Genomic DNA, 64,854 nt, shown 5'->3' with positions numbered 1-64,854 from the left:
AAAGGCAAACAATAAATCAGTGTGGTTTTAACCAAACTTCTCCTTGGGTTGCCACCTTTGCCAGGGGCTAAACCTGAAGTGGGCGGGACAGATGACATTGTGGGTGGGGCAGTGATGTTGGACATGGGCATGATGACATCAGAAGCAGACACAATGATGTCAGTGGGATTATGATGCCAAAGCAGGGTTATTGCATAACTTAGATGCAATTGGCTGGATTTCTGTCCAGTTTTCTCAATGTTTTAAACTAGGGAGAAAGTTTTGAACAAGACAGCCCTCTCAAAAACTGTCTGGTTCAAAACCACATGAGTGGCAATGCTATGTCTATCTATATTCTGCCTGATGAGTAAGTCCAAACCTTTAAGTAACAGTATTGGATCTATTATACAGTAATCAGTTATCCAGAAAGCTTTGAAATACAGCAAAGCTAAGTTTAGAAAATGCTAATTGATTGATTTGCTTTATTTTCTTTCTGTAATAATAAGAAATTAACTGTACTTGATGATTACTAAGCCATGTTGACTAGATTATTGTTTGGGTTTCACAACTTGGAAAAATGAACAGACAGTTGAGACCTGAAATGCCTTAGGAAAGCTGAACTGTCTGGGTCAAAACCGAACAGATGGTAACACTGGTCTCTCCCAAGACACAGTCCCACACTCCGCTCCTAGTAGAAATGCCTTTTCCCAGTTCAGTCTCTGGCAAAGTCCCTTCCCCAAGAGCTCTTTAGTTTCCCCAGGTAGCGCTACCTGACCCAAAGTACCTCTCCCTTTGGAATAACATTTGACTCACACTAGAGACTCATACGGAGGTAAAGGCAATCACCAGAAACTTAGCAGAACTCTCTCTTGATAGTCTGAAGCTCAATGCAAAGCAGAGGACACATAGCTGGTTTCTCACTCCAGTTCTGGTTCAGGCACCAGGCACTCCCTGGATACTCCATTTCTCCCAGATGTGCACTGGGGTCCCATCCAATCAGGTTTCTCTCCAGTCTGTAACCGGGCTGGATGATGTCACAGACATAAAAACAAGGGAAAGAGTTCTCTGATGCCCTACAGAATTATAATAAGACCAATGGCAAACAGTAGTAATGGCCCTTAACCAAAATACCCACACAAGCAGGGTTAACTATATTTCTGCCTTTATAAGAAAAATGTAAATCTCAACAATAAGTATAAAATAATAATTCCGTTTCCTGATTGTAAAGTTGGAATACCTAAAGTAAGCATTATCAGAGTGGTAATATAAGTCCAGGTAATTCCTGTGTGGGTGCTTTAGAATTATAAAGAGGTAAGGATGATAAACTTTTATCTGTAACCAAATGATCCACATGAGCATAAGTGTTACCAACTTATACCAATTTATACATCACAAAACCTATACCTGCAGGCCAGAGGTACCCAGGATGGTGAAATTCAGAAACCAACACCTCAACCCTTTCTCCTTGTAGATTGTAAGCTCTTTTGGGAAGGGCTCTCTCTTTGCCTCTTGTATTGGTTATTGATTGCTTTATATGTTACTCTGTATGTCCAATGTATGAAACCCACTTATTGTACAGCGCTGCGGAATATGTTGGCCAGTTGACACTGGCAACTGATTGTTTCATCCAAGCTTTCTTAAATGTTTTTTTTCCATTCAGTAGCACCATTTGTAGCTGGGTGAATATGTGGGGTAAATTTGTGTCTTACACCATTTTTCCTTAAACAGTACTGGTACTTCTGAGATGTGAATTGGGGTCCAATTTATAAACCAACTAATTTGCCAGTCAATAAAAGCTAATTTTAGTAACCCTGTATTTTTTAGTTGCTAAAAAGCCATACATCCCTTTCTTAAGAAGAGAATTATATTATGATGGCACCTCCCCTCTTCTAATTTCAATGATTGGTCTCTTTTCTGCTATTAGGACCTACTCAGTCATGGCATGTACCATACCAACAGCCCCTGAAGATGCAGGGGTGTCCAACCCCTTAAAGAGTTTGGTGGGAGGTAGTCCTATGCCACTGGATCTTCTGGTGAATAAGTCATCTAAGAGTTTACTGTATTGTTCCTTAAAAGTGGCCCCATCCTTGGCAGCTATTTTACTGGCTAAGCCAGAAAAATACTGTCCAGGTGGCAACCGTAGCCACTATAGTAACACTATAGTAAGCATCTATTTTAAAAGTAAGCTAATTTCACTACTTGGCTTGGTGTTTTTGTTATTGGTAAATTTTATGGTTATAACTAAAGTTACAAAAGTAGTGATCACATCCCGCCAAAATCCTGGTCATACGTGTCCACAATTTTGTACAAAATAGTGTAAAATTGCAGTCTTGAATTTATGATTTGGGATTATTTCATGATTATTCATGATTATTTCATTTGGAACAAACATCCATTGCATAAAATAAAAATGGTAAATTATGGCAACTATAACATATCATTACTGCTACTGGCCAAGCTTTAGAACTGTTTGCAAGAATGGGACCTGCCGAGATTTTGAGAATTTGACACCACTTTGGGAAATTAAATAAAACGACAATATAAAAAATAAAATATCTCAACTCCATATACAGTAAATATAAGATTAACAGAAGTAATCAATTAAGACATTTAAGAGTTTCTAATATGAATTCTAACCATTCCTAATATATCCTGAACCAGTTTAAAAACCTTCACTGACACTCCAGTCTTTTCTTTTATTATTATTTCTTGTACAAAACAAATCTCTCAAGGGAATTACAAACCGGACACTATGGTGCAGTACACTTGATTAGTCATGATAAAGTGCCATAATAATTAAGGGTAATCCATTTTGTACTTCCCTATAAAGATTTGCTTTTGTATAGAAGTGTCCAGATTGTTCTGAAATGAATAGGCAAAAAATGTTTTTTTGTGGTAAAAAAAAAAAGCTAGTAATTTGTTTACATGGGGTCCAAAGTTATGTTGCTACTGGCTTCTGTGCACTCTTCTTCTACTATGCCCTTTTAAAAAATCCATTGAATAAACATGAGCATAAGAGCAATCCCCATAAAATCAGAGAATAGAAATACAGGGCCATAAAGCAGTAAATATGTATGTGTATTTGCAGCCACCTACTGCCAAGCTGGCAGAATGCATATATTTTTAATATCTGAGCATTCACTGCACACTATTTTATTATTACATATTATTAAGATAACATCTTAATGAACAACAGAACTCCACAATTGATTAGTTTAGAAATGCTAAGCTAATGTATAGTGCTACTTTTGTTCCCAAAGCTGTCAATAAATCACAACTGATAATATAAATCCACATGCCCTGCTTGGGATGAAGAGTTCTTTAGACACCCTATCTAATCATGTACCCTGCTGACACCTGCAAGCCTCACTTTGAAATACAACTCTAGTAGAGTTAATCCACATTAGATTATAAATTCTGGAAAGCAGTGTGTTTTTGCCTTTTGTATTGATAAAAATGTGTATGTTTGGTGTATACATCTTTCTGTTATACAGATAACAGGTATTTTATAAATACGTGTTTATAATAACAATCCTGTGCAAACTGTAGTGTCTGGGGGACTCCAAATAAAGGGGCAGTTCGCCTTGCAATTAACATTAAGTATAATGCATATAAGGAGTAGGATAAATTATGTTAGATAAACACTGTCATTTAAAGTTTAGCTGCCAGGTGGTGCCCTGAAAGTGGAAAGTCCCTGGGAGAGGCTATATATGGGAGAATACAAATTACTACTTTCTCTTTGGCTGAGAAGGAGAACAAGTAAATGATGCTGAGGAGCCTGAGGCCTGACACCTCAGCTAGATAACAACTATGTATGTATATGTATGTATAACTTTATTTATAAAGTGTCACAAGGGTATGCAGTGCTGTACAATCTTACAAAATAAAAAATTACACACAGGGAGGACAAGTTTTATAATAAACAAATACAATAAATATATATAAATGCACAGGGAATAAGTGCTATGTGGTATGAGACACAGTAGGAAGGAGGTCCCTGCCCCGTAGAGCTTACAATCTAAGTAGTAAATAACTAATTGCAGCCAGAGCTGGAAATGGGGTAGGCAGAAGTGCTGGGCATGTACCTCTTCTGCCTGACTTCCCCTAGTTTGCCATTCTGTAACAACTTTTGTTAGGCCCATGTGGAGGCTGCAACAGTGGTGCACATCAGATGCCCCTCTGCTCTAGTCACTGCATAGCCAACCCTCTGCTCCTTATTTCACTTTGGGGGGGGGACCCTGAGGGAGTGCTGCAGTGTAAATCAGTGCTCCTGCTTGCCACCACCCCCTCTGGTCTCATCACTACATAGCCTTACCCACTAGTAACTTCACTTTGGCGGAAAGGTGTTTAACAGCAGGGAGCTTGCCTGAGAGATACATGGGTTTGGCCCAGCACTGATTGTAGCTGTTTTGTATACTTTGCTCACTGCCTTTCCAAAAGGAAGTGATTCTAAATATCCAAGATTGTGGACAGCTTCATTACTAAGCAATCCACAAAGCATAATAGCTTGATTTTGCATTTCATTACTTTGTACCTTGAAGAATTTCTGGATGGAATGTATTGTTATTTCAACTGTATTCAAATTTAACTGAACAGTTAACTAAATATATGCCAGTGTGAAAGAACAGGTACTTATTTTTTTGGTTAGTAGGCACTAATCTATGTGGAATTCTCTACAATTCAATTAAAAATGCCTAACATGCCTTATTTGTCAGGAAAACACAAAAAGTCAGTTACCTGCTTGAGTGCTAAGGAAATGGTCCCGACTTGAAATGAAATTGAGCTGAAATGCTTGCTTTATTTACATCAATTATGATATTGTTTTTATAGGTTCCTTTTTTAAATTGCTCCAAATTATGCAGTCCTGGGTATTACAAAAATCCTTTATTAGCTCCTGCTAGCAATGCATTCTTGCTGAACAATATTATTCTCCTGAAGCTGGTAAGTATCTGTAGGCTAGGGATGGTACACTTGTAGTCTGTGTTTTATACATACAACGTACATATACACATACACACGCTCATAAAGGGTATGCTAACACAGATGGAGCACGGGTGGACTGGTCCATCAGGGTGCCTGGGAAAATCCTGGTGGGTCCCAGTCCCATTATCTGCACCAGCCACTATTTACTGCACCTCATAATCTGCTTCATTTGGCCTGCCATTACATGAGTACAGGTAAGGTTCTCCGATGAGTCCCAGTTTAACACTCTACCCAAGTATCCTCTGCACCCATTGGACAGGCACACATTGAAATAGCAAACGTGCCAGGTACTGTACTGCTCATGCACCTGCATATGTTGTGCATTGTATTCAACATGGTTGTGTGGTACTCATTAAGAATGTCTCATTAGCCTAAACAGATATAGGAGGGAATAAAATGGAGGCATGGTACATAACATTTTTATATTTGCATTTTTTTTATTTTATAGATTTAAAGGAGTGTTTAGAGTGTCCTTCTACACTTTGGTTATATAATGGAAGCTCCCACTGTAAAATCAAATACTTTCAGTGGGGTAAATCAATTGCTAATGTTTATTAGCTTATTAATTTTCAAAACATTTATTTTTTTGCTAGGGTTTATTACAAGAGCAGTGTTTATAAGGTATGCAGATACCCCAACCGTTAAAGCCACAGGAGGAAATTATACCTATTACAAATATCTTCATTACAATGCATGATAACCACTGGATTTTTTTATAGTTCAGCCAAATAACATTATCTGCCACATCAGGCAACCTTTCTATGGTATCAGCTTCACCATCTCTGTTTCATGCATTCTGATGAAGTTGATTTGAATTCTCCTAGCATTTGAGTCAGCCAAAAAGAACAAGCTTATAATGAAATTGACTTACCAACCACTGGTTATTATTGTGTGCTAACAGTGGGACAGTTACAGTATGTCTTTGCATATTATGGTATGTACTCAAGGACCCTTTTGTTGAAGAAATTGACAATGTACATATCTATATCATCCAGTGTAATGAAGGATCCATTCTGTCATGCTGGGGTACAGTATATAGATATTCTTGATATATAGATATTCTAGATATTATATGTTTAATGTTAGTTTGCAAAGTTTGAAACTTGTGAAGCACAGCATATCACTTTCGGCAAGCTTATATACAGTACATTTGTTTGGATAATTTTTATTCCCATCTATATCAGATCTGATGACATGTATCCCTCTGCAGTACAAGCCCTGGCTATACTGGCGTCAGTCTATGGAATGGTAATTTGCCACCTTATGGCAGTTCTGTATATTACATTGTTTAAAAGTAAAACCAACAGCAGAGAAATGATTTGCAAAGTATTTTTAGATTCTATAGAACAATAAAGTGAGTATTCTTTGTATATACATAACAGTGCCAGAAACCTTACATCAGGTTGCACTAATAGAAAGATTAACACACATAATGGTTCAGGCACTACAATGAAATTAAGAGCTATAAAGTTATTAAAGACCACACCTTACACTTCTTCCAATCTGAATCCACATTATAATTTTCTTCAGTATCAATTAAAGGACAATGAAAGGTTAATATAAATTAAAAGTAAGTCTAAAGGCATTCTTTTTAAGTACTTACTGCATATCTAAATTCCTCTCTGAGATATGGTGCTAGCAGCCTACAGCAGTGTAAAGACTACAGTGACATCACTGAAATCTCTCTGTCCTTCCTGTAGGTGCCAGCGGCAGCCTTCCTATTCTCTGAGCATGTGTGTAAAACCCAAGACAGGCACCTTTGTGAACGTGCTTGCTGGAATGCCTTTGATCTTCTCCAGTGTCACATTTGGCTTCTATACTAATGAAGTGTTAGCTCTGGAGACTATTCACAGATTATTTCAATGTGCAGTGTAATGATCTATTAATATGGATGCAGCCTTTGAATTACTGGTGAAAGTTAAAAGCCATAGGAGAAACACCATTATTTGTTCTCTGGTTCCTCATGTTGTGCATAGATAAATATCAGTATGCAGCATTATACCATACCATACATGTGCTCTTGTAGCTCAATGAGTAAGTGAGGAGGTACAATGGGGTGTATGAATGTATTTATTTGTTTATATAGAACCAAAATTATATGCAGTGCTTTACAAGGTGTGAACACAGACAGGGGTATAGTTATAATAAGTTATGTTATAATCAGAAGAGAGGTTGCAAGTTCAAACCCTTATAATTGTTTTATTTCTTAGATCACAATATTGTTTATTACTCTACTGCTAAATCTGTATATATATTATTTGCTGTGCAGGAGTAAACTGACACTACAGCTCCTTGCACCTTAATAAATGCTATTGTCAGGCACAATATTTGTGGCTAAACCTTGTATGTGTTTGACAGTCTTGCTCTGGACTACAACTCAGAAACTTGATAATCAGTAATGCCCAGTGAGGATTTCTGAATTTGTGTATTCAGTATGTGTGTTATAACCCTTAGAAGGCCCGGACTGTGGATTGTGGCAAATGACAAAGGGGCTGTTATAAGATGCCGTAGTAGACAGTTTGAATTTATTGGGCCTTTGGGTGGGTTATTTAGGCCAAGCAGTTATATCTTGATATTAGGGTTACCACTTAGATTGTTAGCTCTATGGGACAGAGACCTCCTCCCTACTCATACCACATGGCACTTACTCCCTGTGTATTTATACTTATTTATTGTATTTATTATAACACTTGTCCTCCCTGTGTGTAATTGTGTATATTGTAAGATTGTACAGCGCTGCGTACCCTTGTGGTGCTTTATAAATAAAGTTATACATACATAAATACCATGTGGCTGGTAAAAATGATGCTTGCTCCACATGTTATTAATAGGGAAGAAACTATACAAAGGTTGGTATTTTTTCCAGAAAAGGTGGCAACCCTACTTAGTATACTATATTGTCAGGGATGCTACAGGGGTTGCAGCTGTTTAAGACAACAACCACAATGCCATTCTGCGTACCCTGAGCATTATGCCCTAGTAAAATGGTTTTCCATGTTCCAAACAACTTTTTTTTCATTTTTATGCTATTGTTTCCCTAATGTTTCACCATTTTGGCTGCTGAGAATGCTGGGACTTTTACTTCCAGCTGAATCAGCTTGCCAGTATAGTCAGTTTGGGAAACAGGAGTGATAAGCAAATTTACAATTGAATGGTGGAACAGAAAGACCAGCAAACTTTACCTAGCCAGTGTGTTGTATATCTATGCATATCTGTGTCTATTTCTCTACAGGGGTTGCTGCTGTTTAAGGGCTCTGGCACACGGGGAGATTAATCGCCCGCAACAAATCTCCATGTTGGCAGGCGACTAATCTCCCCGAATTTGGATAGCAAGAAAGGGCACACACTTAATCAAGGCACACCATATAAATGATAAAATAACTATGCTTTATTTAATTACTTCTAAAAAGTTGTTAAAACAACATACACGGGGAATAGGAAAGGTTAAAAAGGAGAAATTCCTATGTTTGTTAGAATTGGAACTGTTTCACTTTCTATATTGCAACATTGTAACAGTGTCGCAAATGGGGATTTTTTAGCTGTGATTGTTACTAAGGGACAGTTACATATATCGCACTGTGTCAATTGCTAGATAGCGGCATGTGCTGGTGAAGAATCAAAGATTTCTTAGGTAAGTAGGAATTGGCCTCGATAATAACTCAAGAATCTACAACCACCATGCGTCATTCACACTCAGCTGAATATTTGAGTGAGTTGTAGTTCCCATAGTTACATCATACCCAAGCCAACAGCGAACTATATCACTACAACGTAGGTGGAGAATAACTATTTCAATAGATGCACATCAATTTGGCCTTTATTTCAGGACCCGGCTGCGAAAGTAAAACTGCTACTTGCCAAACGGTCTACTTATAGTATTTATTCTACTACGGATGGGCGGAGTTTATCATATCAAATCAGCTATGTTTTTTAGCTTGAAGGTAAGTATCGTATATGTCAGTTCATTGCACGATATGCTCTACGTGTGGTACGAAGAGCTAATTATTGATATGTTGAATTGAACGACACACCTCTCCAAATCATTTAATATTAAGTGCGCCCTATCCGTAGTTTAACAGAATGGTTCTCCGTGCTGTTCAAAAAATTATATCATGGATACTTAAGCCGGATTCGAACTATAAGTTCAGCTAGGTGGATGTCATATTTATCGATTTAGTATGCTCTCCATCGGATACATATGTTGCCAAAAGCTATTTGCCGAAAATAGCAGCTGGTAGTATTCAATACTATTTGTGCCTATACACCTCCGCAGTCAGGACAATAGATTATTATCACTGCCGAGAACCAACAGTTTGCCCAAGGATTGCTATCTCTACCGCCTGTGCCGGTCGGCAGCCTGCCTATTGCCAAGCCAGTGGATTATTATCGCTGCCGCGGACCGGCAGTTTGCCCAAGGATTACTATCTCTACCACCTGTACCTGTCGGCACCCTGCCTATTGCCTGCAATAAAGCTAGACCCCTGCTTCGGTATTTGTTTTCCTAATTGCAAGTGCATCGGTCTGATTCAACGATCGTGCAGGAGAGCCGATATAGCCAAAGTTGAGATACCTCAGTATCTCAATGTAGTGCCGCAAGCGTTCTCGCATTAGTAGTGTTCAAGCCAAACCATGTGCAGATGCTACCTCTCCCATTAGTATTTTTATGCCAAACAAAAAACGGCTATTCATGTCCCTTGGCAGCCATAAATTGGTGCCGTCAACATTAACTATCCCTATTCAGTCTAGAGCCTGCTATTGCCATTGATTTAAGCAGGACACAGAACCAACAAACATAAGAATTTTAAACGCCGACGCACGTTTCGCATATGATGCTTTATCAAGGCGAACGAATCTCCCCGAATTGCCATCCCACCGGTGAAAATGTAAGTCGCCGGTGGGATGGCACACGCTGCGCAGGCGATTTTGGCAAATCGCCGAAGTTGCCTCGCAACTGATGGCAACTCGGGGAGATTAGTCGCCCGCAAACAGGGAGATTTGTTGCGGACGACTAATCTCCCCATGTGCCAGAGCCATAAGACAACAACCACAATGCCATTCTGCTTACCCTGAGCATTATGTCCTAGTAAAATGGTTTTCCAAACAGCTTTTTTAAAATGTTTATGCTATTGTTTCCCTAATTTTGCAACTCTGTATTTAGGGGGTCAACATATATTTTTGTGTTTTTACCTGACAAAAAAATGCAGTAAATGTGTTGCATTTTCACTAGCTAAAGTTATCTCTGGGGCAATTTGTATGCACTAACTTCCTCACTTCTTCATATTTTAAGGAGGTGGATGCCAATTCCTACATAAATTATGGGAGTTGCCATCATCGACCAGAGCAAAATATAGAGAAAGCAAAAGATAAAGCAATAATAAACTGTTGATAGCAAAAGGGGATCACCAAGAAAGTAAAAAGATGCAGATAGTTATACAATTACGAAGCTGATTAAGAAAAATTTGGAGATATTAAAGCAAAATAAAGATCTAGAGCCCTTTATAGGAGATAAACCTAGAATGGTATTTAGACGTGCTAGTAACTTTAAAGAGATGTTAGCTCCATCAAGATTAAGAGAGAGAATAAATTAAAGATAACAGAGAGAGAAATATATGTATATTGTCTCCCAAATGTGTCAGATGTAAATTTGTTCAGAAAGGTTATGTACGGTGTTCTTTATTATATTGGCAAAACTAAAAGTGGGGGAACATCGAGGGGCCATAAAAAGATCGAAAATCATGCTTCAAAACAATAAACCAATTCCTGTTTTAAATAAACATTATGCAGAGGTACATGGGGTGAAATTGGAGGGTACAAAAACTACTGTGATTAAGGGAATTTCTAATAATGACATGAAAAAAGGAGGAGATTTTAATCATTTATTGCTTAGGTTGGAACAGAAAATTATACAGTAGAACCCCCATTTTACGTTTTTCAGGGGACCATGGAAAAAAGATGTAAAATCAGGGAAAATTTAAAATCAGGGAAATGTGTTAAGGACACATAAATGTCAACAATTTAAAGGAAATAAGTACAGGAATAATTTTTTATTTGCAACACAGTTCCTTTACCGAGTTATCTCACAGGCTTTAGCAGAAGTACTGAAACAACTTTTTACAGTACGGTAAAAAATTTTGCATTTAATGCATATGTTTGCTAATAGTTTGAATATCACTATAAATGAATAAAAAGATGTGGAAAATAATACTGTACAGCACTGTATTGTTCCATCTAAAACAAAAATCTGTACTCTTAACGAAAATCTGCACCTTGTACAGTCGTTCCCCATACTTGTGCAACTCTGTGCAAATATGAGGCGATAATGGTGACGCTGACCTTCCTAAGATGGCGCCTGTGATTGCAAGGTATGGGGAAACTTTAATTCCTAAAGTAAGCTGTATTTTCACCTTAAAACTAAGCAATTTGCTAGGGAGAGGCATCATGGGCGTCCGCAGAAAATTTTCCAAGGGGGGTCAAGTAAGCTAGTATCATCCTGCAACAGACAAATATATATATATATATATATATAAATATATATATATATATATTTTTTTGCAGGATGATACTAGCTTATGTGTGTCTGTATGTAAAAATATACAATTGTAATTAAATATATTTTAATTAATGAATACATTTACAACTGTTAGTGCCTTTTACAACTACTCTGCTCTACTCAGCTACCTACTATTCACATAATTCAGTACTCAGAAACACACATTAGATGGATCAAAATTATCATGCCACATAAAAAAGCCCCCAATTGCCCCCATGTACCAGTGCCAACAGCCATCATATTGCCCCCAATGTATTTGTGCCAGCACCCAACATATTGCCCCCATCTGTACTGTGCCAGCAGCCAAGCCACCCCTCATATTGCCCCCCATCTGTACTGTGCCAGCAGCCAAACCCCCCTCATATTGCCCCCATATGTACTGTGCCAGCAGCCAAGCCCCCCTCATATTGCCCCCCCATCTGTACTGTGCCAGCAGCCAAGCCCCCCTCATATTGCCCCCATATGTACTGTGCCAGCAGCCAAGCCCCCCTCATATTGCCCCCATCTGTACTGTGCCAGCAGCCAAGCCCCCCTCATATTGCCCCCATATGTACTGTGCCAGCAGCCAAGCCCCCCTCATATTGCGCCCCCAGCAAGGCCCCAGCATCTGTACCTGTGTCAGCAGCCAAGCCCCCCTCATATTGCCCCCCCATCTGTACTGTGTCAGCAGCCAAGCCCCCCTCATATTGCCCCCCCATCTGTACTGTGCCAGCAGCCAAGCCCCCCTCATATTGCCCCCCCATCTGTACTGTGCCAGCAGCCAAGCCCCCCTCATATTGCGCCCCCAGCAAGGCCCCAGCATCTGTACCTGTGTCAGCAGCCAAGCCCCCCTCATATTGCCCCCCCATCTGTACTGTGCCAGCAGCCAAGCCCCCCTCATATTGCCCCCCCATCTGTACTGTGCCAGCAGCCAAGCCCCCCTCATATTGCCCCCCCATCTGTACTGTGCCAGCAGCCAAGCCCCCCTCATATTGCCCCCCCATCTGTACTGTGCCAGCAGCCAAGCCCCCCTCATATTGCCCCCCCATCTGTACTGTGCCAGCAGCCTAGCCCCCCTCATATTGCGCCCCCAGCAACTGTACCTGTGTCAGCAGCAGCAGTGCCTCGAAATCCCAGTCCCAGGTGCCAGTCAGCCAAGGCCAGCAGTCCTGCTCACTCAGCCAGCCCACAGCACAACCGACCACCGCCGCACCCAAGCACCTTCTGCGCCTTCTGGCGCCTTGTGTTTCAAAGACACGAATGCGTAGGGGGGGCGTGCCCAATACGCATGCGTGTCATATGGGCGCACGGAGGTAAGCGCCGCTCCAGTATAGGGAAGGGTGGGAAGGTGGTGCCTGCGCTCAGTTCCTGGGACCTTTAGAGGGGGGTTTCGGCGGCGGTTTTATAATGGCCAAGGTGGGGATATAAATAATGTTACAACTAAAAAAAAAAAAAAAAATCTTCTCCCCTTTAATATGCGCCCCCAAGTGATTGCGCCCGTTTTTTTTGCTACTTTTCCAGGGGGGGGGCAAGTGCCCCCTCTTGCCCCCTTCTGTGGACGCCCATGAGAGGCATGATAAAAACAGTGTAAAATGTGGGAAATTCATACGTAAAATGCGGGAATAGAGCCCATAGGGATACATTAAAATTGGTGGGACCGCAACAAAACGGTGTAAAAAGCGGGAAAACGTTTAATCCGGGGATGTAAATTTGGGGTTCTGCTGTATTTGAATAGCAAACTAATCATTAAGGTTGAGGAGACTGCCTCATACAGATAAAAGCAAACAAAAGGAATTCTGGGAATGAATTCCAAACTCCAAAAAAAAAATCCCATTTACATGGGTTTATCCTATAGGCTAAAAACTCACCCACTGGGTTTAAAGCAGAAGCCAGGATAATAGCTGATCAGATTCCCAACTACAAACCGGTTTCGATGTTTGAATCATCGCCTGTGAGTCCTACCTGAAGGCACGGGCTCCGATGCTCACTTGTCCAAGGCTTTCGCCAATGCACAGCATGTGCGGGCAGATCCACCTTTGCCAAAGCTAGGGTGAGAACCACCAAGTCTTGGCCTAGGGTCAAGCCCAAAGGACTATGACACCTATCCAGGGTGCACAAATCGAACACCAAAAGGGTGCAGAAATGTACGGGTGCAATGCCATTAATTGCCTTGGTAAGGCTACAGCTCCAGCTTTTAGCCCCTGACTAAAAATTAAGCCAGCAACCCTCCCTACTGGGATCACAGCTCCTCCGCTTTCATCAAGCTTCCACGCAAAGCTCAATCACGCCTCGGTTGGACCTCATTGGCTATGATACTGCCACTGCGCAAAGCTCTACAGACCAGTTTCGCCTTTCTTGAGGCTCATCAGTGTAGTGCAGGGTTTTCTGATCAGCTTAGGTAGAGTCACTGTGTGGCTTCACAAACAAATCATTAATAATTTGTTATATAATGATAATTATAATAGCTGATCAGATTCCCAACTACAGACCGGTTTCGCCTTTCTTGAGGCTCATCAGTGTAGTGCAGGGTTTTCTGATCTTCAGTATCCTCTGCCTTTACGGTTTTCTGGCTTCCTTTGCAATCAGCCTTTTCATCAAGGAGCTCATAGTGATGGGGCCTGCTATCTTTAAGGCTTCTGCTTGTTCTCCCTGCGGAGTGGTGAACAGTGAGAGGTGGACCTGGACACACGGTGAGTAGCTCTAATAGCAGGGGTATTGCGCACAACCACTGTTACATTCTTCATGATCCACGGCTATCTGCCTAGGCATTGGAGTGGAGAGAGGGAAGAGGAGCACTGCGGCTTTACTTGCAATGAGAGACACATATATGAAAAATCTATCCTGTAAGTAGAATTCTATGTGCTGTTATATGCTGGTTAAATCGTATTACACCATTGTGTGTTTTTTATCATAATTGCAGAGTATCATTGAAACGTGGAGTGAGTTGCTGTACATCGGGCACTTTTGGAGGACTTTTACTTTATTCAAGTGGACTTTTGGATCCATGGTTTTGTGGTGCTTCTTAGTTTAATTTACTTTCTTGGTCTTTTATTCATATAGCGCAGTGTTATATTATATTGTGTATCTCACTAAATGTGCAAGTGCTTTATTTGCGTGTTTTATTCAAAGACAAAGAAAACTAAGTCATTGGCCCTCCCACCCTCCCCATGCCAATAGACTGTTAGTTTTCAGTTTTCTCATTTCTTGTCTTTAATGTTAGTTCTTTTTTTAGTCCTGTTATATAAAGTTCTCTTTCAAACAGTCAAAGGAATGTTATTGGACACTGGTTTTATCCATACTTTATATAGCCCAAAAACAGGCTTGTGGTCCGATTGTCTCATAAGTGAGCAAGAGCCATATTTGAGAACATGGATATCATCCTGATGCCGGCTCTTGTACATCACTCGATCAGTGTAGGAAGGCGTCCTTTGTTTCTTACTGGTGTCATAGTCATCGGATCCGATATTAAATCTATATGTGGGACGGAAATGTATTTCACCTTCCTTAAATCCTTTGAATACAGAACCTTTAGTCACCTCTTCTGACAGCTGATCATACTGCAGGAGGGACCTCATGTCATTTTCTGGAAGGTTCTCTAGCATGGAATCAACTTCACTCCGACTCTTGCTCAAGCGGAAATTGAAGTCCCCAAACCAGAAGACTTCATCAAACCGGCTTGTTGCATCGTCGGGATCAGAGTAAATGGGGTTTGTGTCGGGAACATTTTTTGGGAGCTGCAGGTTTTTAATTATTTTCTCATAATTCTGTATTCTTTGCTTTACTTTGGAATCTCCTGCCGCAAAGTGGGCATTGATAAAAAGGAATGAGGTTCCAAAGAATGTAAAAGAAGCAGCCACAGCCCCTTTGGTCTTAATCATTGGGAAGAATCTCGTAGTGACAGTTGAACATTCAACCTCAGAGCAGAACCACATAAGGTCTCGCCTGATAAACAGAGACAGGTACAGAACACCGTGAGCTGCTGAGTGGAGCAAGACATAACGATCCCCCAGTGTCAGCTTCAGACGGTATTCCCATTCTTGCCTGTAGGGGCAGCCTTCTTGCACTCCGATAACATACAAGTCTTGTGCAGACTCGGCACCCAATGGAAACAGGAAATCATCCAGTCTCTCTGGAAGATCCTTTTTTCCATTCATATTCCAGGTGGCAATAAAGATCCTCAGATTTTGTTGTGGAAGATTTCGTTCCAGTTCATCTTCTCCAAGTAAGCCTTGACCAACCAAGAGCCTCTCTCCTAGGTGCCTCTTATGGCTGGTCTGGCTGGGAGAAACACTAATGCGCTTTTTAGTGGTGTTACTGAAACACCAGTCAATGGCTAGTCCGAAGGTTAATACCAGGAGAGCAAAGAGATAAACTAGCAAGTTCTCGTCATTCTCCTCATCTTCGTCATTCTCTATTTCTTCATATTCTGGGTTTCCTTTGTGGAACTCCAGTGATATGTGACGGGTATAAAGAAGCCCTGTGAATATCATTACTGATATTAGATGGGCCCAACCCATCCCCCTTCTGTAGGGAAGTCTCCAATAACGGCCAACAGTCCAGTTAATGGCAACTGCCAAGGAAAATACCATTAGGATAACAGAACCCAATGGGTAGATCTCTTCAATATCTGTATCTTTAACATTCCTAAATAATTCAAATTCTTCTGGTGTCAGGAATACTTTCTGGGTCAGTGATGAGCGATCAGAGGAATGAAAACATTGTTCCAATAGGATAAGAAAAGCAATGAAAGGTGTGAAATTCATTGTTAGGGAAAGGTTGCTGAGCTCTAGTCAGCAGATGTTGTTCGAAGCAAGTCACCACTTCGAACTGAGCTCTGTGCTCAGTGTCGGGCTTTTATAGCCTGTTGTTGCCATGGTAACTGCATACTAATGAGCTTGTGTTTACTTATCTGTGATGTCACAATGCGGTTGCTATGGTGATCACACAAGAGAAACTAATCTTATCAGTGGCTTATCAGTGTTGCCATGGTGACCACATACTAATGAGCTTGTGTTTACTTATCAGTGATGTCACAATGCGGTTGCTATGGTGATCACACAATAGTAGCTAAACCACAAACAAATATGTTTACTAATATAGAATTGCCTTTAACCCTTTCACTTCCAGACGATTTTTGAACATTTTGTGATCTTTTAATTTAGGGACATTTTATGGGGGCAATTTTAGTTTTCCAAAGAAAACTATATATCATTTTTTTTCAGGGCAACCTAAGTTTTCAAAACATTTTTTGCAATTCCATAACAAGATATTTGTTTCTAAAGCACCAAAAGAATGAAAATAGAAAATATTTTCTATAATATGGACACATATATCATAACAGATTTCAAAAGTCCCATGTATATGCTTGGTGATTATTATGGGATATATTGGTTTGAGATTATTATGGGATATATATGGTTGGTGATTATTATGGGATATATTGGTTTGAGATTATTATGGGATATATATGGTTGGTGATTATTATGGGATATATTGGTTTGAGATTATTATGGGATATATATGGTTGGTGATTATGATGGGATATATTGGTTTGAGATTATTATGGGCTATATATGGTTGGTGATTATTATGGGATATATATGGTTAGTGATTATTATAGGATATATTGGTTTGAGATTATTATGGGCCATCCCTAAATGCATTACTGATGGATGAACGATGGCCATCCATCTGTAACCTGAGGGTCTGATCGGTTTTGCCTACATATGACAGACCGCAAGGACAAGTTGTAAGATAAATAACGTGCGTAGTAGTGCAGATCAGATCATGTTAGGAAAGTCATAAATAAAAACTGGAATATTCTCCAGGCTGATGATGAATTTAAGCGAGTATTGCCCCGGTCCCCCTTGGTGAGCTGCAGGAGAGGCATGAGTTTGCGTAACTTGCTGGTACACAGTGATCCTATTGCATGCTATCAGAAAAAAACGGGGTCCTGGTTACGGGGAGACAAAAAGGGATGTTTCAAGTGTCCTAGTTGTACATCTTGCAGATATATGACTCCAGGTGAATCTTTTTTACACCCACAGACTGGCAAACGCCTGCTTATTAGACATCACATTACCTGCACTACTAAGCACGTTATTGTGTTGGATTGAAAACCCCAACATACTGTTCTTCGACTTTAGCTTATTCTTCCGCTTCTTCTTCTTCTTAGCGCCCCCAATTTTCTTAACACTACTCCTCCTACAGTTTTAGGGGTACAACACCCAAACTTGTCACACTTCTTCGCCCTATAGTGGAGCAGGTTGCTTGTGCTTTTCTAAGCGATCCTGCCCCCCGTCTTTTTGTGGCGCTGCTCTGAACACCCCAATTTTTCCATTGACTTTGACAGGGAAGATTTTCAAACTGCTGCCACTCTTACAGCTTTGAAGCTACACCCCCCAAACTTGAATAGCCAATCAAATTGAACCCATTGACTTTAACTGGGAAATTGAAAATGCTGCCAATCTTACAGCTTTGAGGCTACACTCCCCAAACTTGAATCACACAGTCATGGGGTCAGCCTGAATGAAAATATAATGATTGCTGGATGCCCAAAAGTGGGCATCCTATTGATTTGGCAGAAATTTAACCTGCTGCCAGTCTCACAGTATTAACACCAGGGTCCCCAAACTTTTTACACTTGGTCACTAGGGGACTGCAGTTTTAGATTTGAAAAGTGGGCAGAGCCACCAACAGCCAATCAAATTTCACCTATTGTTTGGTTCCCAAACTTTGCACAGTCAGTCATACGCATTCAAGTTTTTTTTTTTTTTTTTTTTTAAACATAAAGTGGGAGGGGCCAACAACAGCCAATCAAATTTTACCCATTGACTTTTATGGGGAAATTGAAACTGAGGCTACACTCCCCAAACTTGAATCACACAGTCATGGGTTCAGCCTGAATGAAAATATGATGATTGTTGGATGCCTAAAATCAGATTTTACCTATTACTTGCCATTCTCACAGTAATAACATAATCAAATTTTACCTATTGACTTTCAATGGGGAAATTCACTCTGCTGCTATTCTCACAGTAATAACACCAGGGGTAAGAAAAAGTAGGCAGAGCCACCAACAGCCAATCAGATTTCACCTGTTGTTTTTTATTGGTTTGTTGCCAGGGTTCCCAAACTTTGCATAGTCAGTCACTGGGTGACTATGCATTTAAGGTTTTTTGTATTTTTGTAAGTGGGTGGAGCCACCAACAGCCAATCAGATTGTACCTATTGACTTTAAATGGGGAAATTCAACCTGCTGCCATTCTCACAGTATTAACACCAGGGTCCCCAAGCTTTTCACAGTTGGTCACTAGAGGACTGCAGTTTTAGTTTTGAAAAAGTGGGCGGGGCCACCAACAGCCAATCAGATTTCACCTATTGAATTTTATTGGTTAGGTACCAGGGTTCGCAAACTTTGCACAGTCAGTCACTGCGTGACTTCGTACTCAAGGTTAGAAAAAGTGGGCGGGGCTGCCAAAAGCCAATCCCATTTCTTTCATTGTTTTCAGTGGGGAAATTTTAACTGCTGCCATTCTCACATGTTTAATGTCAGGGTCCCCAAACTTTGCACAGTTTGTCACTGGGTGACTACGTATTCAAGTTTTGTTTTTTAAAGGAAAAGTGGGCGGAGTCACCAACAGCCAATCAGACTTTACTTATTGACGTTCAATGGGGAAATCCAACCTGCTGCCATTTTCACAGTATTAACACCAGGGTCCCCAAACTTTTCACAGTTGGTCACTAGGGGACTGCAGTTTTAGTTTTGAAAAGTGGGCAGAGCCACCAACAGCCAATCAAATTTTACCTATTGAATTTTATTGATTTGATGCCAGGGTTCCCAAACTTTGCACAGTCAGTCACTTACGTATTCAAGTTTTTTTGTTTTTTTTACAGTGGGCGGAGCAACCAACAGCCAATCAGATTTTACCTATTGACTTTTAATGGGAAAATTTAACCTGCTGCCATTCTCACAGTACTAACACCAGGGTCCCCAAACTTTTCACAGTTGGTCACTAGGGGGCTGCAGTGTTAGTTGGGCGGAGCCACCAACAGCCAATAAGATTTCACCTATTAAAATGTATTGGTTTGATGCCAGGGTTCCCAAACTTTGCACAGTGAGTAAGTGGGTGACTACGCACTCAAGGTTAGAAAAAGTAGGCAGGCCTCCATAAGCCAATCACATTTCTTTTGTTGTTTTCAGTGGGAAAATTTTAACTGCTGCCATTCTCACATGTTTAATGTCAGGGTCCCCAAACTTTGCACAATTTGTCACTGGGTGACTATGTTCCAAGTTTGGAAAAGTGGGCAGGGCCAACAACAGCCAATCAGATTTCACCTATAGACTTCATACTGTATGTTTAAATTTAAACTGCTGCCATTCTTTAAATATTAGTACTAAGGTCCCTAAACTTTGCAGAGCTAGTCACCAGGTAACTGTGGTTCAGAGTTAGAAAAAGTGGGTGGAGCCACCAACAGCCAATCAGATTTTAACTATTGATTTTCAATGGGGAAATTCAGCCTGCTGCCATTCTCCCAGTATTAATACCAGGGTCACTAGGGGACTGCATTTTTAGGTTTTTAAAAGTGGGTGGGGCCACCAACAGCCAATCGGACTTCACCTATTGATTTTGTTTTTTGTTTAAATTTAAAAAGCTGCCTTTCTCACACTATTTATGTCAGGGTTCCCAAACTTTGCACAGTCAGTCACTGGATGACTACATATTCAGGGTTAGAACAAGTGGGCGGAGCCACCAACAGCCAATCACATTTCACCTATTTACTTTCAATGGCGAAGTGTAAAATGCTGTCAGTCTCACAATTTTTATGCCTGAGTCCCCAAACTTTGCACAGTTTGTCACTGGGGGACTGCAGTTCAAAAATAGGAAAAGTGGGTTGGGCCACTAACAGCCAATCAGCTTTCATCCATTGAATTTTATTGGTCTAAATTTAAAATGCTGCCATTCTCAAACTATTTATGCCAGGGTTCCCACTGTTTGTCACTGGGTGACTTCGACTCAAGGTTAGAAAAAGGGGGCACACCCACCAACCACAATTTACCTATTGACTTTTATTGGTTTAAATTTAAACTGCTGCCATTATTTAACTATTAATCCCAGGGCCCCTAAACTTTGCAGAGTTAGTCACTGGGTAACTGCAGTTCCAGGTTAGAAAAAGTGGGTGGAGCCACCAATCAGATGCCACTCGTTGACTTTCAGTGGGGAAATTTAAATTGTTGCCATTCAGACACTATTAAAACCAGGGGCCCCAAACTTTGCACAGTGGTTTTTACTATATAACTGTGGTCCAAGGTTAGAAAAAGGTGGCGGAGCCAACAACAGATCAGATTTCATTCAGTGACTTCACGTTGTTCAACCCAACACAAAGTTTGTTCTCAAACTTCCCTTTCTAGTTTATCTTATAACTTGTCCTTGTGGTCTGTCATATGTAGGCAAAACCTATCAGACCCTTAGGTTACGGATGGATGGCCATCATTCAGCCATCAGTACTGCACTCAGGGATGGCACTACAAATAAACCAGTGGCCAAACACTTTCTTGAGAGAGGGCACAGGTTACCCACGTTCAGGTTTATTGTGATAGACCATGTTCCCCCCATTAGGAGGGGTGGTCTCAATTGCTTATGCAGAGAGAAGTTTTTTGGATCAAAACGCTCAATACATTATCCCCCTTCGGACTGAACGAGTATTGTTCCTACAGGTGTTTTCTGAAGCAATGTTAATGTATGCTCCAGGTGGCCTGTGTTATATACTTTTTGATTAATTTGTTTCTGATAATGTTATTTTACAGTGTTTAGCAAGACATATGCAACATTGTTTACATGTTGTGGCAAATCTACATTGTATTTTTTGGTAATGTTCTATGGCTATGCTATATTGTTAGTTTACTTTAACTTGCACTCTATACTTGAGGGTTAACTCTCCTAATTTTCCTCCTTATGTGTTTTAATATGGTTTCTCCTCGATACAGGGTTTCTGTCTCTTTGGTGTCTGTTTCAGTCACGTGATCAGGTGGAATCCTGCCTCTGGGGGGGGTGTCTGTCTTGTTTTTACTATTTATATTTGAATTGGTTTTAAAGTGACTATGGTCTTGATAAAGGTCTTAGATACAGACCGAAATGTTGGCCTGTCGTGTAATGTATTTACTATAATAAAAGTTATGTTTTAAATGATTCCCAGTGTGCACCAATATTCACTAGATTTTTTATATATATATACATACATATATGTGTATATGTGCATAAAAGTAAATGTATTTTCATTAACAAATATTTTTCCTCTTGAAATATTTGTCAATTTTTATTGTAGTAGCCCAGAAAACCACAAGGGGTCAGGGTGTAGTAGAAAATTATACAGTGATCCTAAACATATTAGGGCTGATTCACTAGAGTGCGTTTTAACGTGCGCCATTTATAGCATGCTTTAAAAATTTTATCGCGTCTAAATTTTCGCGACTTAACGCACGATTCACTATAAGCATACTTGCGTTAATTTATGCGCGATATTGCGTTATTTAACTCGCGAAGACTATTTTAACTCACATTCTGTATTTGACGGTACATGCGCTAATTAACGCCCTCGTATAGTTGCCGCAAATAGATAGTCGCCGCATATGAATTGTTGCCGCATATGAATTGTCGCCACATATAAATGGTAGCATATAAATGGTAGCATATAAATAGTAGCATATAAATGGTAGCATATAATTAATAGCTGCTTATAAATAGTAGCCACTAGTGATGAGCGAACCTGTTCCGTTTGCAAAACGGCAAAAATGTTGTGCGGCCAAAAAAATTGTTGCCCGCGACTATTATTTTTTGACGCCTGCGACAATTTTTGGACGTGCGGCGAATTTTTCTGTGGCAAATTTTTTCATGCGTTTTGCCATTGGTGGATTGTTTTGTGAAAAGCATGAAAAAATTTGCCGCGTAAAAATTCGCCACACATCCAAAAACTCGCCACAAAGCCATGCCTGGTGAAACATTTCATCAATTGTAGCCGCATATAAATAGTCGTGCGAATAAACACACGCCATGTTAGCCATACACGCCAATACTTTCGTAAAATTACTGGATTAAAAATGACCATTTCCCTGCAAACTGGAGGCTGCATCACTCTAGGGCCAACACAGACTTGAATAAATGCCACTGCAAAGTCCATATTGTGTTGCCAAAAGCTCACGAACCACAATTTCCTTTAAGTATCGCCTGCCCCAAGTAGGTCTTATTTTTCGCATAGCCTAATGTGATATTTAGCGCGCCTAAGTGTTTGTGAATCATGCGTTAGCATTATTTTCAGCGCGCTAATTAATGCATGCGTTAAAACTAACGCATGCGGTTGCACGAAAATTAACGCATGCGATATGCGACTTAACGCACGCGGTAATACTGTAGTGAATCACGCGCTTATTGTCACGTCTATTTTAACGCAAAAAAACGTATCGCACTACCATAAAAGACTCTTTTTTTCTTTTTCTTAGACTTTAGGTTGGGGTCAATAGTTTGCTAGTTACTATGACTCACACTGACAAAGCACAGAATTAAGAGAAAAAATTGAAATAGACACACACACATATATGTATATATAGATGCAAACAGTCAGTAAGCTGCACACCATTAATATTGGATGCTACCTGGGTGCTAGTGCAGATAAGAGAGAAATGACGGCACTCACAGGGATTTTCACACAGGAACTGGTCCTCAAGGCTGGTGTACCAGTCGAAACTTCAGTCTTTGTTATTTGCTTCAATTAATAATTTTTGTTCACTATAAGCCCTGTGTGGAGCGGCCCGTTTTTTCTACAAGTATCTATACATTAAACCAAGGACTCCACCCAGGCAATGGATTCTTCATTTTTCGTGAGTGCCTACCTGATGGAACTTTATATATATATATATATATATATATATATATATATATATATATATATATGGTTTATAATGTAGCGTAAGACTAACCCATATATCTCCCAGTGTCACCTGATTCTGAACTGGATTTCCATTTAGAACATGTGTTATATGCTTTAGCTGCGTTCTCCTCTTGTTTGCCCAAGCAGACAATTGTAAGATAAATACTCCGCATGATCATTTTCATTATTGATTCTGTCAAAAAGTAAAGGTTTAATCATTGCTTCACGCGTGCAGCTTTAGATATGGAAGCACATAATAAACAAACATCACTTTGACTCCCACAATCAGATCCAATTGTTGGGACTGTTAATCATTAATGGGTTTGATGTAGACACCACCATTTTTTTACCCCTGCAAGAGCGCAGATAACCCAATTCATTACTGTTACGTCACTTCCACATTAAATAACACTACCTCTTAGTCACTTTTTTGCTTTGTCAAAATAAAAGCAGATGAATGAGGAAGAACCATCAAGCTGATGATAAACTGCCCTTAATTTGACAGCAGATCTGTGCCAACAAATGGGTGTGATTATGGGCTTGCCTTAAAATAACTCAAATGATGTCAGACCACTTTTCACCTGGACTGGGGGAAAAGTGTCCTTGAATTCTGTGAAGTTCCTTTCAGCACAATTATATATTGTAATATTACATTGAAATATTACATTTTTCATCTTACCTAAACATCACATTTTGGTTCTCCTGGGACATGGTTTTTTTTAACAGAAACTTTTTCAGCCTTTTTTGATGGTTGCATGGGCATTGCCTGAACCTGGTGACATGCCAATTGAAAGATTTTCAGAGACACAAGAAGGTGACTGCCCCTTCCAAAATGGAGAACCCTTACCAAAAACAGCCTCAGGGATGGAGGATTGTTATGGAACTATGGTAGGGAAGGATTTACTTTCATATCCACAAGAAGATCTCTGTGAACAAGCACAGGAAGACATTATGCTAACACCAGAAGAGGAAGACTCATCTGTGAGTCTGGGCATAAAAACAGGTAGGAACAAATTTAAATTGTCTATTACATTAACATTGACATCCCTGATATCCCAAGCAGAATATACAGTAAATGATAAGCTTTTTATCATAAAAAATATTATTTTTTCTCGTGGATGCATACTATTACCTGTTTCTCTCTCCATTACCTGTTTCTCTCCTGTTTTCTCTCTCCCAGCCCCATGCTGGGAGTACAATAGGCAAAGCTGTGGTAGTAACATATATATATAGTGAATAATGCCCCCCTATTGTAAAACATATCATGCATGGGATGTCTGATGTCCTGATATTTTACAAGAGGGTGCACATTGCTTTATCATACTTTAGCAGGGGCAGAGTAAAGAAGGGGATTATTCCACAAGCCTGTGCTACACATTACATGTGCCTTTCCCAGTTTTTTGAGTATGTTGTCATGTCAGTGTGGATCAGATAGGGAGTTTTCAGCACCGGATCAGCTGTAAATGAAGTGATATGCTGATATCACTGTATGTGTATTAACAAAACATAGTCAACAATAAAAGCACTTCACCATAAGTGCAAAATTGGGATTTTTATTAATTATTCTGTCCTTTTACCTTTTCCCCCCTTTTTAATATGTTGATCTCTAACTGCTGGCCGCAAGAAATGGACCTCTCCAATGAGATGTTTTCATCAGAAGATGAGGATTTAGATATTATTTATAATAAAAATGCTTTGCTAACCAATAAAATATCACAGAGGAAATCCATCACTCAGATCATTAAGGATAAAAAGAAGCAGACTCAACTGACATTGCAATGGTAAGTATATGGTTCTGCAAAAGTTCCAAAAAACTTGTAAAACAGTGAGCTTGCATTACTTTAATTTCCTAAACCATGGCATTAATTACAGAATTCCATGCAAGGGTCATGCTGTATTTCTGTTCTTGTTATCCTTTCCATTCTGTTGAATGCATCTATCTAATGCATGCATTGTACACCATAACAAGAACATGGCTCCTTGAGAGATGAGTAGATTGGCAAATTATTTAATTTATTACTCATTGCTTAAAGGTCAGGAATTTTTAAAAAGCTTCAGAATCTGGGCAACCAGAAGTATGCCATTCAGGGACACATTAAACATTTGTGTTTAAAGGGTATGTTCCCTCTAGAAATGTACTTAAAGTATGTTACAGACAGCAGTAATATTTGAATTAAGTAGAAAACAAATTGCATAAAAAATAAAAACTACCAGTTTGCGACTGACAGGCTAATTGACTGAAGAGATCAAATAGCAGGTTGGCTAGTAAGACTGCCAAAACTGATAAATTATTACAGGATTTTTTGGATAAGGGGCCATTCTGTAATTTGGATCTCTATACCTTATATCTGCTAAAAGCATGTAAACATTAAAGAAACCCAATAAGATAGTTTTGCCATCAATATGGATTCATGTAGCTTACTTACCGTCAAGTACAAGGTTCTGTTTTATTATTACAGGGAAAAAAAAAATCATTTTTAAACATGAGAATGATTTGCTTATAATGGAGTCGTATAATGGGAGCACGTAATTTAGAGCTTTCTGAAAAACAAGTTTCGGAGCTTTTCAAGTTGCTGGTGTTGGATAAACTTCCTTCAGAACAGATTGTCTTCTGGGGTCTGATTTTTGGAGTGTTATTACAATGTGATTTTTACCTTTTGGGCAATGGCACCCAATGAGATTAGTTGCCCCCGGTTAAATCTTGGCTACTGCAGGTGATTAATCTACCCAAAATGCCTTCCTACCATCAAAAAAGCGATTTAATGGTTAAAAGGCATACGTTTTCTGCAGTAGCCAAGATTTAACCGTGGTCAACTAGTCTCACCATGTGTCACTTCCCTTTGTGATGTGGTTATGTGACTTTCTCTGCACCTTATCTTAAAAATTGGTATTTCAGCCATAGTTCCAAGAAAATTCAAAACAGCAAGCATTGTTCAATCTAAAGGGTAGATTTATGAACACAAATACAGTGTGCAAAGTGCAACTTTGGACCCAAAATTGCCATCTCTTTTACCCATAATGCTTAAAGTTGTGCCCAATGGGTCAAAACAGATGCAACTGGGCTTGCTTTTGATGCAAATGGGGTGAAAGTTGCATCTAACATTTTTAAAGTTACATTACTTCTGGAGTGCACTTTCAAAACAGCATTTGCATCTGATTCATTGGGTACAAGTGTGGTGTATCTATTGACTCAAACTGCTGTGAGAAGCTGGAAATTCTGTTGCCAGGGTTCTCCAGTGTTAATAGGAGCAGTTGTACACCATTCATGCCAACCATGTGGAAGTGCAGGAACATATTTAGACGCAAGCACCTTAAAGAAATAGATTAATGTGTGCTCTCTGCATCCATTTTAAAGCATTTGTGGGTGAATACTTAAGTACCCCCTCAAATCTCATTCTACCTGACTTTGAAACTGGTCTTTCATAAACATTTTGGAGGGCATATAGGCACTATCACCCTAACTGGACAGTCACCTCCAGTCACCTCCAGTCTCCACTGGGAAAGCCTGCCCCACAGTTGTGAACCTTTGCCTTACTGATTCGATTAACAGGGTTTGTGGCTCTATTTTTAATTGGGATTTGTATGTAAAATGCTGCTGTGTAATGTAGGAACAATGCATTCATGATGCTAGTTAATCCTAATACTACTATTATCAAAATCACCCTTGATAAGTCAAGACCTACATAGTAGTCCCTGGTCCTGTAACCCAGAGCAAAAATAAAAATAACATGTGCAGTACTCCTGTGCAGTTGTTCAGAACAGGGACATTTTCAGGCATAAAGAAAATTCATCTGCAGAGTTTAAAACCAGAGATTGTCAGTGGAAAGAAAGGACACTTGGCATACAAGGTATCATGAAAGTCATGTGGTCCAAGTTTAGAAGTGAAATCATAAAAAAATCTTTAAATATTGCATTAGGCTTTAAAAAGCAAAACTAACTGACATTCTTAGTTCAAAATACAGAAACATTTTTATAAGGGAGATTAGATTATGGGGGGTGGGTTTAATGTTTAAGGCCCAAAAATCAACATTAACATCAACAAGAAAATAGTATATGCAGTATTGTAGATTATTGCATAGACACAACTACTGTAATCCTGGGTTTATTTCAAACAGCACCAAGCACATATGTAATCCCTGTCTAGGTTGAAGAACAGGAAAAATAGCAAATAATATTTTTATATTATATTTCTTTTCGAGAGCTCACAGATATTAGGAATATAAAAGGGCTCAGTATCAATGAAAAATGTCCAAAGCCATTCCTTGCACTACCATATTGTTGCTCTGGGTATCACTGCCTTTGCACTGTCTTCTGCTACAAAGGAAGTGCATCTATTGCTGCAGGGGAGCCCTGGTAGCCCCAGTATCCTCATGGTAGGCCTGTATCAATAGACACACCAAACTTACTCCTAAAGAATCATGTACACTTGTATTTTAATGCATTTAATGTTAGGCACATCACCCCCTTGCTGATGTGATTATGCTGGCATTAAAGGACAAACCCCACACACAAAAATTTAATCAGTGAAAGGCCTCTTCAAATGTTTCAATACCTGCCACTCTGGTTGTCCAGAGGTTAATAGTAAGGCTGCAACATCCCCTTTAATCACTTTGATGTCCTTCTCCTCCTGTAGCCCACTCGGCCCGCTCCCTTGGGAATTAGCTTTGACTTCTGGCTTGTGGGCATGCTCAGTTGTTCTAATCTCAGAGTACTAAACGTGTCCTCCAGTCTAGCAGCCAATGAAGAGATGGCATTTTTGGTTCCCATAGAAATTAGGCTCTAGCTGTCTGCTTCAATTTTTTTCTCCTAACTTTCTCTCCTGAGCTCAGCTCAAACAAAGCAAAACTTTTATCAAAGACAGTTCTGCCTATGTCAGCCTGTATTCTTGATGAAATGTATGCTGAATAAGGGTCTGTGTGTGTGTATGCTGTTTGCAGATTTAAATGTATCTGAGGAAAAACGGCCACCAGGTGAAAGCTGCTATTTGCTTTAGGGAAATGTGATGGTGCTGGCAAACGGAGGGGATATATGCAGTACACATGATGCCATTTGGGTGGGGGAGATGTGCCCAACTGATACACATTGTAGGCAAATGAAGGCTTTACATGTCCTTTAAGGAGAAAAAATGCTGAGTAAAAATCATGGCACACTTTGCACATTACACTAGCAGTAAGTAAACAATCGCTATGTAGTTGAGAAGTTAAAAATATTGCTATACAATCTTTGTTTTCAGAACAATTATATTAAACAAATAATGTGTGTTTACACATTGATGCTATCTTCCAATTGGTTATCTGCCTTCCTAAACACAGGACTGTGGGACAATAGGATCTCTGTAGAGCAACATATACAGTATCTTAGTTTTTATGACAATGCAATGTAAATCATATGTGAATGATGATATCATTATTAAATACAGGAGATGATAAAAACTTTTCAGATTTGTAAACAACTACAGTAATAAAGTGTTTCTTATCAGTATAAGTGATTACACATCCATGACATTTTCTCTATGCAATATGTAACAGAGGGCCATAGCGTAAATATTGTAATCATAAGCCACAGCACAGCTAATAATGAATAACATTTCCAAGGAATTCTTTTTGTAATAGAACAGTCGAGTCACCAAGATAAAGGGCATTACTAAAGCCATTAACCATAGTGATACTGAATAGCTAACTGGATATGCTAACGGGTTTCTATGGGTACATTTCTGCCCTCCTGCACCTTAGATAAAATTATTTAGGAAAAAATTTAAATAAAATAAAAAAAATAAAAATAAAAAAGAATCATAAATTAATTTCATTAAATGTTATTCTACTTCTTTCTTAACATCTTGGTGCCCATTATGTAATGTTATATAATAACATTTTTAAAAGAAGCCGGGTTCCACTGAATCCAGGATTTGGCTGAATTAGAGCACTTTTTGTGGGATTCAGATCTGGCAGAATCCAGAGTGACTGGCTGACCCATATCTAAACGCAAATTGGCATGTATAAGCACTGGACAAAAGAAGGCGACAGTTTTTGTAGATGCATTTTTAGTGTTAGGTTTTGAATTTGCAAGAATTTTTTGGTCAGTGCTTAAATGAAGTGCATATTTTTAAGCAGCATGCCTAAAATTTGCAAAAGCACATGCAGTATAAATATTGTATTTTATCAGCCTAATATTCTAGGGCTTTATTGTAATTAATTCAAATGCAGTCAGTGCAGCCCAGCAACTTGAATTAATTAGCAGTTTCCCTGATTTTAAACATGATTTGGTTACCTTAGCAAATTAAGCTATATCAAATGAACCAGTGTTGGATTCAATAAAAATCATTATGGCACATTGCTCCACACGCAGGGTTTCTGTCCGAATAAAAGAACTATCAGTCCTGGTGCCTTATTATGTTGAAAAAAGTGCCTGAAGCTATTAAATGCTTGAAAGTTAATGTTATTGACTCAGGGGTTTGTATGTGAAAAAGAAATTGATATTAGCTATCCATCTTAATTTCTTTAATTGCAGGCTTGAGGAGAACTATATTGTATGTGAGGGAGTTTGCCTGCCTCGATGCATACTGTATGCCCACTATTTGGACTTCTGCAGGAAGGAGAAACTAGAGCCAGCTTGTGCAGCAACATTTGGAAAGGTATAATACTGCTCAATGGAAAGGTATAATACTGCTCAATGGAAAGGTATAATACTGCTCAATAGAAAGGTATAATACTGCTCAATGGAAAGGTATAATACTGCTCAATGGAAAGGTATAATACTGCTCAATAGAAAGGTATAATACTGCTCAATGGAAAGGTATAATACTGCTCAATGGAAAGGTATAATACTGCTCAATGGAAAGGTATAATACTGCTCAATGGAAAGGTATAATACTGCTCAATGGAAAGGTATAATACTGCTCAATAGAAAGGTATAATACTGCTCAATGGAAAGGTATAATACTGCTCAATGGAAAGGTATAATACTGCTCAATGGAAAGGTATAATACTGCTCAATGGAAAGGTATAATACTGCTCAATGGTCAGTATTGGTTGTAGTAATTAAATGATGCTACTGCACCTCAGTTTTAAGATAATGCCCCAGATCTTCATCTGACTTAAGACCACGGTTCTCTGCTGAAATATGAAATTTCGCCCCAAGCTTAAACTTTTTAACAGGCTGAAACTTTTTTATTTCTAGATTTGTATGAATTTTGCATTATCCATTCTTCTGTTTTTTAACAAGATGCTCACTCCATGCTGATGAGCAGCTCCTACCCCCACTGTACTTCACTGTAGGTATGGTGTATTTTAAGGGGAGCATGGCATCTGATTTGGGCCTCACAAAGTGCTTTAGAAGTTTGGTCAAAAAGCTCTATTTTGGTCTTATCAAACAACAAAAATATTACCATGTCAACTTTAATGTTTTTTTTGGCAAATTCCAAATGTGATTTTATATGTTTTTTGAATAATGGCATCCTTTTGCCAACCTCCCATAGAGGCCATGGTTATGCAGAGCTCTTGATATTTTATTATATATATATATATATCTGTTCCTTTGACGGCATTCACCACTCCAAAGCCACACGCCGGGTGCTCACCAAAAAATTATCCACATAAGATCAGTTGAAAGCACTCACGGCTCAATATACTTCAAAATATCAAAAAATAGATTTTATTAGTGTTGAGCAATAAAATCTATTTTTTGATATTTTGAAGTATATTGAGCCGTGAGTGCTTTCAACTGATCTTATGCATATGTATATAAATATATATGGTCTTATACTATAAGTATAAGCCTCGCTATTGAACTCTTTTTAATTGTTGGCCTCACTCTATCTTCTCTCACAAGTTTCCTTCTTGTTGGCACACATTTTAATGTTTTTTTTCTACGTAGTATCTGGGTGGTTTGCTATATATATTCCACTTCCAACAGTTCCCTTTGGAACATTCAAAGCCTTAAATAGTCCTTCAGATTCTCCACATAATAAAGTGATCTGTTAAGTCTGAGGGTCTTATGCAGAAAAAGCAGCAGTTATTTTAACAAATATCGCTGAAGACATTTGTGTCCTTTGTGTTTTTAACAACACAGGAATGGAGTACTAAAGCAAACAGCACAATTCAGTTATTTTCCTTTTCTAACACAAACAATAATTAGCTAAAAACTAATTTAGTTAAAAAGTCAGGGCTCTGACTTTCAAGTCGGAATAAGATCTTATGGCACATATACCATTAGTGGTTATTAAAGCAGCCTGGCACATAACATCTCTGTCTGTGTAGGCAGTAAAATTCAGTACATAGTGTTTGTTACTGAATATCAGCTCACAACACACACACTCACACGCATCTACTGAGAAGCCAATATGACCCCAACGTTTTAAAAATGTGTTTGTTTCTGATCATTGTTGATTCCTAGGGCAATTAAAATGCCAGCCCCTACTAACAATTACATAATATTAATTAGAAACAGCAACTTACTAAGTATCTATGGCAGGTAATGCTAGGTGGGCGCTACTTGGGAACAGATAAATCAACATATATGGATTATACCTGCCTACTCACAGAAGCTAAAATGTTAGCCTGAACTGGCAGTTGTAGCATAAAACTAACCAGAAGGGATGTAGCACTTTTCAAAATGTCTCTCGCTCCTTTAAAATGAGTCAAAATAAAGTTTTCAAAACTCCCAAATTAATATATACATATTTGTATTTATTTTTTTAGACAATTCGACAGAAGTTTCCACTTCTTACCACAAGGAGACTTGGGACCCGAGGCCATTCAAAGTAAGAAAATAATTCATGGCAAAAATAATTTATTGCACGCAGTCTCCAGGTCTTGGCCTGGTTTAATTACCTGTCCTGTATTATGTTTTCTGAGGATATTAAGGCAATTCTGTTTAAAACTTTAAAACTAGTGATGAGCGGATCTGTCCCGTTTAGCTTCGCCAATAAATTTGTGAATCTTTCAAAAGATTTGTGAAATGGCGAAAAATTCGCCTGCGACTATTCTTTTGACGCCTATTCTTTTGCGACAATTTTGGATGTTCGACTATTCTTGCAACAGGTTTGGCCGTGCGACTATTCTTGCGACAAATTTTGGACACACTGCAAATTTTTCTGCTGCAAATTTTTTCATCCGTTTCGCGAAACAATCCGCCAATGGCGAAACGTGGAAATTCGCCGCGAATCCATGCCTGCCGAAACATTTCACCCATCACTACTTTAAACCCATTGTCAAACACTAGAAACAAGTGCAGCAGCAACAGCTTACAATTAGAACACACCAGGTGACTGCTGCAATGAGAAAAACATGGATTCTATTTAGTTATGAGTATGGTATGATTGTGTACCACTAGACTAACCACTTTTCATGTTCATTATTTTTGGTTAATGCTTTATTTTAGGCGCCAACTCACTTGCTGTGACTTGCATAATCCTGTTGGCCTTCCTGAGAAGATCCATTATACTTTTGCTCTGTTGTAGCAAACACAATCTATCATATTTTAGTGGGGACAAATTGCTCCATAGGACACTAAATGTATTGTGCTGTTCTTACTAGAATTGTAAATCAGGGGAGTTATAAAAAAGCAATGGAATAATGTTAGGATCACAAGGGGATTTGCAGTAACTATGTTCCATTTGTCAAAAAGGTGATATAATTTAGTTATTAAAAAAGTGAGATTTTTCATTTTAATTGGAAAAATTTCTGAATGCAAAATGTGCAGAGTGGACCGAAAAGTTACTCTTTTAAGTTTATCATGCATGAAGAGTTTTGATTGCCAAGATGTTTCCAGGAAAGGGTTGTGGAACTAACAAATAGAGAATAACATGAAAATTACTTAGACGCAAAGTAAACAATTACTTACTATAAAGAAAGCATGCCAAGGCTGCACTTAATTCCATCAGGGTCTACTTTTCTTTATCAGGAACCAGCAGAATAGCTGCCAGAAACCTATGGCAAGATAGCATCATGGTCACACTGTGACACCAAGGAAGACAGATTCTCTAGGGCCTGTGAAGTGGGGCAAGGATGCAGTTGGAGTTGGGCATTGTTATAATTAATGAATAATATCTGGATCAATAAAGGGACTCAAAAATATTGCCAGAAAAAAATCTTATGGCCGTTGAACCTGCAGGGCTGGATTTGAAGTATGGGTGCCGCTAGACCAAAGGCCTTGCTTGCCCCGTGGCCATGGCCACCACAATCTCTATCTCCGCAGCTTTGAAATCCTCCCCTCCTGACCTTCACCCCATACCTGAAGCGCAGCACCAGCAAAGGCGATTTGCAGTAGTGGGGACTGGGACAGCTAGAATGTTAAAAAGCTGTTGAGATCTTCTATCTGCCCTGTCCCCATGCCTCCCATACAGTCTTGCCGCCCTACACCGGGCCTTTGCGGCTTTTCCACAAATCTGGGTCTGTGCACCTGGGTGCTCAAGCCTCACAGCCATTGTTCTTCCTTATTCTCTATTTTAGGATAATTGCTTGGTTCAGGGTTACACTGTGGTTTGTGGGGCCTAACAGAGCTGCCCCCACACCCCTTGATGGCTTTGTATATAGATATTGCCATATTTGTAGCCTACACATACTGGGAATCAGTAAGAAAATAGTTCTTACAGTTTTCAGGTACTGTAGTGTTTAACCTAAAGGAAATTACACTTTCTTTACAGTACATTATGAAAGATCAGAACTTTGGGGAAATATATTAGATGCTATATATAAATACGCATGGCTAATGGCTATGAAAAATGTTTTACTACACATTTTACTGATTATTTTAGTGGCCTATTCACAGTGATCTGCATTTCCAGGCAAAACACTTGTTGATGCGAGTGAACTCATAGAAAACCTTAGTAACTGAGTCTCCTCAGGTTTTTCAGATGACGGATGAAAGCTATCACCTTATTTATTATGAGTGATTTACCATGTTGAAAAAAAACCAATATGACAGCTGGCCTTATGATAACAAATTATTGCAAGTTTGTGTATAGCTTACTCATATCATTCAGCTTATCAGTCATTGTTTGTGGCAGGGTGTGATAACAAGAGATCTATGGGATGTGGACAAAACGTGGCCATATGGTACAGGAAATCTGTAGTATACTTTTAAATGAAAAGCTATAAATACATGGCTGTTTACATTTCTTTTTATGGTTAATAATACACATACAAAAATAGGAAGGCACAGCAGTCCACAAAATATTCTGACAGTTTTATTATTTTCCATGCCAGACACAATATTAGTAAGCCTAGTGCAGGATGTGATGTTTAGACAGGTAGTTTTGCAATTGCTTATTTAAGGCAAGTCTCTAGTACAGTATGTAATGTTTAACGCTATGACAAGCTGGGCATTATGATTTCCCCACATGAAACCAAACTTTATTTTCCTTGTCAAATTATAGCTGCACCATATGTCCCACTTTTTAATAGTAACGTGATAATAATCACATTAAACTAATGTTTAACAAATGTTTAGGACCATCTTCACATATATGATAACTGACACCAAATATGCACTTTTGGCCTCTCAGGTACCACTATTATGGAATAGGAATCAAGGAAAGCAGTGCTTACTACCATTCAGTTTATTCTGGAAAGGGGTTGACAAGGTAAGAGAAAGAGATATTACAAATTTAATGTATGTCTATAGGATGTTGTGTGTGTATGTGACTTTGTGAGTTTTGTGAGTTTTTTACCCACGTAACTTTTTTATTCTAGGCAATCCCTTAAATTGGTATAAATTAGAAGTTCTTTGTTTATAAAATGGCGAGGCTAAGGGGCAGATTCATTAAAGTACGAGCTCGAATCCCGAAATGGGAAAAATTTGGATTGGATACGATAATTTCTGATGATTGCAAATATCACGAAAATGCTTACGAAAAAAACATATTAGTCACAAAATTTTCGTATCCGAATGATCATAAACGGCGGGAAAACCTTTCTGACTTTGATCCTTCTGTGCATGATTTTGGAAGCCTCCCATAGGACTCAATGGCACTCTTCAACTCTAACCTGGCCGAAGGAAAGTCGCAGAAAATACGCTCAGTAAGAAAAAGTTGTATTTGGAGCGATCATACATTAATAAATCTGCCCCTAAGAGTCTCTTCTATTCATGTTAAATAATACAAGAGTTAACAGTTTTTATACATTTTTGCACATGGAGCAGTGCCCAATCTGATTATGTGCTTACTAGTGTGGATAATATATGTACACTGTACAGTATGCCTCAAGTTTTTTTTATTTCAGTGGCCTATTATATTTCCCCCCTGAACTGTATTTTAAGCTAGGAAAATTATCAACTGTATTAAAAACAGAGAATGCAGAAATCATTACTTTCAGAAGAGACATGGGCAAGATAGTGGCCCCTGCTACATGAGCTGAGTACAGGGGAATGCCTTTGCTGACACAGATAGCAATATATATTTTAACAAGAGATAAGTGTTAAAATAGTTTTAGACATGGTAATACAAAATTGCACATGAAAAAGAACTAGCCTTTATATCTGGCATGAACCTGATGGTAAGTTTTATTTTTATGCCACCCATATAATGTGAGTTCCACTTGGTTACCATTTAAAAACAGATGCAAGGGTTGTGCCCACATTTAGCTTGTGCCAGGCTCAATATTATGTGTTGATTTGTGGCAGGCAAATAAATGATACATTGTCGCAAATATATTTTATTGTAGTATTAAAGGGTAAACTGCACTGCTGTACATTTCTTTAAAGATGTTTGTCATAAAAAAATGTCTTTTGCCAAAATAGGTTTTCTGGCAGCAAGTTAAAGAGCGAGGTAAGTTACTGAAATTTTTTTCTTTTGTAATTAATATTGAATCCTAAGAAGCAGTGTATATACAGTATACCTATAGGGAAGTTACTGTTTAACTTCATATTCAGAATGCCTTCATTTACTGTGACCACCAGTTACTAGAATAGAAATATTAATTTAACTGGTGCAATCTACACCTTTTCTTACAAATCTCTGGCTGTAGACCTGAAACTAAGGAAAACACAAAGTAACAAAGGTGCGGGATCCGTTATCCAAAATGGGCCCATTATCCAGAAAGTTCACAATTACGGGAAGGCTATCTCCCATGGAGTTCATTTTAAACAAATACTTCTAATTTTTTTAATTTTCTAATTTTCTTTTGTATTTTTTATAATAAAACATTGCATTGCATTTGATCCTAACTAAGCTGCGTGAATCCATATTAGTGGGTATATAATCATATTGGTTTTATTTATTGTTTAAATTATTTTTAGCTGACTTAAGGTATGGTGATCCAAATTAACTAATAATATGGAACCCCCTTCAGACCATCTCCAAAGTTTTCAAAGTGATGTTTAGCCTTAGTGATTAGAAAAACATGCATGGTACTCAACCTCATCCTTAAACCTGTATGTAAAAGTAGAATTTATGGGACTTATGGGAATATCTATAGAAATCAGCTGAGATGACCTCTTCAGCAAATAAATACTAATTTTAAAACCTATTAATACTCAATACCTGAGCTTCACAGAATTTCTCATTTGTCTTTTACCTTTCGAAATTACAGCCTTCCATCCATGAATTAATGTTCAGTAATATCCATTCCCCGGAATCCTGTTATTCAAAAAGTTCCAAATTGTGGGAAGGCCATCTCCCATACAGCCAATAATAAATAATTCTAATTTTAAAAAATGATTTCCTTTTTCTCTGTGATAATAAAACAGTACTTTGTACTTGATCCCAACTGAGATATAATTACTCCAAAACAAAACAATCCTATTGGGTTTAAAAAATGTTTAAATGTTAATAGATTTAAGGTATTGAGATCAAAATTACAGGAAGACCTCTGAAAAACCCCAGGTCCAGAGCATACCTGTATAAATAAAAGACAGAGATTACTCTGGCAGTGGGACATTTGTCAGATTAAATAATTACATTAAATGAATTAATTAAAAGTTAAATACTGAATCAGAAGCAGTTTTTCCTGCACAGTGGGGACTGCGGAGACTTATTCCCTCCCCACCAGAATTGACCCCTTTTGCCTACAATGCCTAACCAAGAAAAAACACTATGACACCAGGGCTTTTCTTTATGTGGGTGGAGTTCGGCCACAGCTTTATTTCATAACATAGAACAAAACAGTCCTTGCCATGTAATACAACTTTTCCAAACATCGCAACAACATTTTTTTTATTTAACTGTTTCAAACGAATGCCGGCCACTGCAAAGCAGTGGGCATGTGAAAAACCCTCAAAACACCACCAGAAAATAATGGCCAAGGACTGTCCCCCGCCATTTGCTGTGACAAACCGAAATGTAAATTATACAAAAAAAAAACCTTTTTTTTTTTTTTTTTTTTTTGGAAAGCCTGCAAATAAAATTATTTAAAGCATGCAAATAACAGATTATGCCGACCAATGGGTGTAGCTATTTGCTCTTAAACAGGGAGGGAGGGAGGGAGATGCAGCTCCGTGCCTGCTGTGTGACCCCTGCAGAGAAAACTGGCAAGCAGAAGGGGAGGGGTGAGTAAAAGCTGCTTTCTTTCCCGCCCAGTAAGCTGACCTCATTAACTCCTTGTTAGCTGGAGGGAAATCCTATGTAGCTCGGCTCCCCAGTCCTTCAGCGCTTTCTTTAGGCATTTCAGCGCTTTCCAGGACTATAAAGTGCACCAGGGCCATAACAACATGGCGCTCATTGGTATAAATCACATTCTGATCCTGTGTCATGAGGGCACACTATAAAACCAAGTAATTAGAGCAAAGGTGCCACTGCTCAGTCAAAGGATTAAGGGACATGGGTGAATAAAGCAGAAAGGATTATGAAACAGCTTGTCACTAGGGGTCTGGGAGTTAGTGGGAAAAGGAAGGGCCCCAAAACAAATGTTACACTTGGAATATGGGCCTTGCATTACACTACTGTCCCAGTGGTAGCTGCACTTCACAATAGCTGAGTATCCAGTTAATGAGATAAGCGCACACACGGACAAAAGCTTTAGTGTAAAAAAAACTACAACTTGTGCTCATATTTACTTTCATTAACTCTGTGTCCTTTCAAAGTCTAACAGTATTTTAAATGATCCATCATTTACACTGACAAAACGTACATACATAAAAAGCATTCTTTACCTATAACCTTTTTAAAGGTCATTTTCTATTAGTTTATTCCACTGAAACATTATGAATGGTAATATTATCTTTACCGACTAAGTGTTAATTAACATTTACAAACATATGGGGCTTTTATTTAGCAGGAATATGTAATTGCAGTAAATGTATGCCAGATAAACATTTCAGGAACATAATGTAAATCCATTAGTTAACTGAACAATGTAGACTTGCAATTCTCATTAGGGAGACCATTACAAGTGAGCTATTTCATGCTTATCTTTTAATACAACTAATGGGTTATTTGTGCAATAAAATCAGTTTAATTACATGTTTTATCAACAAACAGAGAACTTCTAATGTTTACAGCTAATTGATCAACTATAGAATATTGATTTATCAATTATTTCTGCTTACCCAAATTTTTTATCAATATAGAATCTTAATACGTTGCTGCTGTTTTTGCTTCACCTAGCAAAATCACTTATGCTGTATGTAATCTAAATTGAGTCCTGGAAGGTAAAGCTTTGTAATCTGTAATAGGTTTCACCCGAAATGTTGTGTATTTTCCCAGTATTTTGGCTTTATTGTGGACACTAGCTAGATACTGTGTTAAAATGTCCACATGATGCAGTTGGGGTTGCAACCTTTCTCTATTCATAAAACTAAGTGGTGTGGGGGATGATGTAAAGTGGTGTTTGGATTATGGAGTGGGGTTGTGAAGTAAGTAAGAGGTCTATAGGATTATGTTCAGGATTCAGAGTTCTACTGGCAACCTTAGCCCTGGTACAGATGCACCCCAGTTGCAACACACACTTTCCAAAGTGGCAATAGTGGCAATTTCCACATACATGTGCAAGATTAGCTTTTGATTGTGTTCAGATGCACACAAAGTTATCTGAGCTGTGTTGGCACATTGGCAAATGCTGTGGGATGCTAAGGAGCATGTCAAATACTATATTGAATAGTATTTTATAACAATATATTCTGCAGTATTTTACAAAAGATGGGTGTCAATATGCACTCAATTTTGGTCCCTTATAGTGATTTAACCTTTCACTTCTGTTTATAAATAAAGCAATGACACACAGATTTTGGGTGCCTGTAATTGTTATAGCTTAATTGATCCCCTAAGAAACTGCCACCATAAGTAGAATTAAGTCTGTTAAAGCAGGAGTGCTCCTGCTTTAATAAATAGCCCCCTAAGAAAACTGCCCAAATCTTCGCACGCAAGGGTTTTCAGGCATTTCACATTTAGAAAAGCAGACTGCTAAGCAGCAATAAGGGTGGGGACAATTTCAGGCAATTTAGCACGCTAAGCAGCACTTACACATGTACAGTAGTTAAGAAAACATTAAGGGGCAAAAAGTAAATGTTTTGTTTTATTTGTTTAGTTGTATAAATGAGAACAAAAATTAGCTATTTGCAATGTAATATTCTTCATTGTACAGTTATTAAATTGCAACTTTTAATTGTGCATAGAGCATTTTTTAAAGCCTACTAAAGCCTACTACTTTAAAGCCCTAAAGGTGGCATATTTGCCTATGGATTACAAACAATGCATACTGGTACAAACTATAAAATGCGTAACCTTTCCTCTACTGGTGCAGGGGGTCACTACTTTCCAGGTTCATGAAAGCTACAATAAATTAATGAAAAGCAAAACCATCTGCACAGAGGAATAATTTTTTGCACTGCACATATTTTGTCTGTTAATGAATTTTAATATATTCTCCTCTAAATGTAAATTATAGAGACAGCATTATTGCTTCAATGAATCAACACCATGTGGAGAAAACGTGTTCTATGTACTTATTCTTGTTGAGCAAAATTTGCCTCTGTACAACAACCAGTCAAACAATAACTCTTGCACTTAGATTGTTTTGAATAATTGATATGGTGTTAAGCTTTCATTTTTGCATAACATCCTGTTTTATATAAAAATAATTTGTTATCTGGCATTTATCCAGGGTGGCTTTACAAGAAAATACTCTCTTAGTTCAAAGACTGGAACATTGCTGCCGGAATTTCCAAGTGCTCAGCATCTTGTCTTACAAGGGTGCATATCCAAGGAAAAGGTAGGGTCTAAAAATAGACACTGTGCTCTTATCCATAAGCTGCAAGAAAGGTGTCTATAATGCTCAGATTTGGTTGGACAGTTTGGCCAAACAATCTGGTAAAATATGACCTGTTATGAGGACCCTCAGACTGATAATTTAATTTAACAGTATTTACTCTCAGATATTTTCTGTTAGAACGATGAATTATCATTTGCAGTTTCTCCTTTTGAGCAACCTATCTCATGGTCATATTATTTATCATTCAAATCTAGAAACCTGGAAAAATAAATGGAAGTGTTAAAAAATATATAGTTATAGGGATTTTTATTTAAAAATTAAAAACATTTACAGAGCAAAACAAAAGCATAACATCAGAATAACACTATATAATATATAGTTATAGGATCTCCTGTCTGGAAATTCAGTAACCAGAAATTACAAGAAGGGCATGTCACATGTATCCCTATTCTGCTGCTCAAGGAAATCCTGCCTGATTTCCACTTTTTGACACTACAGTAGTCCTGTGACACTATAGGAGCAGGTACACTATAACATGGTGTGCCTCCACCCAGGGTCAGAACAGACTGGGCTGTAATAACCCAATCTAGGAACCTCTCTGATCCATTATCACACACAGAGGAAAGTTTTATTTGGAGAATACTATAGTTTTATAAAACTTGATATTTCAGATTGTTGGATCTCTGAACTGCTTTGGTAGTTTCTTCAGAGCCCTGAGAAGGACTCCTTTTGGCTTTCTGTGCCCTGAAAAGAGCAGCCTTTGTTCTTCAGAGCCCTGACAATGACTTCCTTTCCTTCTGCCCCCTAAACAGAGCAAGCTTTTCTGACACTGGGGTTTCCCACTGACTCTCCACACAGTAATATCTGGGACCTTACAGTATCTTTCTCTCACTCTCCCAGCACTTCCTCTGCAGACCTTCCTTCCTGTCAGCTTACAGGGGTGAACCCCTCCCTCACTGTTACCACAAAACAGATATTTACAGCCTCCCTATGCTCATACTGTATAGTCCATTTTAAGCAAATAATTCAATTGGGTTTATATTATTTTCTTTTTCTCTGTAATAATAAAACAGTACCTTGTACTAGATCCAAACTAAGCGGCATGAATCCTTATTGGTGGCAAAACAATCCTATTGGGTTTATTTAATGTTTAAATGTTTTTTTTAGTAGACTTAAGGTATGGAGATATAAATTACTAAAAAAATATGTATTTGGAAAACCACAGGTGCCAAACAGATAATCAAGTAACTGATCTTATTTATATGCACTATAGGTGCAAATAGTCTTAAATAAAATATAGGTGAAGGTGATATTGTTCTTCTTGCTCTTTTTATATTTTGTCTGTTGCCTCTTACAGATACCTACAGCCACTCATGGCCCAACCCCTCACCCATACATGCAGCCCTTGAGCCCTGCTCCCTCTGTGCCCAGTATATAAATCTGGGAAACTCCTGTAGAGTGAGATTAAGTTTTGATAATTATGCAAAACACTAAAAAAGTTAAGGCGAGAACTGAAAATTGCACATTACAAAGTGCACAGCAGTGGACCTAGGCACCACCATCACCACAGTTGTGCAGTCTTTATAATGCACAAACAAAAGAAGATATTTGAGTACATGGCCTTTACAAAAATTAGAGGAAACATTGCTCTGGTCTATATATTGCCTATCCAGGTTACTGTCTGCATTAACAGACACTATGTTGGTAGACATACAGAGTGAATTTGAGCATGACAATGTATGTATGTATGTATATCTTTATTTATAAACTGCTACTTATGTACGCAGCGCTGTACAGTAGAATACATTAATACAAACAGGGGATTATTAAGATAATAATAGATAAATACAAAGAACAACAATAAATACAGATAGATACAAGATAAATACAGTTGCAATAAGTTAAGAGTCAAAGACACAAAAGGATGGAGGTCCCTGCCCCGTAGAGCTTACAATCTATATGGGAGGGTATACTCACACATACACACATATCCATGGCAAAATCTGCTCTGTGTGTCTGCACACATGACCACACGATGTGGGCTGAGTAGAGTGGTTAGGCTATTTTTTGGCCCACTTTATATGCAAGCCAAGAAACAGCTACCGTAGCCTAAGGGCTCTGGCGCATCGCGGCAGGGCGATTTGCGCGAAATCGCACCGCCGCGTCTGCCATCCCGCCGGCGACTTACATGTTCGCCAGTGGGATGGCAGGGGGAAGGCAACTCCCCGTGTGCCAGATCCCTAAAGGAAAAGTAAATTTATTTATTTTCCACTTCTCTGACTGAACAGACCAACTCCCCAGAATGACCCAGTATAAGACAATTCAAAACCACATAGGGCAGATTTGCCAAAATTTGAACTTTGATGGTTTGAATTTTATTCCATTTACTAAATAATTTGCTGTCAGAAAAATTTTGCAAGTTGACATATTTTTCAAATCAGTATAAAGTGTCAATTTTATTATGTTACCCCTTAATGAAGGCCATAGGAAGCAAGCTGAGGGATGTGTGCTATATCACTTGCACATGAAGCATTCCAAGATCTTGTAGGTGACACTCACTTGCTGCCTACATAATGCAATCAGGCCTGTAATTTAGTAACTTGCAAGCCCAATTGCCACACTGTGGGATTAGGCACTAAAATAGTGTCTCAATATAACTCCAGTAGTGAGTGTATTTCCAGGTCACGTCAGACAAATAATCAGCAGACACAAGTGAAAAGAAACATTATTTGTCCATGCATGTTTTCATTTAAGAAATGTTTCTTCTTTGCTTAATGCATTTCCCCCACTGTTTTATAAGCAAACTTAGACACCAAATTCAAGTGACTAATTTATAACCTGCTGTTTGGTTTCCTAATCCTGATCTTTTCCCAAAGGATTCATTATCATGTTACTCAGTTACTCATTAACTGACTTTTAACCAATAACAAAAAAAGGCTAGCAAATAATTATAAAGCTATAGGAATAAGGTTAGTGGCACACATGGCTGTTTATTGGCTTTTTTTCTGACACACAGACTCAACTTATGAGTAGAAATTTGCGAATCTTTTGTGTTTTGGTTCACCAAAAAATTTGGAAAAATTTGCAATGGGCACAAGTCAATAGGCATTTTTCCCTGGGTTTTTTTTGTCTAAAATTTATTAATGTCAAGAAATCAGTGGGTGTTTTTTGCAGATTTTTCTAATGAAAAGGCATTGAAGTAAATGGGCTGTTGTTCACAACTTTTTTCCTGCTGTGTTTTTTGCACAGCGAAAATGTTTACAGCCAAATGTTGCCACAGTTAGGAAACAAAATTGTAGATACTGAAATGCCTGGTGAAAAATTTTGCTCATCAATACCTGTGAGCTCAGACATGGAGTGTGAAAATGCATCCTTTCCTTTTTTGTGCCTGACACTTTGTCTGTCAGTGTCAGTGCACTTGTAAGAAGAAGCAATGGGAGCACATTGGGGTTTCTCTGCCATCACAGAAAAATTAGTAGTGTGAAAAATGTGTTGGACAATATTTCCCCTGAATTAAACAATAGACAATTTTTATTAATATGTAAGAGAATACGTCCTGTATACTATGAGGCCTAGCATGAGTTTGTGTGTTTGTGGCAGGGAAACAGCAAGCTTCACGGAGATGAAATACATTTTGAAGTTTAATATGATGTTGCATTACAAATAAAGGATGAGAATAACAGGTTTTGTCTTTTTTCAAAATAATATTTAGTTGCAACAATAAACAACAGATTTTTATAGAACAACAGTTTTATAGATTCTACCATGTTGACACTCAAGTACCTGGCTGCCAGTTCCGCAAACTTTACAATTCTGGCTATTTATTTGGCTATTCTACAGCTGGCCATACACGCACCGATAATATCGTACGAAACCTCGTTTCGTACGATATTCGGTTCGTGTATGGCAAGTCGGCGAGTCGACCGGTATCGCAGAAGGCTGCTGATATTGCCGACTCGCCGATCGGCCATTTCAAAAGATTTTGATTGGGGCGCCATAGAAGGCGCCTGACCAAAATCTGCCGTCAGGGCTGAATCGGCAGAAGGAGGTAGAAATCCTATTGTTTCTACCTTCTTATCTGCCGTTTCAGCCCTGAAGGTTAGTGGCGGAGGTCGCACGAAAGATCGCAGATCGCCACGTGTGTGGCCACCTTTACACTCTGCAGTAGTCAGTAGTCAGAGGTAAAAGGGTTAAAGTGTATGTCTCTCTGGAAGGGTTATTCATTTTCTGCTTTAATAAATGTAATAATTAGGAAGAATATCATCTCTTGTCAGTTCCTTTATGTGACCAATTTATTTTGACAGGTAGATACTCTCATCATGATGTATAAAACCCACTGTCAGTGTGTGCTTGACAATGCAATTAATGGAAATTTTGAAGAGGTAAGCCTTTAAACATATTGCTTTTATTGTCTAATTGCTGGCACAAACAATCACTAATGCCATTTACTTTTGTAGATTCAGCACTTCCTATTACACTTTTGGCAAGGTATGCCAGACCATCTACTTCCACTGCTTGAGAACCCTATAATCATAGACATATTTTGTGTTTGTGATTCTATACTTTACAAGGTGAGGTACTTATAGTATATGCATATTTAAATGTATATCTGATAAATCTTTAACAGTTTTAACCAATATTTATTTGTAATTTTAGGTTCTCACAGAAGTGCTCATCCCTGCAACAATGCAAGAAATGCCAGAAAGGTATATGCCTGTTTTATGGTGCAGTTTATTTTTTCCACCAAATGAAGAATTGAGCTGAAATGGATAGGTTTAAAATTATTTCTTGCTGCATTGTGTACAGTACAGTACAGTACAGTGTTGCTAATGTTGACAACAACATTCCTTATCTCCTCCCAAAGTACTATTGTTAGGCGTTAATAATTATTATACAAAGTGTGTGGCCTGATGGCATAGGGGACCTGGTCTGGATGTAATCCTGAAAGGGTATAGGTTTTAAGTAGAAATTAGTAATTGAAAGCACAGTATGTAGTTTTAAGTTCTATGTCTAATATATAATTTAGCACTGCATTACAAAGTTACTTTTTAGATCTAGGCAACATAGCTTAAAGTCCTTATAAAGAACACTTTCATGGAGTTGAACTTCCAGTACAATAAATGCCTGCAAAAGGATCATGATAGGCCTGCTACTTACACATATCTGCCCTTCTGAGCCTAATAAAGCACACACATTTCACAGCTCTGTGTAAGATTAGTGCATTCCCTTTCATGGCATCTGGGCATCTCATAGTGATTGGTTGTTCATAATAAACTTTATAATTAAGAGAGCACTAAACACTTAACCATGAGCCAGAAAATGTGGTATGTTAGTTTTCAATCCATGGTTTAATTATTTTTTATAATGATTATAATTTTATTTCTATGCTTCCTTTCTGCTGCAAACAAGCAATCAGTAGTATCTGTTTAAAGAGAAACAATATATTCTAAGGCCCAAGTCATTGTGCTCCAAATGGAATAAAAAAGTCTCTAGCCTGACCATTGGCCTGCAAGTTCCTAAGATCTGTTTTTATGGTTTAAGTTGTATGTCAGTATACCCCCTTTTCAATAGTAGGCTAAACAAACTGTTGGACAAAAATTTAAATTTAAAGTAAAGTCACATTATAATTTAGCGCATAAAAAGGCTTGGGGCCTTTTCATAACTAAAGTTCACAGAACTGTAACCATTGCTTAAAAAATTAATAATTCTCAGGTCCCTGCTGATAGATATAATGTACATTATAGTATATCTATTTTATTTCATTTACAAAATGCATTTTTTGCTTGTTAGTTTGTTAGCAGACATAAGGAACTTTGCTAAACACTGGGAGCAGTGGGTCGTTTCATCTCTCGAAAACCTTCCTGAGTCCCTTTCTGAAAAGAAACTTCCAATAGCCAGGAGATTTGTATCATCTCTGAAAAGGCAGACATCATTCCTACACTTAGCCCAGGTATGTTTTAATATTAAGATTTTCCTATTTACAGGCTTGAGTACAAAAAAATCACAATGATGTCTGTTGCGATAGATGTAGAAGTAAGTAAATGAGATTTTGATAAAGAAAAAAAAGATTGTGTGTAATATGTGATAACTTCACAGATTGTTGTAGGATTCTGTTCATTTTCTTAGATTGCACGCCCTGCCCTTTTTGATCAGAATGTGGTTAACTCCATGACATCTGACATTGAGAAGGTGGATTTGTGCAGCATTGGATCTCAGGCTCTTCTTACCAGTTGCAGTGGTGCAGATTCAGATTGTGATGTCTACACTGAGTGTAAGCCTTTATATTTATTACTTCTATATTTTGCTTTAAAGGGGTGGATCAACCATTGTTTTAGGAGATAGTATTAAAAGCTCAGGGAGTTATATTATATTTGTAAATAAAGGTGGCTATAAATGATCACATGTGCCAAAAAATAATCAGACACATGACATGACTAAGCTGTTGAAAAAACACTTTTTTATTGCCTTTTTTGCTACAGTATACAGTACTTTGCTTCTCATTGAAGCTGCAATATACTTTTTTAAAACTAGATAATGAGAACCCAATTTAAAATAAGGTCATTTTAAAAGGGTTCATTAAACAATGTTGTTATCCTGTTGACATATGTTTTATCTGTAAGTATTTATTTTAGGATTTTTATTTCCCCAATCAACCTGTCCTATCTATGGGCCAGTCCACAAGAATTCCAAGAGAAAAATAGACTTAGGGCTCTGGCACACGGGGAGATTAGTCGCCTGCGACAAATCTCCCTGTTCGCGGGCGACTAATCTCCCCGAGTTGCCATCAGTTGCCATCCCACCGGCGAACATGTAAGTCGTAAATGCCTCGCGAGGCAACTTCGGCGATTTGCCGAAATCGACTGCGCAGCGTGTACCATCCCACCGGCGACTTACATGTTCGCCGGTGGGATGGTAGTTCAGGGAGATTAGTCGCCCGTGACATTTGTCGCGGTTGACTAATCTCCCCGTGTGCCAGAGCCCTTAGGGTGAAGGCACAAGGAGCTACTAGTAGCAGCCACTTGTGGCTACTAAAATAGACAATGCTTATCGTTTACTGATAATTTTCTTTACATGTATTTTAGCAGAGGCAATTCTCAGCATTGTCTATGGCAGGGTATTTTATGGAGTTAAGTAGCCATGAAAAATTAGCTGCTAATAGTAGCTCTGTGTGTCTTCACCTTTAGGCCAGTTAGAGTGAGATTTGTGGTGAATGGCTATTTGCTCTCCTAGATACACCTAAAGATTGAGCTTGGAGTTCAGTTAGGGTGAGATCTGGGGAGAAAACATATTTAATGTCCTATATATTCCAATACACCAATTTCTTTATATATCTGACTCCTTGTAATGAGCTAAGGGGGTAAGTGGTTGTCCCCCCAAAGTGGCCTTGAACTAGAAAAAAGTTTGACAACTACTGCTTGAATTGCCTGAGAAGTACTCCCTTCACAGTAAAATTTGCCCTTATTTAACTAACATAAGCCAATTAAATAAATGATAAAATCAGTAGCACTCCAAAGCAAGTAATACTCACCTGTCGCCTCTGTTTCATAAAAGTCAAGTCTGTTTAGTTATACCTGCTGGTTTCTATTTTTTACTTGTAATGTTCATTGCTTCTTTTTAGTGTTTCAAGAACTAAAGGATCTATTGAAAAAAAATGCTACAGTTGAATCATTTATAGAATGGTTGGACAATGTTGTAGAGCAGAAAGTTATAAAGGTAATTGCTATCCCTCACACAATATTTAATGCAATATAAAAATGTTAACAGATAAAGTGACTAGTTAAGTCAGTTTGCATGTTTTATTATATTAACTATACCATACTCACAGCATCAAAAACATAAAGTTATTTGCAGTGAAAATCCAAGGTTAAATAAAGTGAACCACCTCGTGGTAAAACAAACAGGACTGCAGGTAACCTTTTAAACCAAGTGCAAAAAATGGCGCCAACATGAGAAGGGTAACTACGTCAACCACTGCAAACATGCATAGAGGCTACAACTTTTCAGCAGATCACAGCAGAGCAAATAGTAGTATGTTCTAAACCTTCAGTTAGAATGTATTCAAGCTGGAAGCAGAAGTGGCAGTTTCCTGCACAATGACTGTATTATTATTTATATAGTGCCATCAATTTACGCAGCGCTTTACAGAATAGAGGGGTACAAAAGACAGAACAGATGTACATGCCTGAAATGTTGTTGTCCTGCCTTGCTCTAAAAAAGGATAGTTGAGACATGGTGATAGTTTTATGCAAATGCAAGTTGTGGCTGGGGGATAGAACACCAAGGCTAAGGTGCCTGACTAATTCTAGTGAAAGAGAACAACGTTGGTTGTGTCATAAAATGTTGCTCACCCCCCCCCAAATAATTGTTATTTATATCACCATAAGTGAAACTTTGCAGAAAGCTAAAATATTTAAGTAGAAAATGACTATATTTCAGCATCACATTCAATTTTTCCATTTTTTGTTATTTATAATTTCATATATATTTAAACATAATATGCCTCATCAAACAAATGAACATGTACCTTATTTTCTCATTCTTCCAATTTCAGGCAAGTAAGCAAAATGGAAAGTCACTGAAGAAGCGAGCACAGGATTTTCTTTTAAAGTGGAGTTTCTTTGGTGCCCGTGTTATGCACAATTTGACTCTCAACAATGCATCTAGCTTTGGTATTATGATTAATATATTTATATAGTACTATATTTTTAATTGTGTATAATGTAAGATTGTACATCGCTGCATATCCTTTTAGCACTTTATTAAAAAGTTATACATACATACTATGCTCATTCAGTTCATGTTCATGTATTATCCAGTAATTCCTATATATTACACTTTTGTAGCACTAGACTATGCCACAGCAGTTAAGATGAACATATGCACTAATGCACTTGTGATATTGGTAAACTCCAGCTTTTTGTTTTAGTGTCATTATGTGATTAATCTAACCATACATTTCTTAAATCTCCACCAGTATCTTCTTCAAGCCTGCTGGATAGGTAAACAGTAATAGTAAAATCAGGATCATTGTGTTTTATCTGGTTTCCCTTAGTATCAACTCTCTCACTTCAATTTAGTCTTTGATGTAATTTGTGTACCATGAGGCAGAAAGTATATTAACTAAGTGGGTCATTAATCTAAAGATTAGACTAAAAACTCTTTGGCTATCTCATGTTAGTCTTAGTAGGTCATTTAAAGTACAACAATCATTTATTTGTCTTCAAGAAAGTGTATAGAGATGGTCATGAAGATAACAGCACTGACTCTTTCAATTTGTTTTAGGTTCATTTCATCTGATTCGAATGTTGCTTGATGAGTATATTCTTCTGGCAGTAGAGACACAGTTTAACAATGATAAAGAACAAGAGCTTCAGAATTTACTGGATAAGTACATGAAAAATGCAGGTATGTGGGGAAGTCATACCTGTTATGTCAGTTACCTGAGACATAGCAAGATATGTACATAAAGCTTTATGTCTATAAGGACTATGACACACAGTGTTAGGGCTCTGGCACACAGGGAGATTAGTTGCCTGCGACAAATCTCCCTGTTCACCGGCGACTAATCTCCCTGAAATGCTATCCCACCGGCGAAAATGTAAATCGGCGGTGGGATGGCATACGCGGTGCTGCGATTGCCCTGAAATCGCGAAAGTTTCCTCTCAATGCCATTCCACCGGCAATTTTTGGGAGATTAGTCACCTGCGAACAGGGAGGTTTCTCGCGGGCAACTAATCTCCCTGTGTGCCAGAGCCCTTACTCTTATTAAATTACTTTGCTTCAATTTTTAAAATTATTAGCAAAGTTTCTAGTTGGGTAAAGAAATATATTGCTTTGTGCTTGCTTCCAGTCATAAGACAAATTGTGGAGCATTAAATTAGGCATGATGAGTAATTAGTGCCAAAACAGATAGGACAAATTAGAGATATTGTTATAAGGTAGCATGGTAGTGCAGTGGTTAGAGTTGCTGTGTTGAAGTCAGATCTGCCATCAGTTATATTGGAGCCCCATAATACAAAACTAGCAGGGCCTACCCCCTAAGGGGACACTATCTATTAGCCCACTAGTCACCTGGGACCCTGCCAGCAAGTAGAATGGGGCACTATTGAAAAAAAAAAGTGCCACGCATGTATTGTCACATCCCTGATTCACCCAAGTCATGACCCATTATGCTAAAACCCTACCCAAGATCAGCTGCAATAGTTGTTTTTTTTTTTTTGACAGATGCAAGCAAAGCCACTTTTACAGCATCCCCAAGCTCCTGCTTTCTAGCAAGTCGCAACAAGTCTGGCAATCTTTCAACAGATTCTTCTGTAAAAAATGAATGTCTTCAGAAACAGACTTTTACAACTTTGTCATCTGAGCAGCATTCTGGTCTTGTTAGTGGCATGCACGCCTTTGCAAATGGAGACAATGAAAATATTCAACTTACAGGTAAATATGTAGCTTGAAAGATAGCTAAAGTCAAAAAAAATCTTCAACAATCCGGCCTGGTTCTCCTAAACGAAAAAAACGGGCAGGCAGTTTTGACCCGGAAAGCCCTACCGAAAACCAAGCTGTCCGCGCCAAAACCGGACAAGTGACAACCCTAGTGATATTGGAACTTTCCTAAAAGTATAAATGTTGGCATACCAGGCCATTCTAAAGAAACTCTATACATATATATGTGTAAAAACTACAGGCTACAGCCTTACTAAGGCTTATATATGTATCAAAACAGCTTAAAAGGTAATCTAAAAATACATTGCAGATATGGTAAGCTAGCATTTAGGTAGTTATTATAAAGTAGTACTTCATAATGATATGTCCCTACTTATTTCTACTGGGTGAGTGCAGGAAAGTACCTATACCTACTGTTATTGTTATAAGCACCTATCTGGACTTAATCTGAGAAGCTGGCAAAAACCACCACTACTTTTTTCAGTTTTATATGAGATAAGCTTTTACATATTTATTTGCATTATATAAAAAGATTTTGTATATATTATTTTTAGATCCAGTGGACATATCCCAAAGCACAGGACATCTGATGACTCCACCTATGTCACCTGCAATGTTAAATAGGGGAAGTGTTATAAACCAAGGACCAATGGCTATAAGGCCCTCCAGTGTTGGCCCAGTCTTGCCAAGTCACGCACATGTTTCCTCATTTTCAGACACTCCTTATGAAAACCATCCATCATCAAACCAGAACTATTTTGCAACTGGTTCAAACTATCAAGCAATGTTTCATGCTCAGCCCCCCAATGGAGTTTTCATCCGTCGGGTGGATCAAAGCCGATATACACCTATCAATGAGCAACAAATTTCCAGGGACTATTTTACTAGCAGCTGTGCAGTATCTCCCTACAGTGGACATCCCTCTTCAAACTACGGACCATCAACAAGTCCCCAAGAAATACACAGCATGCAGTTCATTAACACCAGGGGATTCAATTTTTTGGGCAGTTCTGGAGGGTGTCAGAATGGGAATTATTCATCTAATTCTTCCAATGGTAATTTTTCTTCTAGTTTTTTTTATACAAAGCACTTTGATTTATATGTGTCACCTAAGTGTTGATAGGTATGAATGTTAGGCTTTAAGCAAGTTTGCAAACTGCATTACATGTTTATAGGATACATGACAGCGACTGGTCGGATAATTGGCAGAGTTTTGGATAATTAGTAAAAGAGGTAGGTATGAGTAATGCAGTTTAGAAGAATAGTAATAGAGTAAGTGATAGATGTTTTGATATTGAAACAAGGTTAGTAAGATGAATGGCAGAGGACAGAAGAATGAAAGGGTTACAAAGTGATTGAGGATGGTAGGACTAGTGTCTTTTAGAATCACTGCCAGACATTTAGAGGATAATTGACAGATTGGTAGCTTTTGTGCTCATTTGCATGCACACAAGTTTTGACACTAGAGCACACAACAAATTGTGCACAGACAATTTGTATAAATACACTTAGTTACATGCAGGCTTTGACCTGCCTACTACTCTGCACACAATTTAAAAAAAAAAAAAAAATCAAAGCAGAAATGCACTTTTTTGTTGTATAGCCTACATTAAAAGTAATGTTTGTTGGTAGGATCAGTGACTGTGTTTGGTAGGGAGATCATCAAACATTTAGATTTTGCTTTGTAGTATGATTGATAGAGATGTAGTGGACAAACGGCAGAGGTTGCTAAGAGGAGTGATAGTGTTTAGCAGGGTTTAGGACAATACCTGTAAGGAAAGATGAGTGGCATGATTTTGAAAGAGCAGCAGTAGGTTGGCACATTGATTAATATGTGGTAAGAATGATGACAGGATGGTAGTATGGCAGAAAGACAGTTTAAGGAGGAGTAACAATGCAGTGTGAGTATATATAAGGCTGCCAGCTCTAACTATTGAGCCAGCCAAAAAACATTAAAATTCATTGATTTTAAGGGTTATAGTGTTGCATAATCTACGCCATGTGCAGCATATTATTGTAGCCTTTTGTTTATCTCTTAAAGTAGTAGCCCTTATATTAGTTGGGGCACATTTACTCCATGTTTGTGTGCTTGCTTATTTTCTCCACGAATGATACACTTTGTTTAGTGTCAGCAATTCCTAATGTGTTTCAAGTCATAAATTGCACCCCCTTTATTTGAAGCATTTTATTACTTTTCATTGGATTTCAGCATATGTAAAATGTCAGTTTGTTTCGGAGGCATGCAAGGCTGGAGTGGGAGGTTGCATAAAGAAGCTGTTTATGGGTGGTTGTATAGCAGCCCTGTGTATATGTAAAATAGGCAGAACTATATCAGAATTGTAATTACTCTTAAATAATGTTTCTAGTCTTAAGTAAATCTCTCCTGCCTCTGTATCAGTTTGGCTGCAAAGGATTCTAGGACTTGCAAAATTTTATTCTGGCAAGAGACAGATACAGCTGGCGTTAGGGTTGCCACCTTGCTTCTAAAAATGCTGCTTGATGTCATTGTTATTAATAGGGAAGAAAGCTAGAAATAAGTGAAGGCCAGTATTTTTTTCTGAAAAGGCAACAACCCTAGTTGTCTTGGGCACATTGAGTAATAGATTTAAAGAATAGCAACAAGATGACAGGATGGGAGACAGATAGCTGAAGGAGGAATAACAATTCAATACCAGTGTGTGCCAGGCTGCAAGGTCTAACAATTGCGGTAACCAAAAAGTGAAACAGATTCATAGTGGGCATGTTTGGGGGGATTCAGTTTTAGGGTTACTTGGCTATATAACCATAATCTATGTTATGTGCAGCATATTATTGTAGTGACATATTTTATGGTTCAGACCTTAATGTAATAGAGCATCAGTATCAGTACCTACTAGGGTTGCTACCTGTCCGGTTTTAACCCGGACAGCCTGGTTTTCGGAAGGGTTCAAAACCTCCTGCCCAGTTTTCCAAATAAGGAAAACCAGGCAGGACTCACTGAGATTGACACAGCGAATCGGCAAACGCTGTGTCATAGCCCCGCCCAGCGACGACAGTGCCCCGCCTCTTCTTCGACTATGTGACGTATTTTAACATCTTTGCCATTCAACTTAGACAGCTCACTATCTGAAGTATAATTTAAAAAACATTTAAAAAACAATGAGCAAATGACTCATTAGGATTTTACTTTTACAGGATACTATGGGAATAATTTAAGCTACCCAGAATCCCACAGGCTTGGATCCATGATTGATCAGCATGTATCAGTAATCAGTAGTGTCAGCAGTATTCGCCCGCTTCACTCATTCAATGACATCCATGATCCACTTAATATATTAGATGACAGTGGAAGAAAACAGCTTGGATCTTTTTATGCAGAAACACCATCTCCTATCATTTGTCGTAAATCCATGGGTAAGTTTTTAAAACCTATTATCCAAATATTTAAAAAAAAATAATACTGCATAGATGCATTCAGGTTCTTTATATATGACAAACTATCTAATCATTGTTAGTAAATTTGGTCTTGGCTAATAATTAGATTATAGTCAGATGCATGTTCAAATTCAATGAGTTGAGGTCCAGCCCAAAGAGTTTAATACTCATCCAACCCACATACAGGTAAATGAATGCCGTTTTTTTTTACAAATGTTTTCACTGAAAACAGAGCATTTTTTGTTATGAGACAAAAGCCATTTGTTCATTGTATTTACACAGTTTCAAATGTATTTTTATGTCTGACAATAGTGTTTTATTTTAATCTGAGGCAAACAGATCAGTTAAGTGTTAAATTGCTCTTGTGGATTTTTGTGAAAATGTATTTTTTCAATCAAATCTGTTACTTTTAATTATGCAGCCTCAAATATGCCAAGTGTGATATCAGCATCCACTTCCCAGTGTATGTATGGAGCTTCAGGCCAGTACATCTCTCAAGAAACCGGGCAGCCCAGTGATGTCAGAGAATTAGTGCCATCATTGCCTCCAATCAACACAGTGTTTATGGGAGCAGCATCAGGAAGCACATGAAGGCAGTTCTACAGTCCCCTTAACACTTCTACTTAGAGCAAATACTTGTCACTGGACATAGAATTATACAGACCTAAGCTGGAAGCTGTACTTGCAGCAGAAGACTTTTATGATCTCCAAGTTGAAAACTGTGCCTGTTTCTTTGTTCCTGTGAAGCACAACCTGCACCCAACGTTCTCATATCACTCAAAACAAGATATATATATATTTAAATCCTTATTTTCAGCAATTAAAAATGATATAATAAATGCATACATTTAAATGAAAGCTTAGAGCTTTATGACCACAGCTGTGAAATGTACCATTGTAAATATATTTAAATGCACCACACTGTAATCATGTGATGGTTTAAAGCTGTGGTATTCCCGCAAGATACATTGGATAAGTTGCATATTCCCATTCCTGGTTCCTGGTTTTTGTAGAGCTGATAGTCATGCCTGTTTATATAATCTGAATATGCCCTTTAACTTTTCAGTAAGACTGGCATGTTTGTACTAAATTTTTACTAATTTCAATTAATTTGTGTCATCTCTCTAAATCTGTTTTTGTATGTGTATCTGTTTGTAACATGTGTATTTAAACAACTGTATTATAACCCCTATTTATTGTATTTAGAGAGTACCTGTTTACTATCTTGTACTTGACATCGGTCAGGTTTATATTTTCTACCTCCTATGGAAATGTTTACAGAAAACTTTCTATTACTTTCATTTATGTTCATTAAAAAGTTACCGCTATTTGCTCACAAAATATTTTGCTTGTGCTTTAACACAGTTTTAGTCCAAGTTTTATGCATGGGAAGATCCTTTTGCTCTAGATAATGTTATCATTTATGTTCAATTGCAAAACTAATAATTTAACAGTATGTACTGAGGAATATATAAACTGATGTATAGCAGTCGCACAAATGTAGTTACCCAGAGTAACCAATGATCTATTTTCTTTCACTATCCTACCTTGAAGAAGTCCAATTAATTGCATTGCTAGTAGGATGCTATGGGTTACAGCATATGCACATTTGCTTTCATGTTAGAAAATAATCCCATTTATTCTGGTATTCTACTGATTTGCCAAAAGGGAATATTTCTAGAGAAGCAGCTGGAGAAAAGGAAGCTAGTAGATAATTTACAGTTTTCATAGATCCATCTCTGTTTTTCCCTATGATTGCATATAGATAGTGATGAGTGAATCTGTTCCATTTCGCTTCGCCGAAAAATTTGCGAATCTTTCAAAAGATCCGCGAAACGGCGAAAATGCCGTGCGACAAAAAAATTTGTCGCCCGCGGCTATTATTTTGTCGCGCAGCTATTGTTTCGTCGCCCGCGGCTATTATTTTGTCGCGCGGCTATTGTTTTGTCGCGTGGCTATTGTTTCACCGCCCGCGGCTATTGTTTTGTCACGCGGCTATTGTTTCGTCGCCCGCAGCTATTGTTTTGTCACCCGCGGCTATTGTTTTGTCGGCCGCGGCTCTTATTTTGTCGGGCAGCTCTTGTTTCGGCGCTCGCGGCTCTTATTTTGTCGGGCGGCTATTGTTTCCTCGCCCGCGGCTATTATTTTGTCGCGTGCTATTGTTTTGTCGCGCGGCTATTATTTTGTCGCCAGCAACTTTTCTTTTTTGACGCCGGCGACAATTTTTGGATGTGCGGCGAATTTTTCTGCGGCAAAATTTTTCATCCGTTTCACAAAACAATCCGCCAATGGCGAAACGCGGAAACTTTTCGCCCATCACTACATATAGATTCTGCTTATTTCTTGCTTTTTGACAGTAATGAATTATAATAATTTAAAACAAATTTAAAATGCAATCGCTATAGCAATTAATGAAATACATAAATAACCTTCATTTCTAGAGGAGTAGTTCATTTAAAAAATGATTTATTTTTTCTAGTTATTTTGCAAATATTTTGGAATTTTAACAGCTATGCAGATGCTAGGGATTCATTTTTTTTAGCATCTAGGCAGCAGATAGAAATCAGAAATCACTATCTGAGTTCAGTAGTAGATGGCTTCAATAAAAAAAAAATAGGCAATTTGTTTTTAGTTGCTGGGGTCAGTGACCCTGTCAACCAGATGTCATTCTTTAGTTGCAGTCTAGAAAGATGCAGAATAGAAAGGCTAATACTAAAAAACCATAAAAAAGTCAAAGCAATTAAAATATATCATAGAATAAATTAACCTATATCACAGCCTTGGGGGGAGGGGAAATTAGTGATGAGTGAATCTGCAAAACTGCAAAAAGTCACAAACCACATTTAAGGCAATAAGTGTTTTCTTGCAGCAACTTTTTCCATTTCACACAACACAGTAAAACCTAGCAAAAAATTGAAATCATCACTAGAGGTAATGTAATAAAAGTGCAATGTGTTACAGGTCTAGTCACCATTCTACTGGTAGCATTATCTTGTCAACTGAAACAAAACATCTGGTTGTGTGACCAAACGTGGGCAGTCTTTGTGCTCTATTATGTCTCGTGCTTCAGTCGATATAAACATGAAGGTATTGTTTTATAAAACTGTATGTGCCGAAAGAATAGATACATACCATTAGAATGAACCTGGAGATGCCCTGGCTTTGTATAGGTGATATGTTTTATTTTCTATCCTTAATTTTGGCAAACAAAATTTGCACTTCCATTGATGGCACAGATGGATATACAATTAAAGAACACATAAAAGACTATAACAAGCATATGAAAAAGAAAGACCTACTCACCTTCCTGTTGGCTTGGTTGATTATTATCCTTATACAAATAATGGACCACATGTTCATCTTGCCCTTATGCTCTGGTTGCTACAGCAAAACAGACACTATGAGAAATTCATCATTTGAAAGGATTGGTAAAAGGGTTTTGCATGTTTTGGTTCTCATATAATAAAATTTGATATTTTAGTGGGTTTGAAGAAGTATACAGATAATGGACGCACAGTAAGTATGTACTCTAGCAGTATTTGCATCAGTTCCAGGCAGTTCAAGTAATGCAAATAAAGAATGCTTTCAAATTTATGAATGTTGATAGAAAAAATATGTTAATGTGACTAGTAGCAGAGGATAAAAACAATTATAGTGGGGAAACAAATAAGTATATACTGGGCTGTGTTGAAGTAAATGCAGCATTAATGCCTACTCTGTCTGTATATATAATAAAAGTTGGTGCCACACTAAAGCACTGGTTTTAAACATTGGGTCCCAGATGTTTTTGGAGCATCCTTTAAAATAGTATTAAGCATTAAGGCATTATAGGAGTTGTAGTTCTTCAACATCAGGGGACCCAAGGTTAAGAAACAGAAAGCTAAAGTCTTCTTGTTTTTCTATCTGTGCCGTTTTTAAGCTCATTTTGCTAGCTTCTGAAAGGCTTTAAAAATTACATAAAGATGTATTAAAATGGGGGGGGGGGGGGGCATGGTATAGCCAGCAATGTAGCTCTGGACTACATCTCCTTGCGACTATCACACATTTTGCACTGGTTCCATGGCAGAGCCAACACAGAGCAATATGAATGGGGATTACTGGCCAAATACCCACTAGAGATAGGGTCTATCACCTGCTCAAAGGCTACTTAGGCCACCCTACCCCCAAACCAACTAATAGACTTTTGAAGCAGGCACACTGAATCTGGGATAAATCTGGGATAAAACCCCACCCAACAGTAGTGGTTGAGCACTACACCAATTGCCTAAAAAACGCTCCCTACCTGAATGTTGTACAATGCAGGACCCCTTCTCTGGAAGGAGAAAGTAATTTACCTATTTTGTTATTTACAGCTGTGCCATGCTTTATTGGCACAATTCACCACTGGGTATCACATTTTTTAAACTAGCCCCTGTATTAGCAGTATTCAAGTGCACTCTTAAATCCCAATATCATTACACATGCTGATCACTCTAAATTAGCTTGGCAAGAAAAAATTAGGCAGATTGACCAAGAAGAGTGTGAAGAAGTCATTCAGTCGCCTAAATATGCTTCCCTGTATGCAAGGGAACGGACAAAACAAACATACAATCTTCACAGAACTAATTTAACCCCCCTGATTCTCTGACTCTTCCACCAAAACGCAGATACTACTTGGCCTAGATGTCAATCAAATAGCCCGCACTTCTACCACTTAATATGGACTTGCCTGGTCCTCATTGATTACTGGAAGCAGGTAACCTAATTTATTCATGAAGTGATGGGATTGTCAGTCCTACTGGATCCTAATATGTGCCTACTGGCCATTATCTAAGACCTTTGCTGTAACACATACATGAGAATGGCAATAGATGAACTACTCTACCCTATTAATTAACTATAAAACCAGGGGATACCCAGACAAATACCATGGTATGGAGCCCCTGGCTTGAAAGCAATTGTACTTCACTCCAGTGACAACTCAATACTCATGAAATCCCATCCCGAATGAACCCAGCATCTCTGAATGTAAACAGTGTCTTGATTACCAATTACCATGGAAAACCCTGTTGCCTATATTGTTTTTTCTCTAACCATGTAAAAAATTATACATTAATGTGTATCTTGCTAAACTTGAAACAATCTGAAAACTTTTGTATAATTGTACCTGTGCCTACTACCTGTGCATATTAGCTTTTACAAACATTTTACAACTCAGCTGTCAACCTTGTTTTTTAAGAATTAAAGAAAGTGTTGAATAAAAAAAAGATGTATCAAAATGAATTAATATAATACAATGTGGCAATTCTAGTTTCTATGGAAACTACTTCCATAGTAATATATTGTGTAATGATTTAATGATCGTACAGGCTATACTTGCAATTGGTCTTCATCTGAGACAACTTGCAATGGGTCTTGATCTGAGACAACTTGCAATTGGTCTTTATCTGAGACAACTTCCAAATGGTAGTCACCTGAGACAACTTGCAGATCTAAATGGACTACACTGCCCTTAGTGACTGGATCACATTAGATGGACAGATAGATATATAGATGGTGTAGTACTATTTTACCACCTGTGCTCCAGTAACTAAACTTATGCCTGACAGGTGGAGGTTTACTTATAGTTTCTCAAAATGATGGGGTCATCACAACACCCTTCGTGGAGGCAGCAATTACAGGCTTCCCTTTTCATCAAGTGCATATGTACAGTAACTGACCATCAGTGTCAGTGCCAATGTACAGAGTATGTAATTAGCAGACCATTCATCAAGGACCCTACTTCCTTTTGAAATATGTGATTTATTATTAATTCATTAAGTGGTATTGCTTGTAAAGAAATATCAAACTTTTTTTTAAAGGAATTTATTTTCTGCACTGAAAGAAGAATCATATCTAAAGAATTATTCCCAACATGCATAAGGGTCTAATATTTTATTTGGGTGTTAGCCAGTATGCTGAGCTGTGCTGAGTACTGATACCCACTAAAATAAATGTGTTCCCAAATATTATTGCAATTTACACAACTATCTGTTTAGCTAAAACAGTTTCTCACATGTCAGTTATGAAAGCCTTACATAGGAAAAACAAAATGGAACCGTATAATTCATTTGGATTGCTTAGCTCAGTCTTCAATATATGTGCCAATAACACCACTCTTGTAAATAGCATCCTTTCCAAAGTATTGTAGGGGATCAGAGAACTCTGTCCCCTGTTTCTCAGTCAGTGACATCATCCAGCCTAGCTACAGACTGGGGAGGAACCCGATTGGCTGGATGCCCCAGTGTACGTCTGGGAAGAGGTGTGCTTAAGTTTGGAGCCAAAAATCAAGGGGTGGGCCCAGAGTTGATAAAGGGAGCCCCTGTTGTTTTTGCCAGTTGTTGGAAGAGAGAGTGTGCCAAGAAAGGGTTACAGTATTATTGCATTATATCTGTGACATTTATTATTTTTTATATCCAGGATTGAAAATGAAAAGAAAAATCAATTTACTCTTCTAATATCATTTTAAAATGCAGGTTCACCAAGCCAAACAAAATGCTTAACTTGAATAGGCAATATATTGTCAGTTTATGATCTACTGGATGTTTTTTATGTTTATTAGATGTACAGTATCTGCATAACTGAAACATACTGCTAGGTGAGAAACGCTTGACATGCTTGTACTTGCGATTCAAGTGTCATAGAGAGGCAATAAAGAGAATTTTGTTGCTCTATATTTAGTAAAGAATAATCTCCATAACTGCATCTAATTTTTTCCTACCTTATTAAACATAAACATTACTGGCTTCATTTGCCAAATTATACACATCTAGCACAAATTCCTGTGTTAAAATGCTATGCACCAAGCAGCTCTACCTGTTTTCTTGCATAAAGCACCAATGCTTCCCATTCAGTTTCTGTGAATGAGGTGCTATGTGTGCCAACCAAAATATTGTGCTTTAAAAAAAACACACAATTGAGTAACCTGAAAATATATAATGGTGTCCCATCTGTGTGATGTCCATTTTGCCATGGGTGTACTAACTTTATAGCTTAAGGATAAGATGTATATCTTTATCGAATGCCACAAATAATCAACCAGGATTGTGGCACAAGTGTATGACCCAATTAACAGTCATTTTCTGTTCATTTGAACAGGAATATTGCTCTGTATGTCTGTGCTTCTGTCCATAGGCAGGTAATGGTCATGAATGCTAATTTATAGGTTTCTGAGCTGTGTCCAGGCAGGTTAATTGTCACCTGATAAAACTCACCATATGTGATAGGGAACTTAGATTGTAAGTGGTATAAATGGTAGTATGAATTGATGGAAATCATAAACAATCTCTGTAAAGCTCTGATGAATATGTCAACATTATATAAATAAAGAATAATAAAACCCCTGTCTCTAGAGGTGTTAGTGCTGTTCTGGAACTCAGGTCAGGTCAGGTCAATAAAGCTTTACTTCCTTTATAGATTTTAAGCTAAGATCCCCATCCAATACCTATCCAGAGATGCAAATGCATTTAAGTCTTATTCTTTAAAGGAAAAATAACACTAAAATTTTTTAAGTAAATAAGCTATTCTAGCCTGCACCAATAACTGCCCTATCCTGCAAACCACTTAGTATTTTAAATGCTTTAATAGAAAATACCTGCTAAAACTTGGCTTCCTGTCAATTGAACTACGGCGATACGGCGAAGGAAGGAGCTGCATCCACAATGCGACGATTGATTGATCGAGCCTAGCCTGACTGAAGGCTTGATCAATTGATCGTCGCATAGTGGATGCAGCTCCTTCCTTCGCTGTATCGCCATAGTTCAATTGACAGGAAGCCAAGTTTTAGCAGGTATTTTCTATTAAAGCATTTAAAATACAAAGTGGTTTGCAGGATAGGGCAGATTGGTGAAGGGTTGAATAGCTTTTTTACTTAAAAAATGTTAGTGTTACTTTTCCTTTAAGAACTTGTAATCCAAGTTCTCATAATCATTGCTCATAGATGACTACATGTCCTTCACAATTACAACATAACGTGTGCACCCCTCACAGTTTGCATCAGTTCTAGTTTTCTCCCCCATGTACAGGTAGACTAAGGGGCAGCTTTATTAATTTTCTCACTGTAAATGTCACAGCAATTAGCTCAAATTATTACAAAAAAATGCAATAAAATTGTGATAGCAAAAATTATGTCATGCATCATCAATGGGAATTGTATAACCGAGATGCAGCACCATAGCAATCAAGCACAAAATATATTGAGCAAAAGCTTAACCATATAGTTTCCACTAATATAAATGGTAGTCTTTATTTAGCCTTTATTTATACTGCCAGGAGATAAAGAACCCACTTTGTGAATTCATTTTCCTTCACCTAATATTGAGTGTCAGAATTATGTTACCTCTGCTTTTCAATGGAGGGAAAGACATGACATTTTATATCATTCACTTTATGTTCAACCTCCAGATATTGTTTTGAAATGGGCAATTGACATGTTGGGGGAACTAAACATACTATAAAAAAAAAACATTTAAACATTAAATGAAGCCAATGGAATTGTTTGTCAGCAGGATTTATGAAGCTTAGCGGGCATCAAGTTCTGTACAAGGTACTGTTTTATTATTACAGAGACAAGGAAAATTATGTAAAAAAAATTGTATTATTTGTTTAAAATGTGGCCATCTATCTGTCCTAAATTCTTGGGCTGCCTAAATAAGGACCAGAAAACAATCATTATAATCCCCTGGCCAATAACACATAACATTGTTTGTGAAAGGAGCACATTCATTCACAAGTGTCAGTTACTTTAAAAGTTATTCAACAAATGTATATTATGTTTGCGTCTGTTATTCTTCTCTATGCAAGCAACATATCTTATTTTTTTTAGATCTTAAGTAAATCTTACTTTTCTCAGCTTTACTCAGAGGTATTCATGGTTTCCAGTTAGAAGTTAAAAAGAACGTTTTAATGACAGAATTTTAAATGAAAGTCTTTCTTGGCTGCCTGCTAGTCATTCAGCGCTAGACACTTGCTTTTGGTTACAGACTGCCCCTGAACAGGAACTTTCTGTTTGAGAAAATATCTCAGCACATGTGGGCATATTTATCAACAGTGTTTTTCTCTGTGTTGCTTTAATGCCCTATTGTATTTACATTCATAGAGTTATCTGCTTATATCCAAATAACTAGCATCAGTTGTGCTAAACTGAACCCATTTTCATTACAAATTATAAAAGAATTTTTAAATAGGAAATAACGGAAGGCATAAAATTGATTTGAGCTATAAAAGTATTGTGAGATATATATTTTTTCTGTTCCATCTGGCAGAAATTGCCTTTGCACCATAACAGATGGCTTTAAATGCAGTGATTACAAAAATCCTGAAGTTAAAATAGTTTAATTACTAAGTCAATACCACCTCCAACCTTTGCTGAGGCTTTAGTGTAAAAACAACAGACGGTATAAAGCACACGGCAGGACAATATTTAACTAGAACTTTGCATTAGCTCCTACAATACGGCTTTCTCATGAACGCTTTAGAGACCTAAAGATCATCTGGACTGTGGCTAATGTTGTTAACTAGTTCACTACCAAGTGACATGAAAGGAAACTGCTTTCCCCTGTCCAGTAAAAATAGAAAAGGAAGGGAAGGTTAATGCACATCAATTAATAAAATGTATGCAATTTTTCACACCTATTTGTATTGAAGTAGGGTTTAGTTTTCATAGGATTATGTAACTCTACAGCCCCATTGTAAGGCATCAGGCTAACAAAAATTGTGAGTTTGGGAAATGTTGCAGGGGTTAAAAATATTTTGCTGGGAGCCCACTAACGAAGTGATCAAAGGATTTTAGCCATTTTAGCCATTTATTAATAAACAAATTCTACACTAAATAAACAGGGGGTAGCTTTCATTTTCCAAAGCACAAGTGCAAGAGCACTAAGGGGCACACTTTGGTGCTCACTTACTGAGCACTTTCTCCCTGAAGGGTTCTACTCTCTGCACCAAGTGCCAGATAAAAAAATCTGACATTTAAAGAAGAGCAACAAGAGGCATAGCAGAGCCCCATTCCTATTGCCTGTATTTGAATAGGCAGTAAGTGCAAGGCCAGGGGTATTTGACACATTGTGCCCCAGAGGCAGTCTGGTGGGTGCTGCCCCCCTCGCTTAGTTTTAGAAGAGCCAAAATTCTGACTTAAATATTGGAATTTCAGCTTTTAAAGATAGCATGGGTGTATTTTTTTCTTACCGTATATACTTGAGTATAAGCCGATCCGAATATAAGCCGCGGTACCTAATTTTACCTAAGAAAACTGGAAAAACTTATTGACTCAAGTATAAGCCTTGGGTGTCACCAGTAGGGCTGGTGCGAGCCAGCACACGAACCACAAGAAGTATAGCAGGATAATCTTGTTACACGATATTGCTTGAGAACTTATAATAAAACTGACATAGATCCCCCCATTCTCAGCAGAAAGCATATTGACAT

At 38.1% G+C, this 64,854-nt stretch overlaps 1 protein-coding gene and 1 pseudogene across 1 annotated transcript; one reads left to right on the top strand and one right to left on the bottom strand.

Annotated features, from left to right (window-relative positions):
- Window positions 1-14,672: 14,672 nt before the first annotated feature.
- Window positions 14,673-16,254, bottom strand: LOC101733862 (annotated as a pseudogene).
- Window positions 16,255-23,873: 7,619 nt separating this feature from the next.
- On the top strand, window positions 23,874-55,168 carry rfx6 (regulatory factor X6). The gene is made up of 19 exons (XM_002938298.5): window positions 23,874-24,419; window positions 25,041-25,197; window positions 29,924-30,047; window positions 32,113-32,174; window positions 34,920-34,997; window positions 36,152-36,179; window positions 40,450-40,557; window positions 44,862-44,939; window positions 45,015-45,128; window positions 45,214-45,263; window positions 46,348-46,507; window positions 46,684-46,828; window positions 48,176-48,270; window positions 49,109-49,226; window positions 49,840-49,962; window positions 50,782-50,991; window positions 51,552-52,052; window positions 54,172-54,390; window positions 54,833-55,168. Exons 1-19 carry the CDS (start codon window positions 24,164-24,166, stop codon window positions 55,000-55,002), a joined length of 2,796 nt encoding a protein of 931 aa, XP_002938344.3. The 5' UTR covers window positions 23,874-24,163; the 3' UTR covers window positions 55,003-55,168.
- The last annotated feature ends 9,686 nt before the right edge of the window (window positions 55,169-64,854 follow it).

This window comes from Xenopus tropicalis, chromosome 5 (assembly GCF_000004195.4).
Source record: "Xenopus tropicalis strain Nigerian chromosome 5, UCB_Xtro_10.0, whole genome shotgun sequence".
In the NCBI taxonomy this organism is placed as follows: Eukaryota; Metazoa; Chordata; class Amphibia; order Anura; family Pipidae; genus Xenopus; species Xenopus tropicalis.
Note: the sequence above shows the minus strand (reverse complement) of the source record. Positions and strands in the feature narration are given on the sequence as shown.

Bases quoted from the DNA above. Each gene is read 5' to 3' on its own strand.
- rfx6 (XM_002938298.5), top strand. From the start codon at position 24,164: ATGGTTGCATGGGCATTGCCTGAACCTGGTGACATGCCAATTGAAAGA. The intron at 36,180-40,449 runs GTAAGTTACTGA...GCATTTATCCAG, and splicing joins GCAGCAAGTTAAAGAGCGAG to GGTGGCTTTACAAGAAAATA. The intron at 49,227-49,839 runs GTATTATGATTA...AATTTGTTTTAG, and splicing joins CAACAATGCATCTAGCTTTG to GTTCATTTCATCTGATTCGA.